Below are 72,089 nucleotides of genomic sequence, written 5' to 3' on the forward strand. Positions count from 1 at the left end.
TTCCAGTCTAGTGAAATAGGTAAACATATTCCCGGCTGCAGAGCAAAGGGCCCTGCCTCCCTGCTTTCCTGTCTCCATGCAAGTAATTTACTGCTCCTGTTACCATGGTAGGCCCATGGCCCCCGCACTCTACACGAAGATCCGTATGCACGCACTAGCATTCAGTGTTGAACGGCCCCTGCCCGAGAAACCTTTTGCTCCAGACACTACATCCTCAAAACATACGATATCAGATATGCTATAGGTACAGGTCGTTTTGACACCCCAGACATTAGTCTCCTCTACTCGTGCAAAAGTCAAAGCCCCCAGCTCTCCCCGGTTATACGTCATGCTCAGCTGCGCGCGCATACAGGTCATAGGTTTCTGCTGATTCTGCAACTTTCTCTATGCATCCACCCATTTGTATCGTTTCATGTGACGATTCTCTGACATGTCCAGTGCACGCCCATGTGTACTCCTTCTTACACGCCTCCTGTTACGCACATGTGTTCTTATCACCTCTCTTTTCACCTGTTACGCCTACTGTATTCACTTCCATGTATACTGTTTTACTATATATATTGTGTGATGCTAATAAAATGTTGAATGTCCCTTCCTGAACCTTGGAGGTGATGGAACATGATGTCCCATCCTCGAGGATTTTCCATTAAAGCCTGTATGACTCAGATTCCACGGACTCTGCCTCTAATTTGAATGAGCTGTCTTTTATTGATAATTATATGGAAAAATAGTACGGTAAAATTAATTTACCACAGATCTATACTGGACATACGAGTCTATGTAACTCACCAAACTTGAAAAACGTCGCTTTTCTGTTAAGCTGATAGCTCCCTGCCCTATGGCTTTACTACAGACTATCTCAGGAGTGAGTTATATGTAATGGAAGAGGAGTTTAAGTCTTAGCAACATGTTTTGAATGTCAAATCTTCTGAGCAGGAAAACTGTACATACATGCTCTATTGTAGCAGGCCTGAGACATGTCTAAAGGCCTACTTGTCTGGCTGGATGAATTGTTTGTGCCTGTCTTCAAAACATATCTGAGTGTCTGAGCCTCCATGTGGGTATGTCATTGCATATGTAAGTAAGTATATTGATATATGTCTATGGGACTTTCAATCTTCATGTAAGGAACTGCATAGATTGCTCTCTTGCTGTATTAGTGAACATTGGGGTATTTAAATGTGTGTGCAACCGCCTCCATTACTACTGGATAAATAGAGCTGTATGTGTTGAATGAATGCTTAAGTGCCTCTATAACTGCATGAGTAGGTATATTAATGGCTCTATCCTTTTGCACATAGGCCTTTGAGTTCTAGTATGGGTAGGAGACTGAATTTATAACTGAACATATGGATCTGTATGCATGTAGCGCAATCAAACTTGAAACATGTCTTGTCTTTAGGATGACAGTTCCTGTTCCTTGCCCTATAGCCTACCTATAGTCTATCTCAGGGGTGACCTATGTCTAGTAGAAGAGAAGTTTATATTTTTTTAAAGAAATATCTCACTGAGTGCATAAATAGATAAGTGGATGTATAATTAGGTATGCTGCTCTCTAAGAATATGTCTAACTCACTAAAGATTCAAACTACATATTTGACATTCAAGCACCTACCTCCTACCATTTTACCTATCTACAACTCATGTTAGGGGTGATTGGTATTTAATAAATGGAAAGTTTAAGACTTTGGAAAGCATTGTAAATATCAATTCAGCATAGCAGAGTAAAGTGCAAACTCATGTTCTGGAGTGTCACACCGAATACATATTTGAATTCCTTCTTCTCTGTGTTGCACAATCAGACACATATTATGTCTACTAGTATATTATTTACAAATCTCAGCACAACTATAGCACCGAAGTACAGCCTTACACATACATCAAATATACAGATTGTAGATAAGGTAACAAACCTATATGTAGGACAGAAAAAATATTCACTTGAACATTCAAAGTTTTCAATCTCCTAATTCTAACTACATGACTCAGTATATAACTATATTTGTTAGTGACTGCTTTATTATCTATTAAGATTAATGGGGCGACCCTGTGGTCCTCAGAACCTGGGTACTAGTGATATAGAAAACGGTTGGTTTCATTGGGTAACACAATTGCTATGATGTATGTATTTCATACAAAGGCAACGATGTATCACAATTTTGTTATTGACAAATGAAAAACAATTTTTCAATGAGGACACACCAGAAGAAGAAGTTTTGACCAAGTGAAAGAGTTGATTTACTCTTTTGTTATTTCAAAAAGCATTGAATATAAATATGGCTGTCACAAACTCGAGTGTATTTCAATGATACAAAAGTGACTTTTGTGCAGAAGTGACATGTGGTGCAAGTGAAATCAGGGGTGCACAACATACAGGACATACATTAGTGTCATAGATTAATGTAATGTCATGTCCTCTGATTTTTTTATCATAAATGCCAGACCCGACAATGATTTTATAGAATATAAATAGATAAATATAGTGAGTCTTAAGTGTCAGGTAAATGTAATAAAATATTGCGAGTTGCCACACTCAGATCAGCATCGCCAAAGGCAATTTATTTTTAACATTCCTACTACAAATAGGTATAGTTGCTTGGATGGTGTAGATTGACTAGAGAAAAACCTACCTAATGCTAAAGTGCAATTATGCCCAATACAATATGTAACACAAACTGCTGTGGGCAATGTGAGTTTTGGTATCACTCCCGGGGTGGGCGCGAGCAGTGGGAGCAAGTGCGGCTCCCCTGCTCGTATCCTCAACGGGGATTATTTGCTTTTGAATAATAATTCAGGATTTCGATTGCCCTCTGGGATTAATCAGGAGTGCGATAGCGGGGAAACAGAGCCTATACTGCAACAACTTCCCTTTGAGCCACAAAAATTGAAGCCCCCACTTGCCCAAAATAGGTTTTCTGGTGTGGAACATAGCAGGATTAAGCAGCAAGATAGAGGACCCTGTTTGGGGCACCTTTATTAATCAATTTGAGATCTGCATGTTCCAGGAAACATGGGTCAGAGGTGAGGTCTCGAAATTGGGTTTCGTCACCTTTAGTACTTTCGCAACATCAGGGGGTAAAGGGAGACCATCCGGAGGTCTCCCCACATGGGTGGGAGTCCATTTAGGAGGCAGGGCTGAACAGTTAGACACAGGATCCAAAGATATATTATGTGTCTTAATACAATCTCCACTAAAGATTTCTGTAGTCCTTATAAATGTGGGTAAGGCGTCTCACATGCTGGAAGAATTATCTACTTTTTTAGGCACCATTGCTGACAAACACATAGCGATTTTGGGAGGGGATTTCAACTGCCAGTTCGAGCCACTTTAGGGGTTGCATAAGGATAGCATACACGAGGAGGGTAATTTTTGGTCAATCCCGGAGACCAGATGTCAACCAGTCAAAAAATGGTCCCCCTTTGTGATTCAAATGAAATGCCTTGTATTGAAACACTCCCTTAGAGCCTGCAATGGTAGATCGCCCTCTGAAACTTCCAGCAGTTACACTTTTCACCGTAATGAACGAGGCTCCTTACTAGAATACATTTAAATTGATTCTAAATCTTGGGATAGGTTTATTGATTTTAGGGTTGTCCCACGTCTAGATAGTGATCATAATGCGCTAGCATTACAACTGAGAGCATTCAATCTAGAGAAAACATTACATTCGGAAAATCCTATTGATCCTGGGTTGACTCTCTTTAATTGCAGGCAAAGAGTGAGATGGTCCGATTTTAGCCAATTGCAAGCCAAACTGAGCTCCCTATATGAAATTTTGATTCCGGTGCTCCAGACGGCATCGCAATCAATAACTCAAAAGGGGGATGGCATAGACCTTGAGATGGTGAAGAAGAACCATGCTAGGCTATAAGAAGCCACTTTGGATTTCTTATACCCCAAAAAAACTAGTAGGTCAAGAGGAAGCTCCCACACCCATGGTATAACGATCTTTGTTGCAAGTCCAAAAGATCATTAATATTATCTATCAAGGCCAATGAGCATCCGCTAATTAAATCTGCGAAGACGACATACAAAACTGCAATTTCAGAAGCCAAGAAAGGGTGGTAAATGGACAAATGGGAAGCCCTTAGAAGTGCCCTGGGGACCAGGGATATGAGGTCATTTTGGAGAGTTGTCAACCTGGATAGCTCTGGCCCCAGATTTTCTGTAGACCCGAATTTGGGAGAAGACGTTTGGCAGGAACATTTTGAATCTCTTTACTTGAAGGAAGAAATCACGATTGATGTGTCAGCTGAAGGTTATTGTGTGGAGGCCAACCACTCCCTTGGTGCCGGGGAATGTAAAGAAGTCCCTGATGCCATAAAAAACACAAGTATAAGTTTAAATGAAATCAAGTGAGAATTCGCAAAAATAGCCCCCGGCAAAGCACCTGGGCAAGACAAAATACCGGGGGATCTTTTTTGCACTGAACCTTCTGTCTGGGCTCCATATTTTGGGGTTTTATTTAATGCAATATTGCAGGGTATGAAGATCCCCCGCAGTTGGGTGGGAGCGGAAATAATTCCGATTTATAAAAAGGCTGTCCACTCCTCCCAAACAATTATAGGCCAATTAGCCTCATAGACATTTCCCAAAAAGTTTTTGCGCGTGTAGTGCTGCTTAGGCTACAATTTGGGATTGAAGAAAAGAAGATTTTAACTCCCCTTCAGGCAGGGTTTAGGGAAAAACTGTCCACTGTGGACCAGACCGTGTGCATGGAGGGTGGCAGCCTCTATTTAATATTTGTGGACCTTTGGTCAGCCTTTGATCTGGTGCCAAGGTCAAAACTGTGGTTAGTTCTCCACGAGATGGGGTCCCTGTATATCTATTCCATCTTATTAAGGTGCTGCATGAGGAAAATTTTGCACAAATTAGGTTTGGCAAAGATAGGAAGCTTTCTGCACCGACCCCGATTAAGAGTGGTGTAAGCCAGGGTTTTGTGCTTTCCCCCACTCTTTTTAGTCTTTATATAAATGGTTTAATAGCTTTTTTATTAGCAGAAAAAGACCTTGATGCCCCAAAACTAGCATCCCGACCCACTGCGGCAATGATGTTTGCGATTGAAACTTTATTCGTTTCTAAATCACCCATGGGGATTCAGAGGGTTCTCAATAAATTTGATGCATTCTGTTGCCATAGAGGCCTTGAAATTAATTTACAGAAAACCAAATGTATGATTTTCAATAGTTCTAAAAGTACAAGAGCTAACACTACATTAAATGGTAAACCCCTCGAAAGAGTTACCTCTTTCGATTATCTTGGGATAACAAGTGCTGAAACAATGGATTGGGGGTCCAGATCAAAAAATCTTCATTAAAACTAGCGCAGTCATCAGCTGGTATCATGAAGCTCTTCTTCAAGACTAGTCAGAAACCATTGAGCCCGGCGATTGAAATTTACAAGGTTCAAGCTTGGGGAGGGGCGCTATATGGTGCATAACTTTGGGCGTACGTTAGCCAAGAAAAGCTCACCCAAGTAGAGAATAATTTTCTTAGACAGCTGCTAAAACTCCCACGGAGCACTCCACTTATTCCACTAAGATTAGATTTGGGCTTTATGGCAATTGGGGATGTAGTAAATTTGAAACCTTTATTGTACTGGCGTCGTCTGTGGGGTACCCCTGAACTTTTACCTTACAGGGAATAACTTTTGGAAATATTGAATCTACAAGGGGCTATTAAACTCTCATGGCTTGCCTATATTAAACATTGGCTAGTTAGATAGGGTTTGGGTGAGCTTTGGGACCATCCAGAGACTGCTTGTTCTTCCTTATCAAGGAAAGTATTGAAGGCCCACTATGAGGAGTACAATTTGATACAGCTTCATAGTTGTTCTCAAAATGGCAAACAAACTACCGCCTTTCTTGAAATTAAAGATAGGTTAATGTTTGAGCCGGTCTTAGATGTAATCAAACCGGCAGTGGCTAAAAAGTTTTACCTCCAGTTTAGGCATGGGACCCTTTCTCTCCGCTGTTTTACGCATAAGTGGGGGGATATGCAACTTTTAAATTGACCAGCATGGGACTGCCCTGAAGAGTCAGTACTCCATGTGTTGTTTTTAGCTGCCCTGGCTATCATTAGGCAAGAAAACAATAGCTGGTGCAGATTTGTAGGAACCTCGGAACCAGATGTTGCTCTGATGCCTTCAGAATACTGAAGTATGAAACCAGCATCCCGATAGCCTACTCTGTTGCAGGTTTCCTATTCTCAATGTGGTGTACGCAAAGTACATACATAAAAGTGTCATGAAAGGAGTTACACGGCCTTCCCATTGGATAAGAAAGAATCACTCCTACCAATTTACACTAGGGGAAATGTCTATCAAAGCTTTCTGTGCCAGTTTTAAAATTAGGCCTTGTTTTTACTTTGATCAACTTAAGCTTGATTAAAGGCACTTTAGTTATGTTACAGAGAATTAGGAATTGATCTGTTTTATTACTACAATTTAAGTATTCTCTGTTGACGTTGCCTCTGGTGTAGAGAGGCTCAAGTCCTAGGTCCTATTCTTCCAGATTGGTAAAACATAGGTCATATTTTTTATAAAATTTGATAGGTATATATTTTTAGGTAATATATTTATTTATTTGCACTTGCACCTTCAGAGTATGAAATATCATGGACTGCCACAAATTACCTCGTGTGATTTTTGTTTCTTATATTCTTCCACTTAAAAATTTAGTATGATGTGTTGGCTTTTTAAATATAAAGTATAGAATTCATCCACTAGCATATATGTGTCTATTGCGTCCACTACAGTTTAAAAAAAAATATTGCAAAACTAATTGTAATTGACTTGTAAGGTATCTCTCTTTTAAATGTATTTGCCTGCACCGTGAATGTACTTTTGAGGTCATGTTGACCGAAATAAAAAATCTTTTTAATTTGAACTTGAATAAAGTTTGAATATCAGTTACATATCTTGTAACATACTTAAAGAGTGTTAAATATTTGATAATATATGAAGTGAAGTGGTTATGGAACAAGTCAACCATTTGATCAGTAACTGATATGTACATGTAAACCGACTGTCATATGGACACTTAGATTATAAAGCAATAAAGAAAACAGTGGGTTCTGTGACTGAGTTTGTTAGGGATTGTATGGAAGGGGGTGTATGAAATATTTAATGGGGGTGTAAGGGACTGTGTTACTGTTACTCTGCATGGTGACATCAGAGATATCATTTCAGATATCATAACGGATCTCATCAGTGATGGTATTTGAGATGTCATCAGTGATGGCATCAGTGAAGTCACTGACCATGTTATGAGTGATGTAATATATGAGGTCAAAATAAGGGTGGATTTGTAATTTAAGTGTGAGTGAGAGAGTTTGTATGGGAAAGTACGTGGTTTGGTATATTGAAGTCATTTTATGTAGTTATATAGCTAAGTTTGACTGTAGATTTAAAACTGCAACATAACGTAAAAACTGTTTTTTTAGAATGTGTATGTCAGTAGTAAAGTAGTTGGTAAGTTGGCTAGAATAAAAATTGAAATATATGTATTTTGTTTACAGAACAATATCTACATAAATACAGACAGTTAGAATCCATACACAAGCTCTGGGGAAAAAGCAACAGAAGGAATTACAGTATCTATGCAGAACTGAGTCATAAAAGGAGCAAAATGCAGAAAAAATGGTAAAAGAAAAAAGAGCTACTGGTAAGGGGACAACGTCTTTTCTTAAAAATGAATATAGACACCTGCAAAGATGGACAAAATGTATATTTCAAGAACAAGAAAGAATGTAGCAAAGAAGGACACACCTTAACCAGGAGATAGAAGCTGTTTAAGGAACTCAGAGCAAGGAGGTTTCTCAATAGAGTGGTTGTAAATCTACTGAGAAATATACACCTACTTACATACCGACTCCCTCAGATATACAGTCTCTCACACTGCCACTAACTCACCCATACAATTAGTCACACAACCACTAAATTACTTATACCTATATTAATATATACACTCACTCACCTATACTGTGACTGAGACAACCACAAAGCCAAACGAAAATGCTAAACTTTATTTATTAGTAAGCTTTTGACATTATCAGCACCCTCCGTTACAACACAGCTGCACCATATATCAGTTGTCACCTATACATGGTAAAAGACTGGTTTGTGGCTTCCATTGTAAATTTTAAAATGGACATCAACCAAAGTGTAGAAGTGCATACAGTGTCTGAATCCTTTAAATCTGAAAACACAGCATAAGAGCTATTTGTATGCCTCTTTACCACTGTGTTACAGGTGGATTTAGTATCTCAGGAATTTTCTACTTAGAAGCATGAGATTAACATTTTGGGAAACGGTGCATATAAAAATCTGAACATTATTCTCTATCAGAGCATATAGCTCACTAATTCTACCAAGTGCATGCAAAGAGTTTGTAACAGGTTGCATATATAATTCATTAGATGGTTGTAAAAGACTACATATTGCTCACTAAAACTTGTAAATACATGGGTTTGTGGTTGAGTACTTCAATACTCCCTAGACGATTGAATGAGTGCCTGGCTAGTGCCTAAGTGATTCCATAAGGATACAGGTAGTGTCTGGATTATTCCCTGATTATGTGGGAACTTTGTGAATCGTTCCATATCTGCATAGTTACTGCCTGCTTTTTTGCATGAGTATATCACTACTACCTGGGTGTTTAAATTAGAGCATGAGTAGTGCCTGAATGATTAGATAAGTGTTTGACTAATGCCGCAATAACTCAATACATGTATAGATAGTGGCTGGATGATAAATGAGTGTAACTCTCGTACTTGGATGATTGCAGGAGTGTAAATATAGTATATAGGTGATTTATAGAGAGCATGGATAGTGAGTATATGATTGTTTAAGTGTACGTATACCTCCTGACAGATTGGTTGAGTGCATAAGTAGCGATGTTGAATGAACAGATAGTGTCTGAGTGAATATATAAGTACATGGGTAGTGCCTGGCTAATTGAATGAGTGCATAAGTAGTACCTGGCTGATTAGATAGTGCATGAATGAGTGAATGGGTTGTGCCTGGTTGTTTGAATGACTGCATCAGTACAGCTTTGGTGATTGTGTAAGTGTATGGTTAGTGCCTGAGGGAGTGGCAGAATGCCTGGGTAGTGCCTACATAGTTCAATGACTGCATAATTAGTGCCTATGTGATTGGAAGAATGTTTGTGTAGTGCCTGAGTTATTGAATAAGTGTGTTGAAAGTGTGTGAGTGATTTGATGACTGTATGAGTAGTGGCTGGGTGATTGGATGAGTGCCTGAGTAGTGCCTGACCAACTGTGAAAGTACCTCCATTGCTGTTAGTTACATAACAGTTGTGACTATATCTGTGACTCATTGTTTAAGTAATTCTGTCGGTAACAAACTATTTCAGTGTATATACCCTTTTCTACTAAGCTATGTGAGAGTAAAGTCTACATATCATACTTGATTTATAATTGCATACATGGCTGTCTAGGACTATAAATTGTTCTGTTACTCATTGTGCAAATGCATTGGTAATTTTCTAAAAGTGGAAACAACAATTCTCACTTTTCCAAAGCACAAAACCTTTTCTTAATGGCTTGACTACATCATTTCTAAAATATTTCTTGTGTCTTGAAAACGTATATTCATCATTTCTCAAAGCAAAGTCACACACCAAGGGCTAGATTTACGACCATCTTTTGCACTTGCAAATGGGAAATTTGCTCATTTGCGACCGCATAATAGGTGTGCCCTAAGTTGTGAATCGGTAACCTATCAACAACTTGAAAAATAGGGTTTACGACTCACTATTTGGAAGGGGCGTGCCAAGGGCGTTATCTTCCAAATGGCGACTCGCACTTCAATGCAAGATGGTTTTGCGGCTGCAAAACATTCGCAGTTTACCACCCATTTCAAATGGGTGGTAACCCACTCGCAAAGGAAAGGGGTCCCTGGCATTGAAAATAGGAGCAGGCATGGTCCCACAGACCACTTGCTACTCTTAAAAAATGAAACAGTAGCGTTTCATTTTTCTTTTTTTCTTTAAGGAAATTGGGCTGCCATTTCCAGCTGCCATTTTATTTAGTGGTACACAGTTCAGTGAAGGAAAATCAAGATTAGAAAGTATAGAAGGGGTCAGGGTAGGGATGCCCTGACCACATGAGTGCATTGTAGTGGTCTCTGAGAGACCCCTTTTCAGTATCAAAATGCCCCAAACAGATTTTTTTCATATGATTGGAGTCACAGACCCATCATAATGTTCAACGTGCCCCCCCTGTGAAGTGGCTTGGTAGAGTCGGGAACCTTGCTAAAAAGATTTAAATTCAGACACTCACTCTTAAACTAATGGATGCACTCACGGACCCACTCAGAGACCTGCCCACCCAGTCACAGGCCCACTCAGACACTCATGTATCAACTCACAGATCCACCCAGATGCTCATGCACCCATTCACTCACGCACTCAGAGATGGGGACCCTCATGTACCTACTCACTGATCTACTTGGAGAGATTAACACACCCACTTACAGGCCTATTCAGATACTCACACCCACACACAGACCCATTTGGAGACTCACGTACCCACTCACAGTCCCAGTCACACACACACACATTCCCTCACAGACCCACTCAGAGACTCATGCACCCACTCACAGATCCACATAGACACACCCACTCATACACACACTTTCACACCCACTCACAGACTCACTCGGAGACTTATGAACCCACTCATAGTCCCAAACAGAAACATATCTACTCACAGATCCACTCAATAACTCAAACACCCACTCACAACTTACTCAGAGACTCATGTACCCACTTACAGTCCTACTCAGAGACTCAAGCAACTACTCACACACCCGCTCTTAGACACACTTTCACACCCACTTATAGACTCACTAAGAGACTCATGCAACCACTCGGAGACCCAATCAGATACTTATGGATATACTCAGAGACAAACTCAGAGACTAACACACCCACTCACAGACTCATGCAGCTACTCAAAAACCCATTCAGACACTCATACACACCCACTCACAGACCCCCTCAGACTCATGCAAACTTCACAGACCCATTCAGACATTTATTCATCCATTACAGATGCACTCAGAGACTCACACTTCCATTAACAGACCCACTCATAAACTCATATACCCAATGACAGAGCCACTCAAATATTTACACACACACTCACAGACCCACTGAGACATTAATGCACCCATTCACAGACCCACTCAGAGACTCACACATCCACTCAGAGATCCTGTCACAGATTCACAAACGCTTTCAGAGATCCAGTGAGATTCACCCACTTTGAGATCCTGTCACAGACTCTCGCACCCTCTCAGAGATCCATTGAGGGACTCAGGCATGCACCCACTTACAATCCCACTCAGACTCTCACACAACCACTCATAGACCCACTCAGACACTTATGCATCTACTCATAGATAAAGTGACATACTCATACACCCACTCATATGCCCAATCAGAGACCTACTCAGACACTACACATCCACTCAGAGAATCAAAATCACACTCACTGACCCACTCAGACACTTGCGCACCCACTGAGGGACTCATTCAGACACTCACACACCCACTCACAGACTCAGTGAGAAACTCATGCACCCACTCACAGACACACACAGACTCTGATGTATCCCATCAGAGACCCACCCAAACACTTTCACTCCTACTCTGAGACACACAAAGACACTTAGCACCCTCTCACAGACCCACTCAGACACTCATACATCCACTTGTACTTTCACTCAAAACTGAAGCACCCACTCACAGATCCACTGACTGAATAATGTACCTACTCTCACTCTCACTCATAAAGTGATTTATGTACTCGCAGACCCACCTAGAGACTAAAAAAATCACTTACACACACACTTAGAGACTCATAAAAGTACTCACAGAGGCACTGTCAGGTGCATAGAGTCAACCTTTAAAATGCAAGTTGTTAATGAACATCCTGTTGCCTTTTCCAGATAAATGTACTCTTATCACTTCTATATATGTGCTCCATGTCAAAGTACACATTATTGTTAGTGATGGAGCCCATATTATGGTATCTAAGGAATTTAGAAACAGGCTTATTAACATGTTTCCTGGTTTTGTCTATTTGTGGACAGAATTTGTCTGCCCATTTTTCCATTTCTGCCTTTAGCAAATGTTGGATTATAGCAAGACAGTGTGAGGGTAAGTGCCATTAATTATCCACAGGTCCCCTTTGTTGTGATTTCGAATACTGCCCCAGTAAGAATGCCTAGGTCATTGCTACCACAGTGCAGAGTTAAGCGGTCTGGATGTTGGCAATCTGCAATGCTCTCACCAAAATGCAGCAAATGCTGCCACTTTAACCCTTTCTGGCCAATCCAAGTACTGTCCACATTAGGCAAACCCAAGTCCCTGTCAATGCCACTCTTTCTAGAACAGTATCTGGCCCAAAAAACAGAGTTGCAACACATGACAACATGCTAACAATTTTTGATGGAAGGAGCAGAACCCAATAGGAGAATGCTGTAGCTGAACGTTACAGTTGGTAGAATTAAAGGCAGTTAAAATGGAGGAGTGGACTTCATTTAGGAAAAAGACGTGTATGATCCGGTGGTGTAAAAAACTTAGGGCCCGATGTAGGAGCCCTAATACCAGTCGGAAACAGCCAATTTCGGCCGTTTCCGACCGGTATTAGGGTTTTCTAATGTAGGAGCATGCTTTACAGAATCGGTATTTTACCGAATCTGTATTTACAGATTCGGTAAAATTACCGAATCGGTAAATACAGACTCGGTAAAAATACTGATTCTGTAAAAGCACATGTAGGTAGCACATCTTTGAGTGCCGCAGGCCTTTCAGATTCGGTATTTTACCACCCAATCCAATTGGGTGGTAAAATACCGAATCCAAGTGTGCATGCACATCTGTGCATGCACACCTGTGCAATGTAACACACAGACATGCCCTTAGGGCATGTCTGTGTGCCACATGGCACACAAGTCCAGAATTGGGGTGCCAGAGGGTGTCAAAGTGACATTCCCTGCACCCTTGCAAAATCCGGAATTTACCGAAATGGTAAATACCGATTCGGTATTCACCATTGATTCCTATGGGATTCAAGGCCCATAGGAATCAATAGGGGATACCGATTCTGTATTTACCGAATTGGTAAATACCGAATCTTACAGATTCAGTATTTACCGATTCTGAAATACCTACATGCGCCCCCTTCTATTTTACCACTTCTTAAATACCGAATTGGTAAAATTCGGTATTTTAGAAGTGGTAAAATAGAATTACCTACATCTAGCCCTAAGTAGCTAAAAAGAGGTAGTGATTTAATAGGTAAAGTAAGTAGATCTGTTATTGGGTGTGAATACATTTTAGAGAAGTTATGCCATTGTGGATATGCTTACATTTTGAAACAGTCAACCGCACCAATGACAGTTGAACTTGAAACTGGTATGGTCCTGTTAGAAGTGAACCTTTGACTTACTGGTACAGTAGAGTATTTCAAAGGAGGTTCTTATGGCAACTGAGGTAAATGAGTATGGAGAAAGGATTCCAAATACACTGTACTTTAAAACCACAAAGCAGAGTATTTTAGAGATAGCATGTCTAGAGAAATACCAATTTTCTAATTCAGTACTATCATAGGATGTCATATGTAGTTGAAAATTGATAACACAATCATTGTAAATGCTTTAACGGACTCTCACATGGATTCGCAACTCTGTCATGAAGTTGCACGGGGTGCCCCTCTGGCTTTACCGGCGGATTTGCGAATCCACCCACAGGCACTACCAGATGGGACTTTTTATCAGGAGACTGATAAAGGGGTTAACAAAAACTGACCAATGAAAACTGGAATAAGAACATGAAAAAATGAAGGGAATGTTTTGCTTTTGTCAGGAGACTGATAGAGGGTTAACAAAAACTGACCAATGAAAACTGGAATAAGAACATGAAAAAATGAAGGGAATGTTTTGATTTTGCTAACTACATCAGTATCACTGGGGAAAGACAGGGAACAATTGCCATTACTGGTTTATTATTACAGAAAGTGGTACTTTTCAAGTTCCTTGAGAAGAAAAATGAAGTGAAAGTGTGTTAAAATTTGAGGATCAGCAAAGTGAATTGAGAGGTATGTTGAAAGTGAGGTATGTTAAAAGTGAGGTATGTTAAAAGTGAGTGAGCTGCTGAACATGCAGCTCCCTCTCCGTCAAAGGAATTGTGCTCCTCTTTGGGCAAGCAAGAGCAAAATGCTCTTGCTTGCTCAAAGTGGAGCACAGTTTGCTGTGGCTTGGCGGGAGTGGTGAAGCTCCCACCAAGCCATAGAAAACAGCTGTGACCCAATGGTGGGCACCCCGGGACGTAGCAGGAGTAGTCTCTAGGAGATGATGGGCCCCAGTGCCATGTATTGATCCTGGTGGGGGGCTGGGGAGCCTCTCTCCTTTCTTTGATTTTGGCCCTATTGACTGATTTAATTGGCCAAACTTTAGCTCTTTCTGGGCAGGTGAATCATTTGTGGGAGGTGGCACAGTAATCTAAATGTTTTAGATACAATCAGACTTAAATCCGCTTTATCTCTGTCACAGAGGGCCTCCGTAAGAAATAATCAGAATTAGTTTAGCTCCTATTACTTTCAGCAAGGGCAATAAACTTTGACTGGCCACAGCTCATTGTAAGGTACAAAAAGCAAGGATCATGGTGTTACTTCTCCTCATCAGCTCTTTTCTGTTCTGTTGAAAGGAGCCTCTTTTGATAAAGAGTACACCCAAGTGTCTATATGCTCTTGCCCACATCAGTTGTTCACCATGCAGGAACCATTTATGACTTTTCTTAATTTTGTGGCTGACTTCCATATGGCTGAGATACCCGCCACCCCCTCTCAACACAATCCCCAAGAATTGGGAAACCGGAAACAGTTCTGAACTTTTGGAAGGCGGGAGGGAGTTACCCTCCCGGCCGTATTTATTAAAATATGAAACAAAATCAAAAACATTAAAATAACAGTTTCATATCATGTGCAATTTCATATCCACATTACGATGTTTGGCTAACCTTAACACATATCTAATACAAAGGTTCTCCTAGCCGATACTAACATCCTCACAAAATGCATTTCAAATTGAAATTGTACATCCTAACGTTAAGGGCCAACGGCAAGGTCGTAACCGGTGTCAGATCCCTAAACCAGAACTCCCCCCTCACTTGTGAGGGGCGGCCGCACAGAGGACTGCACCTCATGTGCCATACCAATTTCCCTTGTCTTGACGGGGGCCCCTGTTAACTCGACGCCATCTACGTGGTCGTCCGAGGACTCGTGTGAGGTGTCTAGAAGGTAGCGTAGACCCCCCTCCCCACCCCACACAACTTACCACATCTGCCGTCGCAGATGTCCTGGCCCCGGGAAATTCCCAGGAGGGGCCCGTAGCCCCTCCTATCCAGGGAGGGGCCTTGACCGCCTTCCCTTTCCTTTAGGCGTCCCGTCCTTTAGAAGGGACCACCTCCCCGTTGAGGGGCCAATGGCCACCTCCCCCCGGGCGCTCCCATCCGTAATGGGTGACGCCCCCCCCTAGGGATCTTCCAATGACTGCTCACCGATCATGACCTTACCGCCCGACCAAACAATAAATACGACAAGATTAATTACTAAAGAGAAAGAGACATTCCTATTTTAACGGATCAAGTATCAAAACCTCTAAAACATTACTAATCACTCTGATGAAAGTCTTTAATATAGCATACTGCAAAGGATCAACCACTTTATTGCAACCAAATCACAAACTTTATTCAGAAAAAACCTGCAAGAAAACCACAACTACATAAAATGACTTTATACCACGACAACTTGCTGTCTTCAGGGGATGGTGGGTGGGTTCAAAATTGGCTCTTCGTTCCGTCTCGAGCTCACGTGCAGCGAGGAGGTGCAGCTTCAGAGCACAGGAACAAGAGGATGCTTCCTTGGATTGTTGCTCCTTTTATTCTTCTCTGGGCGGGCGTAAACCCGCCTCCTCCCGCCTCCAGGGGCGTGGCTGACGGCTTCAGTGTCTAGGACAACCCACTCTTGGGCGGGAAAAAGCGCGCCCCGGCTACGCCGCTTCGGGCATACCAGCCGAGACGCGCCTCCCGCCCAAAATGGCTTCCCGGGGGGATCGGGGTACTCCACCATACGTTCGGGGGGACCGAGTGGTCGCCCCTTTCCATATGGCTGAGATACCCGCCACCCCCTCTCAACACAATCCCCAAGAATTGGGAAACCGGAAACAGTTCTGAACTTTTGGAAGGCGGGAGGGAGTTACCCTCCCGGCCGTATTTATTAAAATATGAAACAAAATCAAAAACATTAAAATAACAGTTTCATATCATGTACAATTTCATATCCACATTACGATGTTTGGCTAACCTTAACACATATCTAATACAAAGGTTCTCCTAGCCGATACTAACATCCTCACAAAATGCATTTCAAATTGAAATTGTACATCCTAACGTTAAGGGCCAACGGCAAGGTCGTAACCGGTGTCAGATCCCTAAACCAGAACTCCCCCCTCACTTGTGAGGGGCGGCCGCACAGAGGACTGCACCTCATGTGCCATACCAATTTCCCTTGTCTTGACGGGGGCCCCAGTTAACTCGACGCCATCTACGTGGTCGTCCGAGGACTCGTGTGAGGTGTCTAGAAGGTAGCGTAGACCCCCCTCCCCACCCCACACAACTTACCACATCTGCCGTCGCAGATGTCCTGGCCCCGGGAAATTCCCAGGAGGGGCCCGTAGCCCCTCCTATCCAGGGAGGGGCCTTGACCGCCTTCCCTTTCCTTTAGGCGTCCCGTCCTTTAGAAGGGACCGCCTCCCCGTTGAGGGGCCAATGGCCACCTCCCCCCGGGCGCTCCCATCCGTAATGGGTGACGCCCCCCCCTAGGGATCTTCCAATGACTGCTCACCGATCATGACCTTACCGCCACAGGCCGGATAGTTGACCGGCTATCCGGACCCCCCACAAAAACTCCTACCTAAAGGTCATGCTGCAAACTCCTTAACCAGGCTACGAAGTCTCCTATGAGTAAAGAATTCCCCACCCGGGACAAATGAACCCCATCCTCTAGATACATATTGTCCCCCCTGATACAACCATGAGGAATCGAATGCAATGTACTGGTACGGAACAGTCTACCCAGCTTGTTATTCACCTTTTTCACAGAATGATTTAATGCAGACACTGAATTAGCCCCCCGCCACACTTTCCGTGGAATCATATGGGACCATGCAATCGTGCACCCTGGAACTCTTCTCGCCAACCAACTTACTGTGGATAGTATCGCCTCGAGAAGCAGTCGTCTACCAGTGGTCACCAAATCATTGCCCCCAAGATGTACTATGAGTATAGATGGCGGTGACCTTGTCCGCCCTAACAAACCCTCGAGAAAATGTTGAAACTGGTCAATACAGAGCCCGCCCCTTCCGTAGAAGGTCACCCTGTACCCGTATTCCCCAGCCGTGTGAATCATGTCACCTGCTTTGAATACGTCCGCGGCACTCCTCACGTATGAGTGGCCCACGACCCACACCACTCTTTCCTCGGCCGGTGATCTCTGACCGCTGGATCCCAGGTGTCGGGTCGACTGCACAGTCCGCCCCGCCTCGTAGGTTTGCGAAACTGTAACCAAACAAAGACAAGAAGCGTGAGTACATAATATCAGCTTCACAACATGTGCAACCGCACATACCTTTTGTAACAATTCAAGGACCAACGCCCCAACTGTTTCACTTTTTCCACACTCAGACCCCTGGCTGTAGCCTCTGTAGCAGCCCCTATCCGGAAGGAATGAGTCCCAAACTCGCCCGGGTTCAAGCCCGCGGCCGAAATTGCCATTGCAAACACCCGCTGGAACTGAAACCTTGTCAGTGGGGTGGCATCTGCGTGCCTCAGCAATGTCCCCCCCCCCCATGATGCCGCCCTCTGCGCCAAATATTCCTCAACGCATGCCACCGGGCACATGGGAGATCCGGGAATCCGCTGGACTACTACACTGTCCCCGATCGCCCCCTGATCGGTCTTGGACCTGACAAACGAGACAATCATCGTCTCCCCTTTTACTTGAATGTGCTCTCGGCACAAACCACCCCCCGTATCCTGCTTGTTTCTTGCCACCAATTCGCTTACTCGCATAGCCCCATGGAATGCTAATGCAAAAGCGGCCCGGAATAACACTGTTTCCGACTGGGATGAACATGTTGCAGGGAGCACGGACAGTAACAGGGCCAACCTATCCAGACCTATCGGGTGCCTTTCATCTACTCTGCGACCCTCAAGGCGTTGCCACCCACGCAGCGCTTTCTGTACTACGAAAGACGCTGTAGGATCCCGGATATCATGGGCCCGCGCCATGAAGGAAATGGCGGCCCGATGCCTCTGGGCCGTAGCCACCGATTTGCCTGCCCTACGTAATGACAGTAAAAACTCTATGACAAATTCCTCCTGGCCCCAAAGCTCCCTCCTAGCAGAACCCAAAAAGGACCAATAGGTACGGAACGCCCCTTCATATGCCTTCCTTGTCCTGGGTGCTAAACTCTCTCCCACGAGGTTTTGTAGTTCGGGGCACCGAGAGACCAGAGAGCTTCGGGAAATGGTGCCGCCACCGGGTCCGCTGTGGGCAGAAAACCCCAGAAGGCCTGCATACGGAAACGAGAAAGCGCATCAGCAGCCTGATTCAGCACCCCTGGCACATGCCTCGCTCTAAAGAGCACGTTCAATTGCATACATAGTAAAACAATTTCTTTGAGCAACCTCAGAATCCATTTACATCGTGCTGCCTGACTATTGATACACTCAACCACGGTCATGTTATCAGACCAGAACACCACAGAGTGATCCCTAAACCCCTCAGGCCATGTTTTCAAAGCCACCAGAATAGGGAACAGTTCGAGAAAAGCAATGTTACTTGTAAGTCCACACTCGTGCCACCATGACGGCCATGTTTGCGCCGACCAGTGATTGCCAAATATGGCGCCAAAGCCTATACTCCCCGCCGAATCTGTCCACAGCCCCAACTCTTCGGAGGACACCGCCGGCTTGGTCCAGACAACCCGACCATTGAAATCCGCCAGGAATGCCAACCAAATGCGCATGTCCTGGCGAATCTCAGCCGAGAGCCTCGTGCGGTGGTGCCCCTCTTTAAGACCGACCATGGCTTGTGCAATCGAGCGGGAAAAGGGGCGGGCCATTGGCATTATCCTAAGGGCAAAATTCAACTGACCCACAGTCTGCTGTAATTGATGCAAGTTCACCTTAGTTTCTCTAATGCATGCCTCAAGCGAAGCCCTGAATTTCCGCACCTTGTCTTCCGGCAACCGGAAGCAACCTTCTTCGGAATCGAGCTCTATTCCAAGAAACTCGAGCGAAGTTGATGGCCCCACAGTCTTGCCTGGCGCCAATGGCACACCAAACTGCCTCATCAGCTCACAAAAATCTTTTAAAGCCTGTGCACATTCTGTGTCCCCGGCAGCCCCCAGGAACAGAAAATCGTCAAGATAATGCATAACATGCTGAAAACCCGTCATTCTTGTGAATGCCCACTGCAGGAAACAACTGAATTTTTCAAAATAAGCACAAGATATGGAACAGCCCATTGGCATACATTTATCCATGTAATAGCGCCCCTGAAACATGAAGCCCAGGAGACGCTGATCGTCCGGGTGTACCGGGAGCAACTGGAACGCGGACTCGATGTCAGATTTGGCCATCAGCGCTCCGGGCCCCAGGCGATTCAACATGGCGACTGCATCATCGAAGGATGCGTACCGCACCGAACAAAGCTCTGGGTCTATTGCATCATTAACTGACAAATCTCTCGGGGCTGACAAATTATGTATCAGTCTAAACTCACCCGAGTCCTTTTTGGGGACCACTCCCAAGGGTGAACAAACAAAATTAGGAACTGGTGGCATGTTGAATGGTCCCGTAACCCGACCCCGGGCTACCTCTTTCCCAATCTTCGCTTGCACCACTGCCGTATTATGTAAGACCGATAGTTGGTTCCTACACTGCGCTGTACCCTGAAAATTCCCCACCGGGATGCGGAAACCATAGGAAAAACCGTCTCACAACACCCCAGCGGAGACATGATCAGGGTATTCACTGAGCCAAGGAATCATTGCCATGGTGTCAACTGGTGTAGGTAAAGCCGCCCCTCGGACTATGTCAGACCTGTTTGGCGCTTCCCCTACTTTCGTTCTCACCCGTTTTGGCTCTGCACATGGTCTCGGGATGCGAGGACTGTCCACACCCCCCACAATCATGCCTAAACTAGCATGACCCCTGGGGCCTCGTACACTTTCCCCTGTTAAAGTTCCAGCATACCCCTTTCTTACCTGTATTGCCGTTCGACCTTGGGTGATGCTCATTACTTGCCCCTGCCCGAAAGGGCGCCCCGGATGGTTGGCGGGAAAACTCAGCCCCGCCCCCCCCCAACAATGGCGCCTTTAACATGCCTGAGTTCTCCATTTTCTGCCAAGAAATGGAGTCGTAACAATCCCACGTCAGGCACGTGTCGAACTCTTTAGCCTTACGAAAAATATTATCATAGCAAAACCACTCATTGCCCGCATATGTCTGAGAAAATTCCATAATACGTGACTGGTACACAGGTAACTCGGTCAACAAGTCAGATCTCCGTTCCCCCATAATTGACGTGAATATGCCAAATGCTCTACCCCAATTACCTATCGTCTCATCGACTCTAAAGGCGGCCATTTTTGCGCGCCAAACACTAGGATGCATAAGTTCTTTCTGGACTTTCACATGCTCAATCTCGTAATGATCAGTTAGCAAGGAAAACATGTTTACATATTTCTCAGCCCATATCCGTTCTTTGATTTCCATTGGGATATGCTGAGCCAATTTCTCCCTTCTCGAGGGTACTGACCCCTTCCCCGCAATCGGCATTAGCTGCTTACCTGCGCCAGAAGCTGTAACCGCCGAACTCGTGCCAGCTGCGGGTTGCTCTACTGGAGCCTGCGGGGAAACAAACGGACAAGGTGGTTTCGCGGCCTCCCGTGACTGCCGCAACTGCCTCATTAATTGCTTGGCCTCCTCGGCCGTGTCCCCCGGAGGCACAGGACCCCCGCTGCTATTACCCAACCATGCCGCCAGCTGGGCGGCCAACTCCGGGGGCATGTTCCCCTCGTTCACTGGGGTAACCACAACGGGGATCCGCTGGCCCTCAACAGGAGCCGGCGCGGGAATCTCCGCTGGTCCAGGAGGGCTCGCCGGGGGAGCCTCCGGAACTGGGACCTCGTCCTCATTTGACCCATTCCTGGCCCTCTTCCTTCTTCCGGCCGGGGCCTCCGCCGGGTTGGATCTTTTCGGCCTTCCCGCACCGTCCCTGGCCGCCATTTTTCTCTTCATCTCTGCCATGTCTTTCACCAACATCCGGAGCATCTGGCCGGTGCTGACCTTCTTCGCGACTCTCTTGCCCGGCATTTTCCCCACGTAGGTGAAAGGGCCTGACGCGATTTGCAGTGCTGGAAGAGAAAAGAGAGAAATTACAAATTTCAAAATTGGCTCTTCGTTCCGTCTCGAGCTCACGTGCAGCGAGGAGGTGCAGCTTCAGAGCACAGGAACAAGAGGATGCTTCCTTGGATTGTTGCTCCTTTTATTCTTCTCTGGGCGGGCGTAAACCCGCCTCCTCCCGCCTCCAGGGGCGTGGCTGACGGCTTCAGTGTCTAGGACAACCCACTCTTGGGCGGGAAAAAGCGCGCCCCGGCTACGCCGCTTCGGGCATACCAGCCGAGACGCGCCTCCCGCCCAAAATGGCTTCCTGGGGAGATCGGGGTACTCCACCATACGTTCGGGGGGACCGAGTGGTCGCCCCTTTCCATGATCTTTGTTTTCATCAGGTTTATTTTCATGCCATTGGATGAAGAATATAGAAAATAGCTTATCTATCAGTCGTTGAAGCCCAATTTTTGTCTGGCTAAGCAGGATCAGATCATACTCATAGAGAAGATTTTAGATGTACAAAGAACCTAATTTGGGGGCATGCAAGTTTACTGTATCCAGGGCAGGAGATGTATTAGTTAAAATAAGGTAAAAAAATATGGTGCCAAACCACAGCCTTGCTTTAAGCCGTCGACAGTTTATATTTTCCTGGACAATCCTCAGATTCTCACCCTTGATCAGGTGTGCGTATACAGGAGCTGTATGACTTTTAGGAGGTGTGCCTGGATACCCCTAGATGATAACTTTTGCCAGAGAAGGTTATGATTCATGCAATCAAATGCACACTTATAATCTACATAACACAGAAAGAGCGTTCGCTTTTTTTGTTAGAGATAATGTCAGAATGTTTGTTGATGTGCCAGCCCATTGAGTGAACCCTGTTTAATTCAAGGGGACAATCTGATTGTCATCATCCCACCTCAGCAAATCTAAAATTAGCAAACTAGTAACATTTTGCTTCCACAGCTAGAAGGGCAATCAAGCAATACCTTGCTGGTAGGTGACAGTGGCCATTCTAGAAAATCTGATTGATTACAGAGCCCTTCCAGTACTCTAGGATGATTTGTTGTTGCAAGGCACTGTTAAATATTGTTATTAAAGTAGCCGCCCAGTAAGTTTGATTTAATTAAAAAATTGCTGGTGGTAGACCATTTGGTCCTGGAACCCTGTCCTGCCTGCACCTTGGAATAACTGTACATGTTTGTTCTTTGAAGAGAATGAACTGGGTGACTTTTGAGCTATTAGGTGGAATTACATTAGGGTGGCCCTGTAAAGAAGGGTTGGGAAGAGTCACTACAGGAGAGTACTTGAAAATGATCCATCACAAACTTGACCCAGCTGGCCTCCATTATATTAGAGCTGGTGGTTGCAGTTGATGCTTGGTTCAGACTTTTAAGCATTTTCCAAAAGTCCATTGAACTTTTCTTGTTGGAAAGATAGAAAGCTTTTGTGGTACATGGTTATTCTAAAATATGAGCCTTACATGCAGACTACTTATTAATTTATACCACCAATGTAAAGGAGTCTCTTTGAAGCTTCAAAACCTTGGCAAGATACTTTGAAGACATTGTTTGGTAAAGCTGCATTTTTTTTAAGTATAAGCCGAATGTATGAATGTATGATGTTACAACGCATACTTTTGCAACGCATACCTTTACAATGCATTTTTACAACGCAGCATCCATTACAAAGCATTCCCTTACAATGCATGCCATTACAACGAATTTTTAAAAACTACCTTTACAACGCCTTCCATTACAACGCATACTACCTTTACAACACATACCATTACAACGCATACCATTACATTGCATGTATGGTAAGTATTAGATAGTGTAGGGGTAAAAATTACTATTCTAACTCCAGGGGGTGCAATAGTAGGGTCAGTGTTGGATAGTGTAGGGGTAAAAATTACTATTCTAACTCTAGGGGGTGCAACAGCAGGGTAAGTGTTGGATAGTGTAAGGGTACTGTGCATTGTGATGGTATTCGTTGTAATGGTATGCGTTGTAATGACATGCGTTGTAGTGGTATGCGTTGTAGTGTCATGCTTTGTAATGGTTGCATTGTAATGACATGCGGTGTAATGGATGTTGCATTGTAAAAGTTTTGTTGTAATGGTAGTGCGTTGTAAAAGTTGGGTTGTAAAGGTTGTTTCTCGAATGGATGAATGTTTCATCTGGTAGAAAATGTGGATTGGGCTGCATGTTTGTACGTCCCTGTTTATATATTTTTCAGTACATTAATTGTATAGCTGTGATTGTGTAAGTGATATCCAAACTGAAATCTGAGAAAATATTATATAACAGGGCTCCAGAACTGATTTTAGGAAAGTAAGGAGGCAATTACATTTTCACTTGGTATGATGGGTGGAGCAGTTGCAAAGATATGATTTTCTGAAACCTAATCCTATAAAGTTCTATGAGGAACAGCAGTAGACGTTGAGGTTTACAGCTCAAAAACAAAAATCCAGGTATTGCCACGTGAAATCTAAATACAGCATTGTAAACAATGGCTACTGATGGCAGGGGCAGATCCCATGCAAAACTCTGCACTGGAAGTGTGAATGGTCTAAGACTCAAACGGAAACGAAAGAGATTTTTGGAATATCTGTACCCGAATAGGGTGGATGTAATTGTCTTTGAAGAAACACTTTTGGCTGACTGAGAAAAGGGCTAATTTCTGGTTGGGTGGACACTGAATAGCCATTTAAGGAGTACAGTAACCTTAGTACATCTGGACACGGTTTTTATCCTTTTGAGAGTGCCAGTTGACAACTGGGTGGGGCATGGGACATGGCTGGATGAGTCCAGTTGTTATGCTAGGCTGAATACCCCTCACCCACCCCATTTTCTGGGGGGGGTGAGGTTCTATTATGTGAGTAGCTAGATAGGTTACATCATGAGCCACATTCTACGATGATCAAAGCCAAAACAAGGCAAACAAACTGGCTTGGCAATGTAAGGGATGTTTGGATAGAAAATGGAGGATCAATAAGAATCTAAATTTTTTATACTTGTATGTATAAACTTTTGTACCAGACTAAAGTATTGTCTTATTAGTCATAATGTTCTTGGAGTGGCTAAGGAATTAAAAAATGTGGTTGTTTAATTGAATTTAGATATTGCATTTGAGAAGTGCGGGTACAGATCCTTATTAATCAAAGCAATGTAGTAACACACGGTATTTTGCCTACTGCCCTATGCACAGGTCGGTTCACGAATTACTGATTTGCAATGGGTCACATTTCAACCTGCCTCATGAATATTAAGGAGGTAGGCCACAAATTGCGTCCCATTATGATTTTTAACCATCACATGGATGGGGGACTGCTAGGGTCAGCAAACCACCATGTCTGTGATTGCTTTTAAATAAAGCAATATTTTCTTTTCAATGCATCTCAATTTACTTAAAGGAAAGACAGTCTCTGGTACAAATGTGAACTCTTAACAGTTCACCACTGTACTGGGGAAAGTGTTGCAATGAAAGATCCAGGTTAAAACTGCTGCTCTGTCTGCCAGCAGACCCGACTTCTTCTTCAACGGGAAAGGCATCCCAGTGCTGGTGAGTGCAGTGTGTGGCTGCATCCGACTATGAGCGATGCCTAATGAGCCCCACATTCCCAAGAGGCACCTGCAAGGCTCACTGACTTTGCACCACCTTATATTTGGTGCACAATGCCTTTGTTTCCCTGTAGATATTTGCTCTTGAACCATTGTCAATAATAAGGCATAGACAAAAGGAAAATGCAGTAACTCTAATTCATTGATTTATACCCAGCAGATGAGAGATTACCCATTTTACACTATGTTTCACACATTTTTCACCAGCACAATACATTTTACAGAATGCAAAATGGGTTGCATTTTACAGACACAAACGTCTGTGGGCTCTTTAGTAATATTGAAGTGCCATGTCGATAAAAAAAAGCGAGTACAAAAGTGTGTGGTAATATATATCTATCTATATATATGTCCCATGATGGATCAAGAGAAATAGAAAGGCATTTACCTGCCAAATCTCAAGTACAGAGGGTGGTGAGCTGAGGTGTACACAACAAGAGTAATACATTAGCAGACACATTTACTGCACAGAAGGCATAACGTGCATGAAGGAAAACGAGTTATATTCAGTGTTTTACAAATAACCCGTGTCATGTTACGATACAATAATACAAAATGAGTAGGAAAATGTGGAAAGTTTGGAAATAGATTGAACTGTCACTCGGGTGTTGAAGCTATATTCAAGATAACAATGTTGCCTTAGTGTTGCAGATATCGACATAAAAAGTGCAACTCTTCATTAAAAATGGATGTAGATGCAGGGAAAATAGGGCTTATTTTGAGTCAACTGAGAAGATTCGACAAACCGCTATTCCTAATGTATGAAACTCCATGATTTTACTTAGCGAATCCCTAGTGGCTTGCAATTGACCTACCTCACTAAGGGCCATAAGTATCAAGCAAAATTGCATTCGCAAACGCCAAAATTTTGAGAATTTCGGGGTTTGCGAATGCAATTTTGCCAAATGGTATGTATTAAGGCAAAATAAGGAATCGCAAAATTTGTGATTCCTTATTTTGGGATCGCATTTAAGGAATCACAAATTTTGTGATTCCTTAAATGCAATGTAAGAAGCACCAAAAAAGTGCAATTTGGCCTTAAGGAATCGCAAATTAGCAGCAACTTCAAGTTGGTGGTTATTTGTGATTCCTTTGTAAAATGCACTTTTTGGCATTTTTCAAAGTGCAATGTGAAGCACATACATGCCCTTAGGGCATGTATGTGCTCCACATGTGCACCCATGCTTATTTCAGGGGTGCATCAGGGTGTCCTTTTGACACCCCTGCACCCTTGAAATTATTCTCAATTTGTGATTCTCAAATTGCGAATCGCCAATTTAGAATAACTTCCCATTCATTCCTACGGGCCTCCTGGCCCATAGAAATGAATGGGAAATTATTCCTTAATTGCGATTCGCAATTTGCGAATTGCAATTAAGGAATATTAAGAAATCGCTAAAAATGTGCGCTTTTTTTACATACATACCTATTTGCAATTCTCAAATAGCGATTTCTAAAAAATCGCTATTTGAGAATCGCAAATCAGGATGTTGATACATATGGCCCTAATATCCTGGAGGTGAGTCGCAACTTGCAAACCATTTGGAAGTTGCTAAAGACACAGGGATGGTGACCTGATGGGGACAGCAGCCCACCATGCCTGTGTTTGCTTTTAAATAGAGCACTTTTTTTTTAAAATGCAGCCTGTTTTCCTTAAAGGAAAACTGGATACGTTTAAAAATGAAAAGCTTTCTTTCATTTTTTAGAGTAGGCAGTGGTCTGTAGGACAACTGCCTGCTCCGCTGACCACTGAATTCTCTGAAAAAACATTTTCACTACCATTCCCAAAGGTGAAGACCCCCTAACTGACAGAGAGGTCGCAAACATGATTATTCAGTACTTAATAAACATGGTACTGAGCGACTCAGAAAATATAACCACAAAGATGAGAAAAAATAAAGAAATTGAACAATAATAATGGAGTGACACCAGTTAGAAAGGAAGACCTAAGAGAGCATAACAACTGATAGTCACAGAATACTGACTCAATCTACCATCCTCTTATCACCAGTTCACCGCAGCTACAAAATCATTCAGGCTTATTGACAACTTTAGTAAACAGGGTGAGTTGCGATTAGTAACAAGGGCAACCACAAAGCTTGGTATTTTTGAATGCCTCAGATTTGCCACCTCTCTGACTCCATCTAATATCATTTGCCTTGCGAGTCTGTTTTTATTATTCTCCGAATCTATCTGTTTGATACAATAATAATTTGTTTTTGTAATGCTAATGAGATGAATGTTTTTTTTTTATACTTTGTTCATACACTTTGAAATTAATTACATATGTATGCTGTAACTCTCTGGAAAATAAAAAAAAATATTAATGTAGTAATCTAAATACTTTAGATACTTTAGGATCTTAGGGCCTCATTATGATGGCGGTCTGACTTTCATACGACCACCATCCTGTCCGGAACGGGCCTGCCCAAATGGCCGCTGGCGGTCCCGCATTCATTATTAGGATGCAACCGCAAGGCTGTCGCAATGTGAATCTTTTGTATTTTTTATTTTTACAATAAACACATTTCAAACATTCCTGCCTGCCTTAAGGTGCAGGAATGTTTAAGGGCCCATGGCGGAGGTCCAGGGAGAAAGGAGGACCAGCTATGGGCACCCACGTCACTTTCTGCCTGCCTTTTCATGGCGAGTTAACCGCCATGAAACACCTGGTAGAAACTGACATTGTTATCCCTACGGCGGTGCCTTCGCAGGCCCTGCCACTATTGTAGGTATTATACACCATCCGACGGTACGATGGGTTTCCTGGTGCCTGTCAGATTAGTGTCAGACAGTCTGTCCGCCTGACGACCATCCGCCTGCCATCCGAATGCGCAGGGCGGTCTTGCATGGTCCGATGGTGGTGGGACCACCACTGACAGCCTGACGGTGGTGGTCCCATCACCATTATAATGAGGCTCTTAGTCCTCCAAAAATAAAGCAAGTACGCTTCTCTATTAATGTTTATATTACTGTTTTAAAGTTCGCTGTATTAAATTGGATTTTAATTCATAAGAGGTTCTTCTACCCAATTAATAATCAAAATGTACTAAAGTTACAACATAGTTGTAAGAGAATCGTTGCGTAATACACAATAACAATGGCACAAGCAGCAAGGACTTCCGCAGAGAAACGTGTGTTAATTTAAAGAAGTACCAAACAACATTAAAGTTAAAAACACAACACAATACAATTTACCAAAGCAACTTAGAAAATCAAGAACATCTTTATGAGGACTTAAATCATTAAAAATCAATCAAAAAGTACCAGATACATTTTTTTTAAGTTTTAAGGCAAAAGGTGCCAAAAAACGTGGAAGAGTGGAGTCTGGGTGAGCCAAGCAAGCTGCGCCATTCAAAGATGTTACCAATGGATTTGAAATATTTTTCAAATCCTCCAACATGACAAGGAAAGTGACACTCCTGCAAAGGCAGCGACATCATCATTGGCTTCCTACTGAAGCCTTCATTGTTGTTGCCAAAACCTCCAAACGGGACTAAGCCGGATTTCGTGACTACTGTGCTTGTTTTGCCACTAAGCAGATGTGCCACCTGGCCCGTGTCAAAGATTTTAATTTTGAACTTTAGGCCTTAATTTAGAGGTTAGGGCTGCCTGTCATCTCTACAGGGGACAGAAGTTAAGACCTCCTTCCCTCTGGCAGACCATCTGCCATATTTAGAGATATTCACCTGACTGGGGGAGATCTCTCTGCCTTCACATGAGCAGCAGAAGTTGCAGCTCCTCTGAAGGCACTGTAATGTTGCTGAGAGGCTGCCATGTTTAATGTACCTGCTCAGCAAAGTTTTAGTTTTTCAAATCCACATTCCAAAAGTGGCACCCTGGCGCACAGATTTTTTACTGATTGTGTGGACAGAGCTTTCACTCATTGTGTGGGGTCCTTTTAGTTTTCCTGTTCAGAATAACCATCCTTTCCCACGAGGCAGTCTCGAAAAGTGACATGAAATAATCACCCTCAATATGGTGGACAGTCTGGTGATCATTGACCCATAGTCAAGTATCTGGTGGGAGGTCAGTCAGAGGTGTCCATCAACAGACCCTGAGGAGGCTCCTCTGGTAAAAAGACATGATGGTTCACCCGACTATAGCAAAACAGACAGAGCAAGAGTTTGGCGGCCAGGGTACTCTGTTAAGTTTGTGAGACATACCCTGTCCAACAAACAATAAAATAAGGTTCATAGTCTGTATTTGGGTTCTCAGAGTTACTCATTTTGAGCAGGACATTCACATGCTGAAATCTCTACTAAAAGTTAAGAGAGGTGTTTCCACAGTTATCATATTGTTGATGGTGCTATTCACTTTTGTTACTGACCCCACCATAATTAAACAGGCATTTTAAAGGAGGACCCTTGAGGTCAGGATTTATTTAAACGCTTGCAGAATTTGACATAGTGAGGAAATATTTTTCGATTTTTGCCATGTGGTTTTAAAGCATTACCGCTTTTCTAGAAGTGTTAGGCTTGATTCATAATCTAACTCCTCGGGCACTTTGTTTTCCAAGATTGTACCTTAATATGTAAGAATGAGCATCTTTGTATAGTAGGCCTTTATTTTTTTGGCCCCATGAAATGTTTTTAATATTGGTGCAATGAGGACTTCTTTTTTCAGATTATCGGAACAGACTGGGAGTTTACCCTACTCTAAGGTCTGTGGAGAATGTCGTAAGAATTTGTTTTATGAAGGAGGCTGGAAAAATGCTCACTGCAAAGCTCAATTTTTGGATTTTAATTCATGCATTGTCCAAAATGTCACATCTGGACCTGAAAAAAGTATGCAGGCTTCATTTGGAGAGAATCGCTAAAATTTGTATTTTGTTAGATTTGAAGATAATAAAGAGCTTCTTATTGTATTGCAGGATCTCATAGGGGTGATGCAAATTATTTCCCCTCATGGTTCATGGGCATAGTTTAAACATAGTAATTCCTGAATGCAGAAAACCTACAGGTCTCCTGCTGTACACTTTTTCCCCTGTGTCATTATGGGGCTTTGATCTTTTATAGATTTTTCACCTACTAGTAAACCTGTCATTCTTCTGGTGTCTGGTTTCATGATTTGAAAATATGAGCAACAATTATCGTCTTTTTTTGTCATTTATTTGATTCTGTTTGGAAATAGTGTTATTGATTCTGTCTGGAAATAGTGTTATCTTCCAGAGTCTTGTTTTATATCAGTACACTGACTAGAGCAAGGAGTTGACATTGATTTGTGGGTGCAGGTGAATATTCTTAGTTGATGACCTGGATTCTTAGTATAACCTTATAATAAGACTGACATGGGAGAGGGATGAAGTGGTAATTCTCTGATAACTCACTGTTGATTTTTATTCATTGCACTGACTCCACCCCTTCCCAGTCCTAGGTCCCCTCCTTCTGACACTCATGTCTGTCTTTTACATTTATGATATTTCTTGGTGTTACAAAAAGGACATTTACATGGAAATTTGGGAGCTGTGCCCTCAATGCAAGGGAAGGGGCTAAGATGTGTTGTGAAACCTAAAGGAGTAACACAGTTGTGTATTTTCTCGACATCATTCACCTTCACAATGCAATGGCTGTGACAAGGAAGAATACGACTCAGGGTAATGGAAAATATGTGCAAGGAAGCTGAACATTGACCATGTTACATACTGTGAGCAGTGTTTATATACTAAAAGAAAAACATTCCTGAACAGTTGCTGACTGTTATTAATACTGTAATAATTGTTTTAAAGTACAATATGAAATAGGAATAATTGGGTGTAGCATTGTAAAAGTTGCTTCTGTCATTACTGAATTGCACAGTGACAGCCAGTCCCAATCAACCCTTGGATAAAACCCCTGAAAAGCTAAAAATGTTTATCTCTTGCAAACAAATAATTCAGTGTTAAATTTAAGCTGACAGTTAGCGTGACAGTTTCTGACTCCATCAATAATGCAGCGCCTTTCTGCAGAACTCTGACAGAATATCCCTCATTGTCACCAAAGTTTCTGAATCTTAAATATATCCAAAGCCTTTGAAAGTGAGTGCAAAAGTAGGAGGTAGAAATGTTTCTGGGATTGTTTTACCTGTGAGTGTGCTGTGGCTGTTTCGCTGCTTTTGTGACATGTTTTAATAAAGTACTTGACATGACACCCCAGGGCTACAACTTGATAGAGCTGCAGTAGCAGTTACACAAGAAGCCAGGATAAGGAGAGCACTTCCTATTTCACTTGGTAACCTCGGGTCATGTTACAAGATGTTCTCTATTTGACATGTTTTATCTTTTATTGACTTTAAACAATGCGAGGAGCGAGGAACTAGGGTGAGAATCCCGTAGAGTTGCTAAGGTGACAAAGGCCATGTTTAAAAGGCAAAGAATATTAGACTTGTAATTTCGATTTTAAAAAGTTCAGTGAAATCAATTTACAGGAAAAAGAATGTTGATGCCTTTCAGCCGTACTTTTTAATATTTATTTTTACCTGAGAGAGGGAGAAAAGATATAACTGGGTTATGTACAGAATATCTTAATTGTCATGAAAGCATTACATTGTTCCTGCTAAATAATTGCAGAATTTGATATAAATTCATTTAGGAATATAGACAAATCTTTTCTAAAGAGTTATTATTTGAAATATTGTCATTTTAAATTACAGATGAATCCGTGACTGCGTATATGCTTTGAAAATCCAAGTTTTAATCGTCAGCCTCCATTAGAGGCATACAAAGTATTTTTTCTCATGCTTTATGTCTGGAGGCAAGGGTATTGCATTTTACCAAATGCGGTTTTATCACACAGTATAAACAAACGGATCAGTATCGCACGTGGTGAAGCAATAGCTAGGTTGAACTCTTGTACAAGGCTGCAACAAATGGGTTCTACTGATTAAGGCCCCACTTTGCATGTTCGTTTTGCAATGCACTGAAAACATTGTAAATGCCACATTAACTGAAGCAGAGGCACATTGCACAGCGCACTTCAGTTGCAAATTGACCCATACTGCACTTCAGTCAGAGGTGGCAAAAATGCCATGGGAGTGGAGGTGGGTGATGAATGATGGGTGGGGTACATCTGGCTCCCTTACCAAATACAGCTAGTCAAGGGAGTAGAACAAAGAACAAAAAATACCCCCTCTTTGAACCATAACTTTGATAACAAAGTAAGCAAAGTAAGTGAGCAGCATGCTCTACCCGAGGAGAGCTGCCTTGCTTATTCATCCAAACATCCAAATATGTATTCATCCTTTCTTTCTAATTCACCCATAGCCACCATGTTTAAGCTTCACTTTCTCTCATCCAGTCTTTCATCAAAATTTCCAATCCATCCATTCAATATCCACCCTTTCTTCAAACCATCCTTTCGCCCATCCATCCCTTTACCTACCCATGCACCCTTCTTTCACCAACCCACCCTTTCACTCATATACAATTTCCTTTCTTTTATCCTTTTGTTCTTTCATATTTCCCTCAAAGCCAACAACACTCTTTATGTGAATTTTTTGGTGAGTTGCAGATAGAAGAGGCCATAATAACTCAACCACTGCTGCAGCTGGTAAACCTGGGGGGTTTCACGGTCATGTGTTGATGGCGCCCTGGTACTAGCTAATGTGTATAGCAGTGGTGGCTCCTCCACTATGGCTGAGGAGCGTTGCCCCACTGCTTTTAAGCAGTACGAGGAAGAAGCAGAAAATTATAATAACTTGAAGTTATTTTCATTCTATGCTTCTTGCTGCTTTGCGGGCGGACTGGGCTGCTCTACTCTTAGAGCATGGCAGGGGAGGAACTGTTTGCCCACTCCTAAATGCTCAATGACTATATGGTTGGGCCTCTTTGCCACCCACACCAGTCATGCGCACATTCCCCATTCTCCATGCAGGCTCCATTACAGCCTGCATGGAGAACAAACCCAGGCTTGCATTCCCTGGTTGGGCATCCAACCAGGACGCCCAAAAAACAATCCCAAAGCTACATTGCAGCATTGTTAGTGGTCAGGGGAGCCTGGATGCCTACCAATCACAATGCTACATTGCAGCGTTGTGATTGGTCACTGGGGCCTGCCTGTGCTTCTGAGACGGAGAAGAGCAGGAGCGGTGAAGCAAGACCCGGTGCAATGGTAAGTTTATTTAATTTTTTATGTTTTTTTAAATATTAGCGACCCCCTGCGACTCCCCCTGCATGACCCGCCTTACCATCCGGGAGTTATGTCGGCCGCCACTAGATTATAGTAATTGCAAGAAATTATGGGGCATATGTAGGTCATTTCCATTTTGCGATTCTCAAATTGCGATTTTTAAGGAATCGCTATTTGAGAATTGCAAAATGGAATGTATGTGATAAATCGCAATTTTTTTGCGAACCTCTAAAATTCCTTAATTGCGATTAGCAAATTGTGAATCGCAATTAAGGAATGAGTGTCCCATTCATTCCTCTGGGCCAAGAGGCCCATAGGAATGAATGGGGATACATTCTCAAATTGCGATTTTCTATGAGAAAATCGCAATTTGAGAATCGCAATTCCAAGGGTGCCAGGGTGTCCAAAGGACACCTTTTGCACCCCTGGAATGTGCATGTAAGTACATGTGACGCACACACATGCCCTAAGGGCTTGTCTGTGCGCCACATGACACTTTGAATTTTTAAAAAAAAATGCATTTTGACAGGAAATCGCAAAATACTATCTACTTGGAGTAGGTGGTATTTTGCGATTCCTTAAGCCAAAATCGCAATTTTCAAGGCACCCCTACATAGCATTTAAGGAATCGCAAAATTGCGATTCCTTAAAAGCTTGAGCAAAATAAGGAATCGCAATGTTTGCGATTCCTTATTTTGCTATGTGGCCCATACATACCAAAACGCTGTTTGCGATTCGCAAACAGCTTCCTACATATGCCCCTATGTGACTTACCTGTGCTCCATCCCTGCTGCTGCTTCTCGCCCTCCAACTGAATCTCCTTCTGCAGCAGCACTGGAGCTGGCATGACTGGTGTTCTGTGTGGCTACAATAAAATATTATACAACTGCAATACATCACTAAAGTTCAATTAGCACTGCAGTATCTTCTCACAAAAATATCACTCTGGGCATTTGATTGGTTCACAAAGTTAGACAAGTCAGGGAAGGAATAATGGTCAATGAAAGACAGCAACGGGCACATGCATCAAACTAAATTGCATTCGCAAACAGTGCGAATCGCAAAAATCGGCCGTTTGCGAATGCAATTTCAATGTCTGGGATGCATCATGTTAAAAGTTGTTTTTCGCAAATTTAGGAATCGCAAACCTTTTTGCGATTTCTTACAAATTCGCAAATTTAAGGAATCGGTAAAAATTTTTAAAAATATTGCATGCATGAAAAATCGCTATTTGCGATTACTTAAAAAATCGCAAATAGGAATTCTTATTTTAAGAACAAGTCAGACCAGGTGGTAAATTTTTGAAAAAAAAAAAACAGGTGTAACTTATCAGTAGTGTATTTAAGGGGCTCCAGAATTCATCTAAGACTTTTCCACAATGGCAGCACTCTTTCTTGTGGCACGTAGGTTGAGGTTGAGAGCAGCAGCAAGGAGGAGAAGGATTGTACATGATAGAATTTTCAGAGTGCGCATCACCTTACTAGGGCAGACAGAGGCAGAAATCTATGATAAGCTTAGGTTAAATGCAGACACAATTTTAGATTTGATAGATGAATTAGACCCAATCTTGCAGAGACATACACGCCGGACACAAGCCATACCAACCCATGTTCAGATATTGTGTTCCCTACACCTCCTTGCCTCTGGGTCCCTTCAGGGTGTCATAGCCATTGCTGGTGGTGTGTCCCCGAGTTCCCTTTCACGTTTTTTTAATGCTTTCCTCAATGCCATGTTGCAAAGGATAAGGCATCACATAACATTTCCAAGCACCCAACAAGAATTGCTTCAAACAAAGTTCGATTTTTACAACATGGCACATTTTCCCCATGTAATTGGCTGCATAGATGGAACACATGTTCCCATTTTCCTCCATCTGAAAATGAGTACATTTACCGCAACCGGAAATGTTACCATTCTCTTAACATTCAAGCAATTTGCAATTCAAGAACTATCATCACTGACTTAGTTGCAAGTTACCCTGGAAGTGCCCATGATTCCTACATATTTAGACATAGTGCCATCCACACAAGACTGCTTGCAGGAGAATTTGGAGATGGATATTTGCTGGGTAAAGATATTTCTATCCATTGTTAGTAATCTCTGTACCATGCTGTCCCTTTTTACTAATTATTGTTATCTTCCATTACAAAAATTCCATAGGTGACAGTGCATATGCAGTGAGGTCATTCATACTCACTCCCTATCTTACCCTGCAACCGGTAAAGAACAGCAGTACAACCATGCGTACATAGCAACTCGCAATGTAATATAAAGAACATTTGGAGTCATGAAATCTAGGTTTCGCATACTACATAAGACAGGCGGAGCATTACAATATCATCCTGATATTTGCTGTAAAATAGTTGCAGCTTGTGCCATGTTGCACAACTTAGCCACTAGGAGAGGCCTAGAACTGGAGTTAGAGGATGTACTCCTGACAATGACAACCAGCCTCAACAACCCCAACCAAGATTATGTGGTCCAGATGCAGCAGAGGGGAGAAGAAGAAGGGCAGAGATTACTCAACATTATTTTTAACAGAGGTAAGAACTACGCCACTTAATCTTGTGCTTTCACTTAATTCATTTTATTTTTTTAAAATTTAACAAGGACACTGTGTACTCAGGGCATCTACCTGCATGCATTTTTCTGACCGAAAATAATTTGCATATTGTTTTTTTTAATAATATCATAGCAATGCTTTCAACTTCAGACATCCTCCAAATCTCAACTATGTATTTATAGAAGTGACATACTACTTTTTGCGGCCTCGCACCCCTAATGCCTTGCATGCAATTCCACCATCCCCCTTAGTTATGCTGCTTGCAAATTCTTGCTTTCTTGTACTACGGCGTCCTCCAGCTGCAGCAGGTGCAACTTGGCTACTAACATTTGCGCTTTCTTCAATACCCTCAACCTGTAGTATGCTCCCAGTTGCTTTTTCATTTTGCATTTTTTCAACATTACTGTTTAGAATCAACATTCCTCTAGCAATATCTCCACAACATTGTGTCATCTCCTTCTGCATGGCAACTGTGTGCTTGGTCAGCTGAGAAGTACTGTTTGAGAGATGATGTATTGCCCTGGTGTACCCCTGTATGCTGGCAAATGACCTATTATGCATACTGGCATGTGCCTGTATAGCTGTACACATTGTTTCAATTGCTGTTGCAATCCGGTCTAGTTTCTCACATGAAGCAGCATGACCTTTCTCAATTATATTTGTCATGTACTTTAGACTGTTGTTTATTGCTCCAATTTCATGACTAATGTTACCAATTTTGCCCTTTATAACACGTACATCTTTGCCTTGTAGGCGCTGGCTTTTCAGGAGTTTCAACTCTACAGCACGTGCATTGCTCTCATCTTAACCTTCTGGTCTATTTAGTGATGGACGTGCCCTTCACCTATAAAACTGTTGTCTCCTATTACGCCTGCCATGCTGTGTGTGAATTCTTGCTGTTGTTTGAGCAGGCTGCTGGACTTGGACATGTACATTTGTGTTGGACCCTGCCCTTTGGGCAGGTTCACCCCTAGACTTTTTGCTTTTTCCTACCCTGTTTCTGGAACCTGGTGTTGGTGATTCTAGGCATCTGCACACTTTTTTCACTGTGGTACAGTGTAAAGTGCTGGAGCTCTCTGTATGAAGGGTGAGTGACCTGCCCTCCTATAGGAATGAATGGGGAATATGTATGCCCATGGTAGTTCCTGTTGTGTGGGGAGTGCAGGGGTCGAGTTTGGTATGTATCAACTCGTGAGAATGAATGCTGCAAAATGATGTATGCAGCATGACTGTGCCTAGTCTGGAAGTACTACTTTTGGAACTTGGTATATTTGTGTAAGTTGGTGCTGGCGTGTGATTGGCTGGTGAGTCTGCCCAGGAGTGCCTGGACCTGCTGGTGGATGGACTGTCCGGTTTGAGTAGGACAGGGTCTGCAGGGTCTGCAAGGCCCCAGAGGAGGGGGTCTGAGTCAGCCGTGGATGAAAGGCCCCTCTGCTGTCAGGGATGGGAGGAAAGAGCGTCTGGTGGTGCCGGGCCGTGCCTGTCGCCCACCCTGCTAGCTCTCCATCCTGACGGCCCACTGTCACCTCTGGCCCTGAAGCTGTCAGGAAAGACGTAAACCAGAAACATTCCAGTACTCGGGGTCCCTTGCACGAAGTACTTCAAAGGCATTCCTGGGTATAAGAAGGAGCTGTGTCTCCCTCCAACTTGTTCTTGTTCTAGCTCTTGTGGCTGACTTGGATCTACCAGGGGTGGGCGCTGCCCAGCCCCTGGGTGCCTGGATTCCTGGACTCCTGGGGGACCCTTCTGCCCTGCCTGGGCTGAAGGGGGGACTTGGCTTTGCCCCTGGGGAAGCTCTGGGACCTGGGCAGCATGGAGAAGCTGCCTTTTCCTGGGGAGAGCGCTGGAGTGATTTCTAGCGCCTGGAGGCGCTGTGCTTCCCCCTGAGCGCCTGGGAGCGCTCTGCCTGCTGTCTAGCGCTTTGGAGCGCTTCATTTTCCCCAAGCACTTGAGAGCGCTTTCTCAGGACTTTCTAGCGCTTAGGAGCGCTTTTCATGCTCGTTGATAGCGCTGGATGCGCTGAAGATTCCTGCCTGCATTTATTTAATTATTTCCGAGTGCCCACCTCGATCTGCCGCGGAGAAAAACAAACAAAGGGGCCGCGACGGGATTGGCCGAGACCCAAGGAGAGCCGCGACGGGATTGGCCTGGGGATCGACGCGTCATCGGCGAGGCCGCGCTGCCATTGGTTGGCGGCCTCGCGTCATGAGGGGCTCGTCGCAGGAGCCGCGACGTGATTGGCTGGGCCGCCCGGAGGCCGAAGAGGAGGAAGGATGCATGGCGGCCGGGAGAGAGCTGTTCCCGCTTCCCCCTGCCTGGGGGAAGCTCTGATGATCGTTGCCGGTCTCCCGTGTGCAGAGGGAGACCGGAGATTCCCCCGCCGCCACAGTGAAGCCGGCGGCAGAAGCAGAGAGCCCTCGCGTGCAGCCGCCGCCCGGAGGAGCCCCACCCCGAAGACAGCCCGGTGAGTTGGAAGGGCTAGGGGGGGGCTCGACGCGGCTGTGGTTGGTGCCGGAGAGCGGCACCGGGAGCGAGAGCAATAGGGCGGCCCCAGCTGGCAGTGGGCCGCCCCAACGTCGCGTCTAGTGCCATCGCGAAGCCATGAAGGCTTCAAGGGCGGCCCCGGTGGGCAGTGGGTCGCCCCAACGTGCACGAAGCCCGGAGAGGCTCCCCGCCGCATTTTTGTATTTGGAGCCCTGAGAGGCTCTGGGGGGCATTTTGAGAAGTTAGAGTCCCCCGTAGGGGACTCCACCGTGAGGAGGGCTTCAAGGGCGGCCCCGGTTGGCAGTGGGTCGCCCCAATGCTTGGAGAGGCCATGAGAAGGCTCGAGGGGGCATTGTCTGCAGAGCCTGAGGGCTCCAACGTTTGGCTCAGTGTTTGTTTGAAGAGCCTGTGTGGCTCAGATGGCGCAGATTTGGTCTAGGGGCTACTGAGAGCCCTGCCACAGCTTTTTGTACACAGGTGCCCAGCACTTTGTGGGCACCTGCCACGTTTAGGCTTTTTGAACTTTGAGACTGGCGCTGCATGGCAGCGCACCCTGACACTGAGACTCAGGGCATCTGAGCCCCAACAAGGCCGTTGGCCTAGGGACTGCCACAGGTGGTGGTTTATGTGAGTTTTCGCAATGGTATGGTTATTGCACCTCTGAATGTGATCTTTTGCATCATGTGTTATTCCTGCACCTCTGAAGGTTTTTAGGCCTCATGTGATATTTGCGCTATGGTATTACTCTTGACACCTCTGAATGTTTTATGCATTATGTGTCTTTCTTGTCTTGCGCTACACCTCTGAATGTTTAGTCATCATGTGTCTTCTTGCGCTGCACCCCTGAATGTATTGTGATTACATCATGTGCTCTGTCCTTAACACCGCTGAATGTGTAGGTCTATACATCATGTGTTTTCTTTCTTTACTACTCCTCTGAATGTATATTCATGCATCATGGGTAGTGTGTTCTGAGTTATACCCCTAAGTGGATTTCATCCTTAGGTGGTTGTTCTTTCTAGTACAGGTGGTCCTAGTGAGGTCCTGAGTACCTGCGTGACATGCTCCTAAGGTGTTTAGGGTTGCGTAGTGTGTACTTACCTGTTCCCAGTAGTTACTGGATGTGATTCATAACTGTTACTTTGTGCTACAGTGATTTTATACTCTTTTAGTCTAAGTTCTGATAGTATTTCATTACTACTAAAGTGCTGATTGTGACAGTGGCCCTTGTGGCCCTGTCTTGTGAATAATCCCATGTGAATATTGCCCGTGCCAATTGGCACCATGTATATGTGTGATTTTATCTGATGTGCTTTTACAATACAAAAGGTATTTTTATAATAACCTTGTGTGGAGTCTCTTTTGTGGTGTACCTAGTATGTTGTTGCTGTTGTGCGCTGACGCAAATGCTTTACACATTGCCTCTGAGTTTAGCCTAGACTGCTCGTGCCAAGCTACCAAGGGGGTGAGCAGGGGTTATCTTGGCGTGTGACTTCCTTGCCCTGACTAGATTGGTGGTTTCTGCCTGGCTTTGGCGTCAGCCTTAGCCTACCAGAAATAGCCAGTTCTAACATTGGTGGGTCAGCGGTGCGGATTTGGGACTTGCGTTTGCTCAGTGCCATAGCGACAACTGGCTACATTACAAAACTCTGCAATTGTTTTTTCAGATAGTCACATGTTTGGGATTATTGTTTTTGATTTTTTTCCTCAAGAGTGTCATTTTCAAATGTGTTTCTGCGCTTTATGTTTAGCGGCAGATGAGAGAAAGTGACAGGGCGGGACGCCAGTAGAGGGGGAGGTTCCCATAGATTAGGAATCCCTTGCTGGGTCCAGTGTCCAATCCCAAATCCTATCCCCATGTGTGTGTGTGGGTAGATAGGAGAGAGAAGGAGTGTGAGGAGAAAAGACTAGCTCAGGGGGCTGGTTGTTCCCTGAGTGTAGTGTGTGTGTCTGGATTCCCCAGTGTGGTAGGATCCAGTGGTGGCAGCTTAAATTTGTCCAGTGCGCGTGAAATCCCATTCCCCGCTCCCAGAGTTTGGTACCTGTGTCACGTGTGGTCAGGTTGAGGAATCAGGGGTTGTAGAAACTACCTTACCAGTCCGAGGGGGGGAGTGTGTGGATGGGTGGTGTCTTGAACTGGAGGAGCTGGTGTGAGTTTTTTTTAAAGGAGCTTGCACGTGAGGTGTACCTCTGGTGGTGTGCAGGAGGTCCTGCAGAGGAACTGGACAAGAAGGTGGATGTCTGGCGGAGTGCTAGATGTCTTGCAGTGGCATTAGGGAGTGATTCTAAAAGCAGTGGCTTGTGTATCTGATGATCCTGTGTAGGTGAAGAGGTTCATGTGTAGCCCAGCTAGATCCCAGTAGGATGGTAGGGGTGTAGGGGCTCACGTCCTGTCTCAGCGGAGGCGGAGTGAGTGTGGGACGGTGTGTCCCGCGTTTGCCTGAAACTCTATCTCAGGGCCCGGAGGGTTCCCTAAGGGAGCGCCAGGTCAGGGGCCTAGGCTGTACATACAGGTCATTTGAGGAGGATCTTCCTGTGTCTAGAGGACGGGGAGTGTCTGTAACCAGAACTCCGGCGGTCCTAGTGTGGGGCAGTACCGCTCCTAAGTGGAGGGTGCATAAGTCCTGGCTCGCTGAGCATTTGACCGTCTAGAGTGCTTAACCATTTGTGGGGCCTCTGGAGGTCGTTCCCCGAGGAGGGGGGAAAGCCGGGTTGGGGTTGTGGCCTGACCTGGGAGAAGTACTGGAGGAAAGTGTGTCACTGATACGCCGCTGGCGTGTGCTCTGTCTAGCCTTGGACATACTGAGAATCACCATGTGATAGGGAGTACTGAAGGAAAGTGTGTCACTGATACGCCGCTGGCGTGTGCTCTGTCTAGCCTTGGACATACTGGGAATCACCCTGTGATAGGGAGTACTGGAGGAGGGTGTGTCGCTGATACGCCGCTGGCGTGTGCTCTGTCTAGCCTGAGACATACTTGGCCTGTAGTCATGGAACTGGAAGGGGGTGCAGAGGGACAGTGTCCTTACTTCTGACCCCGGTGCAACCTGAGGGTTTAGATCTTAGGTTGGGAGATAAGGAAACTTCTAGGTCAAGAGGAATCTCTGCCAAAGTGGATCAGCTGAAGAGACTGAGGGGCTGCCCTTGCTGTGTGTTCTGGGGCTCCCCTGCAGTTTGTTGTTTCCACTAAGGTAGAGGAAAGGGGGCTTTGCGGTGTGCTGTGTCCCCCCACCTGCTTGAAGAGGGACTGTGCTGTGTGCTTTGTACCTCAGAAGTGGAATAGTTTCCAGGTGGTAGACCAGTGACGGAGTGAGGTCCTGATCTGGTAGGAGAATTGTGTTCTGGTGAATGCTTCTCTGTGAGGGTGCGGAAACCCAGAAGTAGAGGTAGGGTGGGGCATTCTTGCCCGAGACCTCTGGTCAGCTTGGGGGTGTGGACCCTAGGTTGTTGGATCAGTGGTAGTTGTAGCTACACTGAGAGAGAGAGTGGAGAATGGCTATTGTGTGCCAGGGGTTATTGCCCCCCGCTCTGTGGATTGGTTAGGACCTGTGATTTGGATGGTCTTGGCTGTGGATGACTAGTGAGTACCAGTGGGGTATCCTAGTTGTGTCAGAGAGTTATTGTTTAGAGGTAACCAGGTAGGTTCAGAGTGGCGAAAAACCGGAGGGTGTCCCTGCCGTGCAGGTCCGTGTCCGTGGTTTTTGTCGCCCAAAGCAGTGAAGCCCATCAGTGGAGTGATTGGTCTACCCTGCGTTTTGGCTGGAAGGGGGCTGTGTTGGACCCGGCCCTTTGGGCAGGTTCACCCCTAGACTTTTCGCTTTTTCCTAGCCTGTTTCTGGAACCTGGTGTTGGTGATTCTAGGCCTCTGCGCACTTTTTTTTCACTGTGGTACAGTGTAAAGTGCTGGAGCTCTCTGTATGAAGGGTGAGTGACCTGCCCTCCCATAGGAATGAATGGGGAATATGTATGCCCATGGTAGTTCCTGTTGTGTGGGGAGTGCAGGGGTCGAGTTTGGTATGTATCAACTCATGAGAATGAATGCTGCAAAATGATGTATGCAGCATGACTGTGCCTAGTCTGGAAGTACTACTTTTGGAAGTTGGTATATTTGTGTAAGTTGGTGCTGGCGTGTGATTGGCTGGTGAGTCTGCCCAGGAGTGCCTGGACCTGCTGGTGGATGGACTGTCCGGTTTGAGTAGGACAGGGTCTGCAGGGTCTGCAAGGCCCCAGAGGAGGGGGTCTGAGTCAGCCGTGGATGAAAGGCCCCTCTGCTGTCAGGGATGGGAGGAAAGAGCGTCTGGTGGTGCCGGGCCGTGCCTGTCGCCCACCCTGCTAGCTCTCCATCCTGACGGCCCACTGTCACCTCTGGCCCTGAAGCTGTCAGGAAAGACGTAAACCAGAAACATTCCAGTACTCGGGGTCCCTTGCACGAAGTACTTCAAAGGCATTCCTGGGTATAAGAAGGAGCTGTGTCTCCCTCCAACTTGTTCTTGTTCTAGCTCTTGTGGCTGACTTGGATCTACCAGGGGTGGGCGCTGCCCAGCCCCTGGGTGCCTGGATTCCTGGACTCCTGGGGGACCCTTCTGCCCTGCCTGGGCTGAAGGGGGGACTTGGCTTTGCCCCTGGGGAAGCTCTGGGACCTTGGCAGCATGGAGAAGCTGCCTTTTCCTGGGGAGAGCGCTGGAGTGATTTCTAGCGCCTGGAGGCGCTGTGCTTCCCCCTGAGCGCCTGGGAGCGCTCTGCCTGCTGTCTAGCGCTTTGGAGCGCTTCATTTTCCCCAAGCGCTTGAGAGCGCTTTCTCAGGACTTTCTAGCGCTTAGGAGCGCTTTTCATGCTCGTTGATAGCGCTGGATGCGCTGAAGATTCCTGCCTGCATTTATTTAATTATTTCCGAGTGCCCACCTCGATCTGCCCCGGAGAAAAACAAACCACGAAGGGGCCGCGACCGGATTGGCCGAGACCCAAGGAGAGCCGCGACGGGATTGGCCTGGGGATCGACGCGTCATCGGCGAGGCCGCGCTGCCATTGGTTGGCGGCCTCGCGTCATGAGGGGCTCGTCGCAGGAGCCGCGACGTGATTGGCTGGGCCGCCCGGAGGCCGAAGAGGAGGAAGGACGCATGGCGGCCGGGAGAGAGCTGTTCCCGCTTCCCCCTGCCTGGGGGAAGCTCTGATGATCGTTGCCGGTCTCCCGTGTGCAGAGGGAGACCGGAGATTCCCCCGCCGCCACAGTGAAGCCGGCGGCAGGAGCAGAGAGCCCTCGCGTGCAGCCGCCGCCCGGAGGAGCCCCGCCCCGAAGACAACCCGGTGAGTTGGAAGGGCTAGGGGGGGGCTCGACGCGGCTGTGGTTGGTGCCGGAGAGCGGCACCAGGAGCGAGAGCAATAGGGCGGCCCCAGCTGGCAGTGGGCCGCCCCAACGTCGCGTCTAGTGCCATCGCGAAGCCATGAAGGCTTCAAGGGCGGCCCCGGTAGGCAGTGGGTCGCCCCAACGTGCACAAAGCCCGGAGAGGCTCCCCGCCGCATTTTTGTATTTGGAGCCCTGAGAGGCTCTGGGGGGCATTTTGAGAAGTTAGAGTCCCCCGTAGGGGACTCCACCGTGAGGAGGGCTTCAAGGGCGGCCCCGGTTGGCAGTGGGTCGCCCCAACGCTTGGAGAGGCCATGAGAAGGCTCGAGGGGGCATTGTCTGCAGAGCCTGAGGGCTCCAACGTTTGGCTCAGTGTTTGTTTGGAGAGCCTGTGTGGCTCAGATGGTGCAGATTTGGTCTAGGGGCTACTGAGAGCCCTGCCACAGCTTTTTGTACACAGGTGCCCAGCACTTTGTGGGCACCTGCCACGTTTAGGCTTTTTGAACTTTGAGACTGGCGCTGCATGGCAGCGCACCCTGACACTGAGACTCAGGGCATCTGAGCCCCAACAAGGCCGTTGGCCTAGGGACTGCCACAGGTGGTGGTTTATGTGAGTTTGCGCAATGGTATGGTTATTGCACCTCTGAATGTGATCTTTTGCATCATGTTATTCCTGCACCTCTGAAGGTTTTTAGGCCTCATGTGATATTTGCGCTATGGTATTACTCTTGACACCTCTGAATGTTTTATGCATTATGTGTCTTTCTTGTCTTGCGCTACACCTCTGAATGTTTAGTCATCATGTGTCTTCTTGCGCTGCACCCCTGAATGTATTGTGATTACATCATGTGCTCTGTCCTTAACACCGCTGAATGTGTAGGTCTATACATCATGTGTTTTCTTTCTTTACTACTCCTCTGAATGTATATTCATGCATCATGGGTAGTGTGTTCTGAGTTATACCCCTAAGTGGATTTCATCCTTAGGTGGTTGTTCTTTCTAGTACAGGTGGTCCTAGTGAGGTCCTGAGTACCTGCGTGACATGCTCCTAAGGTGTTTCTGGTTGCGTAGTGTGTACTTACCTGTTCCCAGTAGTTACTGGATGTGATTCATAACTTTTTCTTTGTGCTACAGTCATTTTATACTCTTTTAGTCTAAGTTCTGATAGTATTTCATTACTACTAAAGTGCTGATTGTGACAGTGGCCCTTGTGGCCCTGTCTTGTGAATAATCCCATGTGAATATTGCCCGTGCCAATTGGCACCATGTATATGTGTGATTTTATCTGATGTGCTTTTACAATACAAAAGGTATTTTTATAATAACCTTGTGTGGAGTCTCTTTTGTGGTGTACCTAGTATGTTGTTGCTGTTGTGCGCTGACGCAAATGCTTTACACATTGCCTCCGAGTTTAGCCTAGACTGCTCGTGCCAAGCTACCAAGGGGGTGAGCAGGGGTTATCTTGGCGTGTGACTTCCTTGCCCTGACTAGATTGGTGGTTTCTGCCTGGCTTTGGCGTCAGCCTTAGCCTACCAGAAATAGCCAGTTCTAACAATTTGAATCCGCATCACTGTTTAGACTGCTGCAGTTGAAGCACTCAGTGTCTTTGACTTCTTGGATGAATAGTGGGAGAAGAATTTGCTGAATGAATTTCATTTGTTTTCTGACCTTCCAGAATATGTGACTCTGACCAAATATTTGGATTAGTATCCTCTTCTGCATCTATGATTAAAATAGTGCAAATAGCATGTTAATTTTAAATTGTGCACTTTTTGCAGCATGAACTCAAATACATTTCATTTAAAAAGAACTTGTTGCAAGGCTAGTCTCCTATTATTACAGTGGTGAAGTTTTTTTTAGATGTGAACACTTAATTTATCATTAACTTAACCTGTACTGGTAGTTGAACTACAAAACCCATGATGCATTGCTTCAATCGGTTAAAGTGTTAATATTTACAGCTGCATTCCAAACAGAAAGTTGAAAGTTAAAGGGAATTCTAATAAGCAGCTTGTACATCATTGAGGGTGTCTTTCACTCACATTTGAAAGCAAAAACACATGTATGAATTCTTACCTTGAGATGGGCCAGCTTGCTCGGAGGTGTCAATATCTAGGACTCCAATTACTGCTTCAGTTGTAAGGGTTCCTTCTACGATGTCCTCAAGAGGGGTGTTAGGTCTATCCCTGGGTGTTCCACCACCAGTCTTTTTTGCAGCCTTAATCCGGGTCGCAATTCTTTCCTTTGCACGACTGCGCAGGTCATACCAGCGTTTCTGCAAATTATTAATGTCATGGTGTGCCACCCCCACAGCATTTACTTTGGCTTGTATGGCAAGCCACAGCTTTCTCTTTACTGCCTCAGGCACCTTCAAAGATTGCCTCCCAAAAAGCTGGTCCTGCCTCACAGTGACCTCCACAATCAGTATTTCCAGCTCATGTTCACTAAATTTCATTTTTCTTTTCCTGGCCTGCAGGTCTTCTCCAGCATTTTCCAAGGCCATTTCCCCTTCTGCAGCAGACAAAAAAAGTCCTCCAATTGTTCAAAGCAGAGCTCCAACTGCCACTCCTGTAGCTCAAAACATGGGTACAGGTGTCTTTAATTAGTCCTGGCTTCCTTGTTAACAATGGTTACAGATGTGTGCAAGCAATCTCCTGGCTTCCTTGGATAAAAATGGTACAGGTGTGTGCAATTACTCTCCTGGCTTCCAGTGTGTGTTGTCTTTACTATGCATCAATTTGCAAATTCGCAATTTGCGATTTCGAAAATTGCAAATTCGCAACCAAGGAATCACAAAAAACGTGCGATTCGGTAAAAATTGCGATTTCTACCGAATCGCAAAAAAACTGCGAAAAACATGATGAATTTTAAATTGCGATTCTTTAATTGCGATTCCTTAATTTTCGCAATTAAAGAATCGCAAATTGAAAGAATGATGCATGAGGCTGATGGTGTTTGTTGTTAAATGCCATGGGAGTGCTGCACTGTCGTTGGAAACTTCTGGTAAACTGTATAAATTAATGGGACAGCCGCACACTACATTGGGGGGCATGGCTTCTCTCTCATAAACTCAACTGTTAGAGCATGAGCAGGAAAAATAAAGTCTTCTCAACAAATATACAAGGAGAACATTATTTATAATACCAGCTTACTTGGGCCTGTAAACTTCACGGTAGAGTAGAGTACACAAATGTGTTATTCTTTGTCTTACTCTTACAGTATTACAAGATATAAAGGAGAACTGGAAAGATTACCAACAAAGCTGAAGATAAGTGAACTAGAGACTAGAGTGGAGACCAGAAAAAGTCTGATACCAAAAAAAGAAAACCACTTAATATAAGGAAATAAGCAAAAAAAGATAATTCAGGGATAACAGGAATGAAATAAAAATGGAATCCATTGTGCTTTGCACAAGTGGGTTCATATCCCATCCTCGTCTCCACGTGGAAGAAAGACAATCCACCTTGTTGATGAATTCCATAGTGTCACGCTGGTAAGAATGGACTTCTGGCAGGAAAGGTTTGAGGAACACGTCCACAGTTCGATCCAGAGATCCATATCCTAGTTACGATGGATGTGACATCGTTGTACACCCAAATACCCAAACAGGATGGGCCGGATGCCATTGAAATTTATTTAGAAACAAGACCCAGACCACACTGGGTTCCCACAGACTGGAATCTGAAATTGGCCACCTTGGCACTATGACGCAATTCTTTCAAGTTTGAGGATGAATTTTTTATGCAAATCAAGGGGACAGCCATGGGCTGTCCCTTCGCGCCGAAAATGGCCGTGTTGTACATGGCCCAGTACAAAGAAAAATTGATATATCAGAACAATCCATACGGCACCCACATTAAGCAATGGCTCAGGTACATCGACGATGTGTGGTGCATTTGGGAAGGCTCATTACCATCACTTAAAGAGTTTCATGAATGGTTGAACAACCGGAGTCCTGATATCAAATTCAGTTTGGCATATGACTCAAAGAGTCTTTCCTTTTTGGACATAGAAGTAAAAACCACTCCCGATGGTCTTATGTTGATACTGCACACAAGACCTACTGATAAGAATAATACACTGCGCTTCTGCAGTTACCATCCTAGGAGTTTAAAGAATAATCTTCCATACGGACAGTTCCTCAGGGTGAGGAGAAACTGTTCAAGAATAGAGGACTTCAATCTAAATGCTGAAACCTTGTATAATAAACTCCAGGAATGAGGATATCCTCGCAAATTGCTGAGACACTCATTGAAAAGGGCCAGTTGGACTCCTAGAGAGCATCTGTTGACTAAGAGACATAAACCACGCACACAACGGATTGTGTGTGTCTCCACATTTGGCCCTCATACCCAGCAGGTTAATAGAATTATTCAGAACAATTGGCACATGGTGGAAGGGGCAATTCTGGACATAGGCCCTCCATTATTTGCATTAAAAAGAACCGGAGTATTCACCAACAGATCACCAGTACGTCCACATTTTGCAATAAAACGAAAAATCAGGAAAGTACCCTTTTCAACCTGAAGCCAGTACAAGGCCACCACAAATGCGGGACATGCTCTGTAAGCAGCATAACTATCGAAGGAACCCTGTTCAGTGATGGCAAAAAATATTGGCATTAATCGAACAGAGGTTGTTTGGGTCACAGGGATAATTTTTTATGACCACTCAACACTATATTCCCCGAGAGTAACTAAGCAAAATACAAATAATAGTGGAGGGTCAAGGGTTTGGATTTTTTCTGAAAAACGACTATGTGTGAGAGTCAGTGGCAATAGTCCACTAATCTGGGTACATCATTCATGGTTATTGAAAAATACCCATCAGTAGCTCTTCCTTGGCGCCCTTTTCATCATATGGGTTCCTTCCAACCAAGAAGGATAGTATTTTGATATGGTCAATTGGAACAGCATAAGGACCAGTGATGGTAAAACCAGGTCACAGGGAGCTTCTGAAAAGCAGTGCGGGGGGGTGTGTGTGTTTTAACGTGCAAAAAGTGCAGGGTAGTGACATTAAAATTAGATAACCCTGAGGAAAAATAGTTTATTAGAGACCTCAGTGTTTCTAAGATTTTAAAACGTGCGAAATTGGTAGTTTCACCTAATAGCTACCAACAGGTTGGTCGACATGACATGTTTCAGCAGACTTTGGATCACAGAGGTATCCACTGCATTCATCAGGACCTGTATCGCTACTGCTAGTAGTGTATTATAAAATAAATAAGAGAAGGAAATCTTTCACCTGGGTACTAATGAAGGATCATTCTCCCAGCTAGGAAGTCCAGTGTGAGACAAACATAGTCGAAAAAAGAACAGAAAAAAACAACAATTAGTATATCTACAATATCCAGAGCAATTTGCATGGTATATCATATCAGTAAAGAGAACCACATATGTTATCCTCTTCGTAGTACTTTAATTCCTACTATTAACCACCATACCTCGAAATGATATGTGGTAGGACTCTCACTTACCATATTGTGCAGGAGAGTACTGCCTCACCTCACCTGGCTCACAGCTCAGGTAATTGAAGCACCGCTCTAAAATGAGAAGAAAAATGGACAAAGACATGTCAGCATATGCCGACTTCACACTTAATCACAACTAATTCCAGCGTGCATGTGGGTTTAAACGGCCGATTTTACCAGTTTAGGGCCTCGGCAGACTTAAATATCATTGTAGATGTCAAACCTCTATTAGTGGAAAGGAATGTCTCTTGTTAGTTATTTTTTGAGAACAAAAGACGGTGAAGTTTAAAAGCGGCAACTAAGTCTATCCAAAATCACCGCTTAGTCGTGACTTATGACGGGATCTCCTGATCTTTGTGAGCTCTCTTTGGGTTAAACACGCACTAGGTGGGACAGTATTAGTCGCCACGTATATTCCGCCGCTTTTGGTGGAAAGAAAACACATGCGCCTCCGCTCACTCAGCGTTTTTATGTTACAGATCGAGCGGGTGCAGGCTCTCACCAACAGCGTAGTCCTGCACTCCTACTACGAGACGCGTACAGAGTAGGAGTGCAGGACTACGCTGTTGGTGAGAGCCTGCACCCGCTCGATCTGTAACATAAAAACGCTGAGTGAGCGGAGGCGCATGTGTTTTCTTTCCACCAAAAGCGGCGGAATATACGTGGCGACTAATACTGTCCCACCTAGTGCGTGTTTAACCCAAAGAGAGCTCACAAAGATCAGGAGATGCCAACACATGTCGCGCATGATCTCTTTGGCTCACCCGTCATAAGTCACGACTAAGCGGTGATTTTGGATAGACTTAGTTGCCGCTTTTAAACTTCACCGTCTTTTGTTCTCAAAAAATAACTAACAAGAGACATTCCTTTCCACTAATAGAGGTTTGACATCTACAATGATATTTAAGTCTGCCGAGGCCCTAAACTGGTAAAATCGGCCGTTTAAACCCACATGCACGCTGGAATTAGTTGTGATTAAGTGTGAAGTCGGCATATGCTGACATGTCTTTGTCCATTTTTCTTCTCATTTTAGAGCGGTGCTTCAATTACCTGAGCTGTGAGCCAGGTGAGGTGAGGCAGTACTCTCCTGCACAATATGGTAAGTGAGAGTCCTACCACATATCATTTCGAGGTATGGTGGTTAATAGTAGGAATTAAAGTACTACGAAGAGGATAACATATGTGGTTCTCTTTACTGATATGATATACCATGCAAATTGCTCTGGATATTGTAGATATACTAATTGTTGTTTTTTTCTGTTCTTTTTTCGACTATGTTTGTCTCACACTGGACTTCCTAGCTGGGAGAATGATCCTTCATTAGTACCCAGGTGAAAGATTTCCTTCTCTTATTTATTTTATAATACACTACTAGCAGTAGCGATACAGGTCCTGATGAATGCAGTGGATACCTCTGTGATCCAAAGTCTGCTGAAACATGTCATGTCGACCAACCTGTTGGTAGCTATTAGGTGAAACTACCAATTTCGCACGTTTTAAAATCTTAGAAACACTGAGGTCTCTAATAAACTATTTTTCCTCAGGGTTATCTAATTTTAATGTCACTACCCTGCACTTTTTGCACGTTAAAACACACACACCCCCCCGCACTGCTTTTCAGAAGCTCCCTGTGACCTGGTTTTACCATCACTGGTCCTTATGCTGTTCCAATTGACCATATCAAAATACTATCCTTCTTGGTTGGAAGGAACCCATATGATGAAAAGGGCGCCAAGGAAGAGCTACTGATGGGTATTTTTCAATAACCATGAATGATGTACCCAGATTAGTGGACTATTGCCACTGACTCTCACACATAGTCGTTTTTCAGAAAAAATCCAAACCCTTGACCCTCCACTATTATTTGTATTTTGCTTAAAAAATATTGGCGCCACAACGAATTTACCAACTGTAAATTTAAAAACATTGTATATGGAATCATGTGCCCTTGCAACAAAGAATACATTGGGAAAACCAGCCAGGAAGTGCGGCAGTGGATAATCTAACACCGATCGAGAGTGAAGAACAGAACAACATTCGTCCCCCTGGTGGAGCACTTTGTGACAATGAACCACACTCAAAATGACATCAAATGGACAGTGTTGGTGATCATACGACCTTCAAATAGGGGTGGGGATCCGTCCCTACAACTATCTCAAAAGAAGGCATTTCTGATCATGAAGTTTGATTCCGCTATCAGAGGTTTGAATGACCTCTCAGAAATCTGCAATCTATGATAAGACTCCGATACTTATAATACATTGTTATCAGGAATCCGTTCCTTTTTACGTGCACACACTATTGATCTGTGATTTTCGAGCGTGAGGCTGTCTTCCATCTAAAAAAAATGCTGACCCATGGAGATGGTGCGAACAGGAAAATACAGCAGGCCAGTCTAGTTCGAATGACCACACAAAAATTAGTATCCTGCACCAAGACTACAACACTCACAATTCATTGTAGTCAAGAATCTAGTACGCTGCTTCCAGTGTGCATGTATCATTGACGGGTCACGTTCGAGCCCGAAGCTCGCTGTTACTCTGAGGGAACGCTGATCCATGTTGGTGCGAACACCGTAAACTCATCAGGTAAGTCGCGCTCGCATTTTGAATTCAAATTTGAAAGCAGACTAAAACACGTACGAACGCTAGGCTTGTGGGGCTTTAGAAAGTATGCTCCCTCCTTCACTGCAAGACTATGTAATCGCTCAGCGCAAGGACGTGTTAATGAAGGGGTTTGAAATATCTTACGGAGCACGCTTAATTTAACTCTGTTTACATGTTCCCATATAACGCAAGGTATTTTCTTAACAGGATTCGATTCATTCAAGCTCTAAAGCCTCAAAACAACCATTACTGATATCCAGAACCCACTACATAGGTACACAATCATCTTTTCAAGGTACATTAGAGCCCTCATTTTCTAAGCTACCATGCATGAAAATCGTGAATAGTTTGGATTGAATGGACACTTATGAGTTGTATTTGTCTTCTGCAGTCTGATTCATTTCTGCACCTGATCGTTCCATCCATTTTTGAGTCAGTCTTCTTGTCTATCAGGTACCACATTTTGCTTCAATACAGCTGCAATTCACTGTAACATATAACTATTTGTAGGGAGCTTTGTATATAATAATGACACCACACTTTCTATATTCTTTGTAGTTCAGAAACCTCCAGTCCACGCCCTGAGGATAACCCATGAACACAGTAGTGTTTGAAACGCGTTGGCACCACGGCTGAAGCGAGTTGGTGTGGTTTGGGCTACACATGGGAGACAACTAAAGATACTAATCCCCAGTTGTGATAAGACCCATTAGATTATTCAGTCACCTTCAGTCTGGTATACAAGCAGGACAGTAGAATGCAGTAAAGTCCGCCTGTTTCTTGTTTTGTATATATGGACTGGTTCCCTCCAAATGATAGGAGGTCGATAAGAATATGAATGGTGTTTTCTCTTGTAAATATTTCCCCTTGTAAATATTTTGTCTTTTAGTCTTTTTTCACGATTTTGGTTTTGTGATTTGTATGCAATGTATGTTTTTATATGTATTAAGATCAAATTGCAATATTGGGTGAATCCTTTCATGCTATAATGAAATGTTTGTTCATATAAATATGAAAAATTGTCCAAATTGAATGTGAAATAAATCACATGCACCCAGAATTGATTGTCTAGGTACATTGGAGTAATGCCAAAAGAACCTATCTGGTAACTTTCTAAACGTGTCATTTTAAAAATTGTAATAAAAAATTCAACTTCACCATAAGTTAGGATTTTTTTTTACAAATTCAAAGACACCAAACATGAAGGGTTGGAAATTCCACTTATAAAATGTCATAAGGCAACTCCAATGTTATCCTACAGGAGAGGTAGGCCTTGCAGAAGTGAAAAACAACTTTAGAAGTTATTCACTACCAGGACATATAAAACTTAAAAGTAAATACCCAACTTTTTAAATACACTCTACCCTGCCCTCTGGGCTGTCCAGTGCCGCCTACCCTAGGGAGACTTATATGTATTGAAAAGAAAGGCTAAAGCCTGGCAAAAGGTTTACTTTGCCAGGTCGAAATAGCAGGTTCAAACTGCATGCACAGGCTTTGCAATGGCAGGCCTGAGACATATTTAAAGTGATACTCAAGTGGGTGGCACAACCAGTGCTGCAGACCCACTAGTAGCATTTAATGTCTTAGCCCAGGGCACATATAGTGCCACTTTGCTAGGGACTTACACATTAATTGGGTATAATCAAATTCAGCAAAAAGTGGAGGATAAAGACAAAATGTTTGGAGTTCACCCTGCAGAGAGGACCAGGTCCAACACATCAATTTAGAGATGCCCAGCTGGCCCCACTTCCTGTATCCGTCTATCTTCCATAAGTCCTTCAATACCTCAGTTTCCCAAAGGGGTGTCTGCAGTATTTACTTCCCTCCCCTCCCCAACCCATGTCTACTGTCACTCTTTGCCATAAGCGCAGTACCATCAACGGCAGGCGTGATAATGCGCTTGCTCGGTCCCACCTGTACAGGTATTGGAGATATCCACCTGGGTCTATTGCCGCCTGTCCACCAGTAGGACATGGTCTTGCTGTGTCACATTTACCCAGACATTGGACACCAGTAGCTGGGATAGCAAGTAGTATAGCTTTGGAAGAGCCACTCCCCTCTCATTGGGTTTTCTGGTCAGGGCAACAATTGCTGTCTTCCATTCCAAAGCAGATCTCTCGTCATTACGTCCATCTCCCTAAAGAACCGGTCAGGGACCTCAAATAGGGTGTTCTGCAGGACGTAGAGGAATTTTGCATATTTAAATAATTTTTTACAGGGGTGCAATGCCCAACAATGATAGGGGCAGCCTCTGCCAATGTTTAACATTGTTGCTATAATTCTCAAGAACCCTACCAAGATTGTTGATGTAAAACATACCTTGGTCAGTTGTCACAAAAATTCCTAGATACTTAAATCGTGTGGGTTTGTATTGTAGAGGACATTCCCACTCATCTCTTGGTTCACACCTTGTCAGTGGGTAGGCTGCTGATTCAGCCCAGTTTATGGGAATCCTGCATGGGCCCGAAACACCTCCATAAGCATAGAGCGAGAGCAGGTCCTCCCAGTCGAAATCCAATCTCAGGCCCCCGAAGCAGGGCGTCTGTCTGGATCAATCTGACCAGTGGCTTCATTGTTTCCTCAAAGAGCAATGGTGACAGTGGGCAACCCTGCTAGGTGCCTCTACCCAGGTGGGATTCATGTGAAATCTCTCTATTGAACTGAACCTGTGCAAGTGGCTCTCTATACAGTAGTAGCTTTATTCATGCCATGAAGGATGGGCCAAAGCCCATCTTGCACAGGACTGCCCATAAGCATGGCAGAACCACAGAATTGATGACCTCTCAGCATCTAGGGTTAGGAGTATGGTCGGCTCCTGCATGCAATTTATGCTCACCTTGCGGCCGAATAGTCTCCTCAGGTTGTACTTTGTTGCCCTGTTCAGCATAGGCCCTGTTCAGCATAAAACCCAAATGATCTGGTGCAATCAGAATATCCACTACCTGTATCAAGCAATTGGCCAGTATTTTGTCCAAGATCTCAGTTTCAACCTTCAGCAGGATTTGAATTTGAATTTGAAGGGATTTGTATAGCGCTCGTACACCTGGCAGTTTCTTGGCGCTCACTGGCAACTGCTACTCAGTGTGTCGGAAAGGGGAAAAAGTTGAGCATTCAGGATGGGAAGGCTTGGGTGAAGAGGAAAGTCTTGAGGTCTCTACGGAAGAGGGGGTACTGGGTGCAGGGTCTGAGGGGCAATGGGAGGGAGTTCCAGAAGGCTGGACCCGTGGTAGCAAATTTTGAACCACCCCACTTCTTCCGTTTGAAGCGGGGAACCAGGAGGAGGTGGTGAGAAGAGGATCAGAGGTCTCGTGAGGGAGTGTAAGATTGAATGGCCGAGTTAATGAAGGAAGGGGCAGAGCCTGTCCGGGCTTTAAAAATGGTGCAGCCGAGCTTGAATAAGACGCGTTGCCGGACAGGGAGCCAGTGTAGGGAAGAGAGAAGTGGGGTAACATGGTGTGATTTAGAAAGGTTAAAAACCAGCCGAGCGGCCTGGTTTTGAACAACCTGGAGACGTCTCATGAGGTAGTTGGGCATGCCATGGTAGAGGATATTGCCATAATCAAGGCGGGATGTTACCATGGCTAGAAGAATTAGTTTGAGCGCGTCTGGGGCGAAAAATCGAGAGACTCTGCGGATAGTCCTAAGTGAAAGGAAGGCTGAGGAAACCACAGCAGACACTTGAGAATGTAGGGAGAGTTGGTTATTGATTTTAAATCCAAGGGTTTTGACAGAGGATACAGGAGTGGGAGGGGAGCCTCGTGAGGGGGGCCAGAAGGAGGAGGTCCAAGGACTGGAGCAACCACCCGTCAACACCAACTCCATTTTATCGGGTTGAGCTTCAGGTGGTTGAAGTTCATCCAGTCTTGGATGAAGGTCATAATGGACTGGACTTTGGACATGGACTCCGGGGTAGAGGAAAGGGAAAAAATAAGCTGGAGATCGTCTGCGTAATTGTACACAGAGACCTCCAGTTGCTGTAAAGCAAAAATGAGAGGGGCAATGTAGAGGTTAAATAAGAGGGGGGACAAAGAGGAGCCCTGGGGGACACCACACTGTATGGATTGAAATTCCGCAGAGAACTCTCCCAGACGGACCGCTTGAGTCCGGCCGCTCAAAAAGGAGGATAACCATAGTAAGGCTGTTCCTCTGATTCCCGCCGCCTCGACACGTGAAAGTAAGATGGTATGATCCACTGTGTTGAATGCGGCGGAGAGATCTAAAAGGACCAGGGCCTGATGTTGATTGGTATCCATTCCTTGTCGGAGGTTGTCCAGAACTGATGTTATAACGGACTCAGTTGAGTGGGCCGGGCGGAAGCCGGCCTGTCTTGGAGCCAACACACCATGACTTTCCACGAACTCGCTCAGGGTTTTTACCACGTGCCGTTCCAATACCTTGGCCAGGTAAGGCAAGAGGGAGATTGGGCGGAAGTTGACTGGATCGGAGGGATCCGCTCCGGGTTTTTTTAGAATCGGAACGATCACTGCCGATTTGAGTGCAGGGGTGACGATGCCCTGAGCCAGCGAGCTGTTTAGGAGCACTAAAGGTGGTGAACGGCAGTAAGTGTAAATCTGCTTTAGAATGTAGGCGGGGCAGGGGTCCAGCGGGGAGCCGGACTTAACCAACGGGAGAATGGAGAGGAATGAGTCGGTCGAGAGGGGAGGAAATGAGACCAGATGTGCAGTGACTAGAGGACGGGAGGGGTCAGTGAAGGTCTGGGATGGAGGAGGAATATTACTTTTGATTTTATTGATTTTGTCCAGGAAGAAGTGATTGAGCGAGTCGCATAGTGTTTGAGAAGGGGATGGTTTGAGTGATGTTCTGTCGGAAAAAGCAAGATCCTGGATGATAGAAAAAATTTCTCTTGGCCGATTCTCCGCGAGTTGGATTTTAGAGGAGAAATAGTTTTTCTTTGTATCTAGTATGGCTTTCTTGTACTGACTGAGAAGTTCAGTATAGCGGATTTTGGCAGTAGGGCAGTAGTTCCGTCTCCATTGTCGTTCAGCTTGTGGGAGAGTACGTTTTTTGATCTTTAGGTCGTCTGAAAACCAGCGGTTTGCATCTTTGGGGCGTTTGGTTGCGATGCGTTTTAGAGGAGCGATGGCCTCGCACCCGACCCGCAGCCAGTTGGTGATAGCTTCTGCCTGCCCAGAGGAAGGCAGCGCGGTCAGATCAGGGCTGGAGGAGGAGAGGAGGGTCGAGAGGGCTTCGATGTCCACACAATTCCATGAGCGCGCCCAGACATTTCAAGCAGAGGTGGGCTCAAAAGGTGGAACAGGGGATAGGGAAAAGGTGATTAGTGAATGATCTGACCATGAACATGGGGAAATCGAAAGGGAATTGACCGGGCAATCACGTTGCCAAATTTGGTCCAGGATGTGTCCCAACCTGTGTGTGGGAGTATTAACAACTGATGTGAAGTTGAGTGATAGAAGAGAGTCTGAAAACTCCTTGGAAGTGGCACATTCCGCGGGGTCGGAGGGCCAGAAGTTAAAATCTCCCAGGACTATGACGGAGGCGTGGTTAACAACTAAAGTCGCCATTAGGTCTTGAAAACAGGGAAGGAAAGTTTGGGGGGAGGACGGGGTCTGTACACAAGGACACAGGTTAGCGGGGGGAAAAGGAAAGAGAGCGAACCACTAGGCAGTTTGAGATTCCCACGGAGGGGGAAATCAGTCTATAGGAGGCACACTCATTCTTGGTTTCCCTTCCTTGGGAATGTACACTATTGTGGCTTGCCTCCATTCTATGGGTAGTACCCCTTCATCTTTCGCGGCCTCAAACATGGCCTTAAGTTGCCTCATCATTTTTATATTTCACACATTTATAATATTTGGCTGGGAACACATTGGGGCCTGGGGCTTTTCGCCTCTGCAGTTGGGTCACCAATTCAGAGATCTCAATTTCTATGATCTCTATCTCTAGAGTAATTCTTGTCTCAGCCCCAAGTTGGTACACTGGAGGGTAAACCATTAACTTGATCAGGTCCTCACAATACAGCTTTTTCTTTGATTGATTCAGTCTATTCAAGTAACAGGCAAAAGCCTGAGCTTCGACAAACACTTTGCTGGAGTCCCATCCTGTCCTGTGTACCCACCTCTGACCTTCATCCCTATATGCTAGCCAGGCCAGAAGTTTTCTGGCTTTGTTTTTGCCCTATTACTCTGGTGGAAGAATGCTCTTGCCTCTTGAGTGACCAGAGCCCTATACTCCTCAAGGAGAATATCTACAGGTCTTGCTCGCTTTTCTACAGGGCTGGGTTTGTAGTCAGCCTCCTCTCTTGACAGTTGCTCTTCCAAATACATCAGGTCTCTCATGTTCCTTTCTTTTCCCAGTTTTATGGGCTAACAAGTGTCCACTCATAACCAATTTGTGTGCATCTAAAAAGATTGTATTGGAGCAAATATACCTGGTTGTTTTCTCATAGATGGTCCATTTAATGAATTATATGTTTCCACATGTTCTAATCTGTCACGTCCCAGGGGTCAAGTCTCCACCCCCTCTCTGCAAGATTAGGGGGGATCTGAGAATGGCTGTGAGGGGAGAGTGTCCCAATGTGCTCCTCGGTAGATAGTGCATGTCACCATATATTCCCAGCTGGTGTTTGTGCACTAGAAGATAGTTCAGTCGGGACGGTGGACACATTAAATTGAAGAAATATGAGTATTGGAGCTGAGTTTGTGAATGTCTCTCTAAAAACATTTACCATCCCGGTCACCGCCAAGAAGGTCTGTAGGTGAATATATGGTTTGGATGGTCTGCCAAACCTGGTTACTCTATCCAAATCCCCTTTCAAGGTGAGGTTGAGACCACATTCTGCCACCAGGACCAGATCAGGTACCTCTGTAACTCACCCAACCTATTGTTTCCAACACTTTCATCTCATCCCAGAAGGAAGTACCATGAGGCCAACAGTATGTTTTTCCCATTCCACTGTTCGCTAACTGCGACAAAATATCACTGTTGGTCCCTCCATATCTCTTAGATTTGTAGCGGTAGGGATCGATGGGCTAGTAATTCCGCCCCTTGACCCTGTTGTAAATCCTGCAGGGATAAGCATGCAGTATTGCCCTCACCCTGAGAAACCACATTTATTCCTGCTAAGTGTGTCTCTTGTAGCAGTATAATGTGAGGGTTGTGTCCGTTCAGAAATGTTTCACTTTTTCCCTCTTTAGTTTGCTGTTAGGCCATTCATGTTTCAGGATAAAAGCTTTAGGGTCAGTCTGTTTGTGGAGTGGTGTTGCTCGGACCCTGCAGTATGATCTACATCTGTGTGGTTGTGTTTTTGTTTGTTAGCCTGCAGGCTACTATATCTCCTTTCCCCCCAAATCCCTCCTCCTTCAGATCCTCGCTCTGCGGGTTCAAAACTACCTGCCTTACCAACGCCTGAGGTGCCTGTCGCCTCGTCACATCAATCAATCAGAATATGAAATAGAACACAGTTCTAACAATAAATGCGGTGGGTCAAGGCCTGCTGAACAATCCTTCTATACCGTTTTTTGACCCTCTATCCAGGGCCAGCACTACTGTTCTGCCAGTGTGAACCTTTAAGTACCCCATCTGAGAATGAGGATGGGGACAGAGCCCTCCCATCAGATTATCTCATTAGGTGTCATTGGGGTAATCTTTGGTTGGGAGGACTCTCTGGGACCTCTTTCTCAATTGAATTTCCATTTTCCGAGTCCCCAGAGTCCTCCCCCAGGACCGATCACCTAGTCAGTTCCAAGAGGGTCTGTCTTTGGTGGATATCCGCCACCACTCTTGACCTCTTTGATTTGGCCTGATCTTAGGTGTGGGCTGCTTTCCATCTATATTGTGCTTGTGTGCACCTTTTCTTGTCCCACACTCCCGGAGTCTAGGCTTTGTCTCGATGTCCTGGTTGCAAATGTCCTCAGGTATCCAACTGAAACAAACTCTCTTCTGCAGTGATAAAGAAATATGATTTCTCTTGATCTTTGATCTGTAACTTCACTGGGAATAATAAGGCATATCAGAGATTCAGTGTTCATAAATGCTGTTTCACCCCTAGAAGGGTCTAACATTGGCACTGCACCACTGCTCTGTAATCCAGGAAAATATTCATTGTACTGCTCTTAATGTTCCATGGGCTGTGCATCCTGGCTTTGTGCACAATTGCATCTTGATCGTGGAAGTGAAGCAGTCTGGCCACCACTGCCATTGGTTGTGCTCCAGGAAACAGCGGTTTCCTGGGGACCCTGTAAGCATGTTCAACAGTTAACTTTTTAGAGGTTTTGCCGTTAAACACTGTAGAGGATAGACATTCCGCTAAAAACAGTTACATGCTGGGGTCCACAGCCTTTTCCTGGATGCCCACCAGCACACATTATTCAAGTGTGATCGTCCTCATTTTATTTCTTGGCAGGGTTGCAGGGTTGCCACTACTCTTTCCAATGTCAATCAATCAATCAATCAATCAGTGCATTTATAGAGCGCGCTTCTCACCCGTGAGGATCTCAAGGCGCTGAAGGGAGGGGGGTTGCTGCTACTGCTCGAATAGCCAGGTCTTGAGGTGTTTCCTGAAGGTGAGATGGTCCTGGGTCAGTCGTAGGTTGGCTGGGAGGGAGTTCCATGTCTTGGCGGCCAGGTAGGAGAACAATCTTCCTCCGGTGGTGGTTCTGTGAATCCGTGGGATGGCGGCGAGGCTGGTGGAGCGGAGCTTGCGGGTCGGAGTGTAGAATGTGAGGCGATTGTTGAGGTATTCAGGGCCCATGTTGTGGAGCGCTTTGTGTGCGTGGGTGAGTAGCCTGAACGTGATTCTTTTGCTGACGGGGAGCCAGTGCAGGTTTCTCAGGTGGGTGGATATGTGGTTGTGCCTAGGGATGCTGAAGATGAGTCGTGCAGAAGCGTTCTGTATGTGCTGGAGTCTTTTCTGAAGTTTGGCTGTGGTTCATGCATATAGGGCGTTCCCGTAGTCCAATCGGCTGGTGACGATGGCCTGGGTGACCATCTTTCTGGTTCCGGTAGGGATCCACCGGAAGATCTTCCGGAGCATGCGCAGGGTGTTGAAGCAAGAGGATGAGATGGCGTTGACTTGCTTGGTCATAGTGAGAGAGGTGTCTAGGATGAATCCTAGGTTGCGTGCGTGGTCCGAAGGTGTCGGTGTGGTGCCCAGCGCTGTGGGCCACCAGGAGTCGTCCCAGGCAGATGGGGATGGTCCGAGGATGTGAACCTCCGTCTTGTCTGAGTTCAGTTTCAGACGGCTGACCTTCATTCATTCCGCCACCGCTTTCATTCCTTCCTGGAGATTGGATTTGGCGGTGGCTGGGCCTTTGATGAGGGAAAGTATCAGCTGGGTGTCGTCGGCGTAGGAGATTATGTTGAGATCGTGTTTGCATGCGATGGCGGCGAGGGGGCTCATGTAGATATTGTAGAGGGTTGGGCTAAACGAAGAGCCTTGGGGTACGCCGCATATGATCTTGGTGGCCTCGGAGCGGAAGGGAGGAAGGCAGACTCTCTGGGTTCTGTCGGAGAGGAACGAGGTGATCCAGTCCAGGGCTTTTCCTTGGATCCCAGTGTTGTGGAGGCGGGTTATTAGGGTGCGATGGCAGACGGTATCAAAGGCGGCTGAGAGGTCTCGAAGGATGAGGGAGGTTGTTTCCCCGTTGTCAAGCAGGGTCCTGATGTCATCAGTGGCTGTGATGAGGGCGGTCTCGGTGCTGTGATTGGCTCGAAATCCGGACTGGGATGGGTCGAGGGAGTCGTTTGCCTCGAGGAAAGCGGTCAGCTGTTTATTGACGGTCTTCTCAATTACTTTTGCAGGGAAGGGAAGAAGAGAGATGGGGCGGAAGTTCGTGAGGTCTTTAGGGTACGCTGTGAGTTTCTTCAGAAGGGCGTTGATTTCTGCGTGCTTCCAGCTCTCTGAGAAGGTGGCAGACATGAACGAGTTGTTTATGACGTTCCGGAGGTGGGGTGCGATGATGGTGTTTGCTTTGTTGAAGATTTGGTGAGGGCATGGGTCGGAGGGAGAGTGGATGGTGTTCATGACCTGGGTGGTGTCTTCAGTGCTGATGGGTGTCCAGGCGCTGAGGGTGGTGGTAAGGGGCGTTGTTTTGGTGATTGGAGGCGGAGTCTGGGCACCGAAGCTGTTGTGTATGTCGGCGATCTTGCGGTGAAAGATCGTGGCGAGGGAGTCACAGAGGTCTTGCGATGGTGTGATGTCGTTGCTGCTGGCGCTGGGGTTGGAGAGCTCTGTTACGAAGCTGAAGAGTTCCTTGCTGTTGTGTGTGTTGTTGTCCAACTGCTCTTTGAACGATGGTGGTGCGGATCAGCTGGTGGTGTTCGCGAGTGGCGTTCTTGAGAGCTGTCAGGTTTTCTGTTGTTTCTTTGTGGCGCCAGTTTTTCTCAAGAGTTCGGCAGGATTTCTTCGATTCTTTGAGGGCGTTGGTGAACCATGTGGCTTTCCTGTTGTTGGTCTTGCCTGGGGGGTTCTTCAGTGGGGCAATGGCGCCGGCGCAGTTGGTGATCCACTGTGTGAGGTTGCGGGCTGCTTCGTTGGTGTCGGTGGTGTCGGTAGGTGGGTTCTGGCTCAGTGATGTGGTTAGCTGGTCTGTAGTGACTTTACTCCAGCCTCTGCGGGGGATCTGTTGCGGGCGGTCGTGGCATGTAGTCTTCTTGGAGGTGCAATGGATGCAGCTGTGGTCGGTCCAGTGTAGTCCGGTGGAGTGGCTGAAGGAGACGTGGTTGCTGGCGGAGAAGATGGGGTCGACCGTGTGGCCGGCTTAGTGGGTGGGAGTGTTCACCAGTTGGTTGAGTCCTAGGTTGCCGAGGTTGTCGAGCAGGGTGGTGGTGTTGTTGTCATTATTGTTCTCCATGCGGAAGTTCCGGTCCCCTAGGAGGATGTAGTCTAATGAGGCGAGGGCATGCGGGCTGATGAAGTCGGTGATGGTTTCACTGAATTGTGTGCGTGGGCCGGGGGTCTGTAGATGAGGTTCCTCTGAGGGTGGTCTTGGGGTCGGTGCGGATCTGGAAGTGTAGGTGTTCAGCGGCGGTGAGGGTATCTCCGGTGTTGGTCATGACGCTGATGGTGTTCTTGTAAATGATGGCAATTCCTCCTCCGGTTTAGTTGACACAGTACTTATGGGTGATCTTGTAGCCATCTGGGCTGGCTATGGCGATGTCAGGGGCTGAGGAGGCGTTCATCCAGGTTTCCGTGAGGAAGGCGACGTCCGGCGCTGTTGTGTCGAGGAGGCCCCAGAGTTTGACGGCGTGTTTGTGGACAGTGCGGTGTTGAGTAGGATGCACTTGAGGTGGTTGTTGTCGTTGCTTGGTCCGGGGGGTGGGGTGCATGTTTGGATGCAGATGAATTTGCAGGCTTGGCAGGTGAAGGGTCCGCTTCGGGGTGGCTCGGTAGCAAGTGGATGGTCGGCTGGGGTTGAGTGCGTGGAGGGCGGTGGTGTCGTATCTCATTCGGGTTTCCTGGCTTCGGCGAGGGCCAGGGGTCCTGGTGCTGGGTGCGGTCCAGGCGTGGATGGGCGCAGATGGGCTTTCCTTAGGCGCGCCTTCGGCGCACCAGCAGCGCCACCACTGCGCACCCCCTGGGCGCCCGCTGCGCAGCCTCCATATAAGGGCAAGAGGGAGGGAGGAGAAGCTGGAAGGCGGGAGCGGGGTGGCGAATGGGGAACCAGGGGGGAGGGGCTGCAGGGGACGCAGCGGCGGGAGAGAGAGAGGGGGGAGCGGGTGGGTGGCACAGAAGGCAAAAAGGGTAAAAAATCGGTCGTGTGGCCCACCCGGATGAGTATGTAGTCCACTTCTGCCACCCTGTCCTTCAACTTTCCATGGCTCACCCTCAGGGATGGCTATTCTGGACCACTGTATCTATATTCAGATCTAGCACCATTTTGGTATCCGGGATGGCTGCCATTATAGTTGCTTTGTGAGTTTCCAAACCTTTATCAGTTACCTCTGGCATGGGGTCTTTCCCCTGCCCCCATCCTGGGCCATGGTTTCTGCCAGGGTGAACATAGTGAACGTTGGTTGCACCATCACTGCCTCTCTTATTGCCAGCCAATCTCTCCCTAGTACCTTCCCTCCCCCAAAAAAGCGCACCTGATGTGAAGCGAAGTGGAGGCAATCAGCGTAGTTAGAGAGGAAACGGAAAGAAACTTATGCTTCCTCTTTACGACGTCCGACGTCAAAAAGGAAGATGAAGGACAGGAGACGACGTGAAGAGGTAAGGGGAATTTTAGTTGAAAAAAATATTGAGGGTTAAGGGCAGGGGTAAATATAAGAAGGATTGGGGGCTGGGGTGTCACGTAAGGGTACAGGGGAGGGGTATAACCTTTAGCACGAGTATGCCTTTAACATGCGTAAATATGCAACGAAAATGGGTGTAAATCTATGCGTGGTAAAGGAATATTTGGTGAAAAGATTATGCGAACAAAAAGCATTCTGTTGTAACGCATGCGTAGTAAAGGCATGCGTTGCAACGGAATGCGTTGTAACAACATACAACTGATACCATCCTGGACCATGCTGCCCCTATTGTTCTCCTCTATGGAAGAGATCTGGCTCACCTCTCTCTCCAGGGCTTGTGCTCTTTGTTTCCCCCATGTTATGCGGCTCACATCACTGGCTTTTCTCACGCCTCCTCTTGGTTGCCTGCAGATGCAACCTCAGGTCTGAGCTGAGTCAGCCATCTTGTTTTGCCCGGCTCAGCTCCTGATCCGGTGGTTCTGCTGCTACTCGCTGCAGGGTACAGCCACAGTGGCCACCAGTGATGCTACTTCAGTCCCTCAGTCTTCAGCCATTGGAGCTTTGTATTTTAGGTCCTTAAGGGAAGCAGGATGAATGTCTCTGTGGGCCTCGGATGCAAGAGCTCTGGTTTCTGGCAAATGGCTCCATGCGTCCTTGGCCAGACAACTCTTTTTTTATGCCCAAGATTTCTGCAAACACTCTGTAACAAATAGGGAAGGATAGGCAAATGTGGTGACGTGTCTCCTAGGCTTGAACACATTCTAGACGACTAAGGATTGTGACAAAAAAAATGTGGGTTCAATAGCATGAAGCTTATTGGTAATTAATCAATAAATATTTCACAAAGTCTCTCATTGACAAGCATGATCGTTTGAGTTCATCGAAGATAGATAAATGTTTCGGTGCACTGCTAGATCAATGTTGTCATATCTTTGTTTATCTTTCAATTTACAGAAAATATCTTTTTAAATATGCTATTTTTCATTTAAAAAACACTTTCTGAAAATACCTTCATGTATGTGTCATTAAAAAAGGCATCAGTAGGCAAACAGAAACAAAACATGCTATTTATGTGCTACAAAGGTTTTGCTCATGTTACAAAATGAATATGCAAACACAGATCTTTGATTCAGAGGTTTACATAAAATGCCATGAACATTATAGGTAATTAATCAATATATGTTTCACAAAGTCCCCCATTCACAAGCCTGATCTTTTAAGTTCACTGAAGTCATGTAAATGTCTGCCTGAACTACAATATCAATTGTGTCATGTATCTTTGTTTATCTTCATATTTAATGCAAATACTTTTCTAATACATGCCATTTTTAGACAAATGTGTGAATAAATAAGGTAACAGTAAGTAAATCGAAACAAAACATGTTATTTGTATGCTAGAAAGGTGTTGCTCATATTACAAAATGAATATTCAACCTGACACGTTTTATGTTTTATTACTGTAAAAACACTTCAGAAAACTAGGACACAAATTCAATGAATGCAGGAGGAATGTGGGATGGATTTAAAGGTTGCGGACACAAGATCTTTTATTCAGATATTCAAAACATTAGCATTTATTTTTAGATACTATGGAAACTAAAAGTAGGACAAAGAGTTTCTGTTACCACCCCACCTCTCATTTCCTGAGGAAAAGGGCGCAATGCGCTCTGTTAATCTTTTATTGATCCCCTTACATTCCTTATGCTTTGCATTATGCATCTTATCTTGGCACCTTTTTACAAACCATTTGCAAACATTATGTCGGAATAAACATGTTGATAATTCCTTTTAAGATGCATGTAACTTTATGTTCTAGTGTTTCACTTACAGTGGCTAGAGTCTAGAGGCCCAAGTGACAAACTGCATTTTGTAGTACAGACAGTAGTAATAAAGATACACTACTTACTTCCTACAAAATGTAATTCACAAACCTACAAGTGAAAATCTCCACCTCCACCTCTCCTATGGGGAGATACTCACACATGTAAGTTTACTGATTAGACCCTGATTAGAAGTTAAGGCGTTGTTTATCGCCCCTGATAAATACTGATACCACAGGCGCGTTATTTATCGGTTACCATAAATATTACCTATTATGAGTCCATTCGGAATAACATATAGATTTTGGGGTTTAACATGATACAGTTAATATCTTTCTTCCCATGTTAAATGTCGGCAGGTTTGAGTACAGAAACACAATACAAACACATCTCAGATACCTAATTCTGAGTTCCACTCTGAACCCATTCGTTTTTCTAGAGTTTCTGATCCTGACTTTCCCTTTTCTTCTCACCAATACTCTATTGTCTAATCCTCAATTCTGGCCTTGTCCTGTCACTTCCTACTTCATTGCTCTTCAAATTTGACTTCCTGTGTACAAACAAGCATGCCTATGAACCAGATTTGAATCGCTGTGCAACATTGCTGGATCTATCTAAACAACCCATATATTCAGCTCAATCGGATACTTCTAATACCTTCTATAAATAAAATGTTATCCATCTCAGCTCCGCATTTCCTTCAGTACTAATCACATTACTGCTATGGTTTAGAAGAAGCCATCGGAGAGGATGGCGGCTTTTGGGAGGTGGTTATTATCAAATACCTCAGAATACAAAAAAAGGCGGCACAAAGAGGACAAAAGCATTGGCTCCAGAGTTTGTAAGCATGTGCTTGCTTGCCTAACTGAGCAGTTCATCATTCCTTCTAATACGGCCCTACACTCCAATCGCTCTCCGGTTACCTCCTGTATTGAGAACGACATTCAATTAGGCTCCCATATAGTGCCCCCATGCAGCTCGTAGATTTGTCTTACAGAAACGACAATGATTCACCTGAAGCAACAAGCTTTGTAACAATGTCTCCTTCAGGTCCTTTTGATGGTTGAGGAGTGGGCTGCTAGAGACTGGGTGAGCTTCATATCTATTCCCCTTCATATTGCAAACGTAGAGGACATTTCTTTCTATGATTCAGGTGGAAAGAACAATCCTAAGGATTGTTTAAATAATGCCACTCCTGGTGACAGCTCCGTTAAAGGAGGTTGCCTGAATGACCGAACATGATAATATAAAGCTGGCAACGGCGTTACCTACTCTGCACAAATCTGGAGAAGCTATTGAAATGAATGTTGCCCCTCTTCCCTGATGAAAAAAGGAGCACTGATGGCCTTTTGTCTGACAGAGCATACTGTTAAAAAAATACATCTAATACGTCAAACCACCCTGATGAAATGGAGGGAAGACTCCGCCGTTTTTCCCAATTAAAAGGAAAGAGACAATGTAGAGTCTGACATTTCTGTCTCTGGATAAATACCCATGGATTTATCAATCCAATGCTAAAGAAGCAGGTTATTCCACAATGTTTAGGGGAAATAGGAATACCACATCTAATCAAGACATGGCATCCCTGGAGAATGGGAAATACGTTTGAGCAGGCTGTGATATTGCAATTCAAAAACACATAATTTTTCAACTGATTCAGACTCATAAGTGAGACACGTCCGCAAATCACAGAAGATTAAGTTGGCAAACTAAAGACTCAGCATTTATTGACCGAATTAACCAGTAATATTCACTCCTTTACAAAACAAATGGGTGAGACATAGGAGGCAACCGCCCAAATTTCTGTGGCTGTCCTACTTAGGATTGTCAAATAAAGAATATTTCAGCAGAAGAAGGAAGAGGTAGAATATCGCCAGAGAGGAAATTGTGTATTATGGGTTCCAGGAGGGTGAGGGGAGCGATCCTTGAGCGTATATTAGTCCTATTCAGGAATCAATCCTCTGTCACAGTCATGCTTTCCAACTACAGATCCATATCCATCCTACCATACCTGGCAAAAGTCTTGGAAAAACTATTCAACTGATGCCTCACCCACCACCTCAGCAACCATCAGTTCCTAGATGCCACGCAGTCTAGATTCAGGCCTACCGATTGTATAGAAACAGCACTCATCAATGCTGCAGGCGACGTTCACATGATACTTGACACAGGAGACATGGCAGCCATCAATCTTGTGATCTTCTCTTCAGCATTTGACAAAGTCTCATACCCCATCCTCATCAGGTGACTGCATGAGATTAGCATCCAAAGTCCCCCTCTTTACTGGATCTGCTCATTTCTATGATAACATGGTATTGGCTTTTCAATGATAATAACATGGATAGTGCAATGTCCAGAAATGTAATCATAAATCCATGTAGTAACATCTCTGATTGTCACCTTGATCACAAAGCAGAAAGAAAATTAATGTCACATGGCACCACCCTAGCCTGCAAGTGGATTGAGAATCTGCTTGGTCCCATCCCTCAGTGTGACAGTGTGTGTTGGCCACCTTCATCTAGGCCTGGTGGGCCGCACTTCATCTTATAATGACCTAGAAATAGTAGTGTGTGGCATAAGTATGATGCCTCGGTAATGTTCCCAGTCCCCCCAAACCTTCTGGTGTTTCTGAGGGCAGCATAGGGTATCTGCTCCTTCTTAACAAATAGAACATAAACTGTCATCCTAGCACCATACTCCTCGAAAGCCTACAACCTCATCTGCAGTAAATGTAAATGTATAGACATTTATATAGCGCACTACTTACCCGTAGGGTCCCAAGGCGCTTCGACCGCTGCGAAACCCTTCCTGGCTTCCCTGAGAGATGGTCCCTTAATGGGTATCTCCAGGGTGAGACCAGGCATCCCCGGCGGTCTGGTGGGGCCGTTAGTGAGGATGAGGCAAGCTAATGCCCAGAGTTGCCGAGTGTGATCGCTGATCAGAGTGGGCACCGAGGCGAGAGAATTATCGAGTCCGCTGACCCTGGTCCAGAAACCTGCCACGCCGGGAATCGAACCCTGGTCCCGGGCCGTCCTCTGCTCTCGGGTCTGCCGCCTCTAACCAGTGAGCCACACTACCTCACTGCAGTGTGCCTCGAGATTCATAGCTCAGCTCCACCTGCTTCAATTCGTATGACATTCAAGGCATATTCCTTTCAGACAAGACCCCAAAAACTAGAAGCAAGTTCACCACCCCTCATGATCAAAGACGCTAACTGGATGAAAGCCAATCGTCTGAAGCACAATACCAACAAGACAGAAGTGGTGATCTCCAACAAGAGCATCTCACCATGGAGCTCCAAATGTTGGTCGCCGAATTCGTACCCTCACCTATACCCAGTTCCGACACCAGGATTCTCAGATTCATCATTGGCAGCAAACTGGACTGGAACACACAAGTCAATGCCCTCAACACATCCTGCTTCCAGACCCACAAGATGCTAAGAATGGCTTCAAGTGGCTCCTTAGCAACACCAAACAAATCCTCACTTATTCCCTAATCGCCAGCAAGTTGGACTACGGAACCACCCTCTGCTCTAGGATCACCAAGCAACTCACCAGAAGACTACAAACCATCCAGAACTCTGCAGCCCAGCTCATCCTCAACATCCCACACATAACTCACATCACATGACTCACACCACATCTCAGAGAGCTCTACTGGCTCCTTATACACAAACATGTTCATTTCAAACTCCTCATACACACATTCAAGGCACTACACAACTTAGGCTACACCTACTTGAACAGTCACATTTCCTTCCACCAACCCCCTAAACACCTCCACTCTGCAGTAATCCAACATGTATGATAAGCATTCTCTTGTATTTCCCCTAAAGTGCGGAATGACACCCCACTCCACAACAGTGATGCTCCTACTTGACTCTTGAATTCTGCAAGAAGTTAAAGACCTGGCTTTTCAATTACCCAACCTATCTAAGATCAGCCTAGGCACACATATCTGCTCATCTGCATGATACCCTTGGGGTGATTATGTACCTTACAAATATACATAAGATAATGGGTTTCAGAGAATGAAATTGAAGGGAATGAGCTTAATTTATTCGGATTTCTGTGTGGGTGGCTGAGGGGAGGAGGCGGGGAAGCAACTCTTTGTTAACGTCGCCAAAAACAAGAAGCGGAATGATTATTCACCATGTGGGAGTTTGCAGTGGGGTGGGTTTATGTGTTGGCTGTGTGTATCGGTGTTGGTCAATAACACAGCTTTTGTTTTGTACTCACAGGGTCAAATTTTAAAAAAGGGATGAAAAAGCTGACAGTTTATTCAAAACAAGATGGTTAGGTGGTTAGCGGTATGGAAGGAAACATAAGTATTAATGCATTTATATACGGTCATATCAATGCTAACAATGAGATGACATGGTAATTAGGAAGCTGATATGCTAGAAAGTGGGTGGCCTGAATAGCCGATAGAAAGACGTATAGTTCAGTTTTTCCCGAACAGTTTTCCGCGACCCACTGAATGGTCGCAAGACGATTATTGGTGGGTTCAAGCATTACATAAAAATGCCTTTAAATTCTGTATTTATCATGTCACATTTGCTGCGCTTTCAATCAATCAATCAATCAATCAAAGACATTTATAGAGCGCACTACCTACCTGTAGGGTCTCAAGGCGCTTAGGGGGGGGGGGGGGTGCTGTTACTGCTCGAACAGCCAGGTCTTGAGCTTCTTCCTGAAGGAGAGGTGGTCTTGGGTCAGGCGCAGGTCGGCCGGGAGGGAGTTCCAGGTCTTGGCGGCCAGGTAGGAGAAGGACCTTCCTCCTGTTGTGGCTCTGCGGATGCGTGGAACGGCGGCGAGGGCGTGGCTGGCAGATCGGAGGTGGCGTTTGGGAGCGTAGAAGTTGATTCGGTTGTTGAGGTAGCTCGGGCCTTGATCGTGTAGGGCTTTGTGTGCGTGGGTGAGGAGCCGGAAGGTGATTCTTTTGTTGACGGGGAGCCAGTGCAGGTCTCTCAGGTGTCCGGAGATGTGGCTGTTCCGTGGGATATCGAGGATGAGTCTGGCTGAGGCGTTCTGGATCCGCTGGAGTCTCTTCTGGAGCTTGGCGGTGGTTCCAGCGTAGAGTGCGTTGCCGTAGTCCAGTCGGCTGGTGACGAGGGCCTGGGTGACGGTCTTCCTGGTCTCCGTGGGGATCCACCAGAAGATCTTCCGAAGCATGCGCAGGATGTTGAAGCACGACGAGGAGACGGCGTTGACTTGCCTGGTCATGGAGAGGGAGGAGTCCAGGATGAAGCCCAGGTTGCGTGCGTGGTTCGTCGGTTTGGGTGCGGTGCCCAGGGCGGGGGGCCACCAGGAGTCGTCCCAGGCAGAGGGCGAGGAGCCCAGGATGAGGACCTCCGTCTTGTCTGAGTTCAGTTTCAGGCGGCTCGTCGTCATCCACTCGGCTACCTCTTTCATCCCTTCGTGCAGGTTGGCTCTGGCGGCGGCGGGGTCGTTGGTCAGGGAGAGGATCAGCTGAGTGTCGTCGGCGTAGGAGATTATGTTGAGGTTGTGTTGGCGTGCGATGGCCGCGAGGGGGCTCATGTAGACGAAGAGGGTAGGGCTCAGCGAGGATCCTTGAGGGACGCCGCAGATGACTTCGGTGGCCTCTGACTTGTACGGTGGTAGGCGGACTCTCTGTGTTCTTCCGTCGAGGAAGGAGACGATCCATTCCAGTGCCTTCTCCTGGATTCCGACGTTGCTGAGGCGCTGCACAAGGGTGCGGTGGCAGACCGTGTCGAAAGCCGCAGAGAGGTCTAGGAGGATGAGGGCCGCTGTTTCTCCGTTGTCCATCAGGGCTCGGATGTCGTCGGTGGCGGCGATGAGGGCGGTCTCGGTGCTGTGGTTGGCACGGAAGCCGGACTGCGAGGGGTCGAGGGATCCATTCATCTCGAGGAAGGCGGCCAGCTGTTTGTTGACGGTCTTCTCGATGACTTTGGCTGGAAACGGGAGTAGTGAGATGGGGCGGTAATTCTTGAGTTCGGTGGGGTCTGCCGTAGGTTTCTTGAGTAGAGCACTGAGTTCGGCGTGCTTCCAGCTCTCGGGGAAGGTGGCGGTGTCGAATGAGGTGTTGATAATGTCCCGCAGGTGGGGTGCGATGACAGCGTCGGCTTTGTTGAAGACGTGGAGAGGGCAGGGGTCGGTCGGAGATCCGGAGTGGACGGAGTTCATCATGCGGACGGTGTCTTCCGTGCTGATCAGGGTCCATGCTCGGAGGGTGGTGGTGGGCGGCGTTGCTGTGGTCGTGGCGTGGGTCGGATGGGTGCTGAAGCTGTTGTGTATGTCCGCGATCTTGTTGTGGAAGTAGGAGGCGAGGGAGTTGCAGAGGTCTTGCGATGGGGTGATGTCGTTGTTTCCGGCTTTGGGGTTGGAGAGCT

This window comes from Lissotriton vulgaris, chromosome 9 (genome assembly GCF_964263255.1).
Source record: "Lissotriton vulgaris chromosome 9, aLisVul1.2, whole genome shotgun sequence".
NCBI classification, from domain to species: Eukaryota; Metazoa; Chordata; class Amphibia; order Caudata; family Salamandridae; genus Lissotriton; species Lissotriton vulgaris.